We start from the raw sequence: 72,089 nt of genomic DNA on the forward strand, positions 1-72,089 counted from the left end.
TTGTTTTCTTCCTGGAGCGTGCCCTGCGAAGAGTGCTGGATCAGGCCGTAGCTGAGCGTGAAGAGGAAGAGTTGTGGTCACCATCACCACCAGAAACAGCTTTATCAGCATCGCTTGCTGGACCTGCGGCAACGCTGGAAGAGGAGTGTGAGGAAGAGGAGTCAGAGGAGGAATGTGGCTTTGAGGAGGAGGGGGAAGACCAACCACAGCAGGCATCCCAGGGTGCTCGTTGTCACCTATCTGGTACCCGTGGTGTTGTACGTGGCTGGGGGGAAGAACATACCTTCAGTGAGAACACTGAGGACAAGGAACGGGACATGAGTAGCTCGGCATCCAACCTTGTGCAAATGGGGTCTTTCATGCTGTCGTGCCTGTTGAGGGACCCTCATATAAAAAGGCTGAAGGAGAACGACCTGTACTAGTAGACCCCCGGTATAAGCAGAAAGTGCCTGAAATGTTACCGAATTACCGCAAGTCGGAAAGGATGCAGCAGTTCCAAAATAAATTAAAAAGTATGCTTTACACAGCGTATAAGGGTGATGTCACAGCACAACGGGAATCTAACAGGGGAAGAGGTGAAAGTAATCCTCCTCCTCCCACGACCACGCCGGCAAGGACAGGACACTTTACAGACGTGTTGTTGATGGAGGACATGCAGAGCTTTTTAAGTCCTACGCATCGCCACAGCCCTTCGGGGTCCACCCTCAGAGAACGACTCGACTGACAGGTAGCAGACTACCTCGCCTTAACTGCAGATATTGACACTCTGAGGAGCGATGAACCCCTTGACTACTGGGTGTGCAGGCTTGACCTGTGGTCTGAGCTATCCCAATTTGCGATAGAACTTCTGGCCTGCCCCGATTCGTGTCCTGTCAGAAAGGACCTTCAGTGCAGCAGGAGGTATTGTCACTGAGAAGAGAAGGCGCCTAGGTCAAAAAAGTCTAGATTGCCTCACCTTTATCAAGATGAATGAGGGATGGATCCCGAAGGGACTGACAGTGGGCGATACATTAGACTAAAAAAGGCCTGATGAGATGAGCTGCCTTGGGCTAAAAATGGTCCACACGCTGCTGTATTTTATCTCTGAATGCCGGATGACTTGCGTGACTTATCCGCCACCAACTAGGGTTCAAGCCGCAATGTTTTAGGGCACTTTCTGCATGGGAAACATCAATTTTTCTGGCCGCTGCTACAGCAGCGGCTGCAACAATACCTAATTTTTCAGGCATGTGTACATGCCTAATTTTTCTGGACTCTGGTGCTGCACTGTGGCTTCAAAAACCAAACAAAAAACAAGGCACATACATGTGTCAATTCCCCTTCGTGATCGTTACCTTGTTGTGGTGAAGGGGCTTGCGTATCACAATGAAGCGACCACCTCTATGAGTGTGTTGGCAATGGCAATGTTGGCACACCCCAGATGATAAGGTCGTTGCTTTATTGTGAACAGACCAAAAGCGATCGGCTGGATAATTTTGCATAGAAAAAACATTAATTTTCTTTGTGATCATCTAAGGTGATCATTAAAGCCTACTAGGCCAATAATGGGCCCACACTGAAGAATCATTGTTTTCTGGGTCACTTAACTGTCACTGAACTACCTCAGCACCACCATAGGCTTTGAAAAAACCCCATCGGCTGCAATCTCCCAAACGTGCGCATGAGCACAGTCATCACTACACCAAGATTGACGCATAGAGGTCGCAACAGGGATTAAACTGATACGAATAGTACTACTTAACACACCTTATAATAATAATAATAATAATAGTGGACGTAACAGGGATTAAACTGATAAGAATAACACTACTTAACACACCGCGACTATCTGGTGGCACAGTAGATTGCACGCACAGTGCCCCAAATTGGACGTAAGAGGACCGACCAAGCATCTTTTTCCATCTCTCGGTTCCTAAAATCGATTCCACATACACGTCCCCTGATAGGGGACGTAACAGGGATTAAACTGATAAGCATAGTACTACTTAACACACCACTCATATCTGGTGGCACATAAGATTGCACGCGCAGTGCCCCAAATTGGACGTAGGAGGACCGACCAAGCATCTTTTTCCATCTCCCGGTTCCTAAAATCGATTCCATATACACGTTCCCTGATAGGGGACGTAACAGGGATTAAACTGATATGAATAGTACTACTTAACACACCTTATAATAACGCAGAGAGAGGCAACGCAGAGAGAGGAGTCTGAAGAAGAGGAGTCAGAGGAGGAAGGTGGCTTTGAGGAGGTGGAAGACCAACCACAGCAGGCGTCCCAGGGGGCTTGTTGTCACCTTTCGGGGACCCTTGGTGTTGTACGTGGCTGGGTGGAGGAAGAGACCATCAATGACATCAGTGAGGACAAGGAACGGGACATGGCTAGCTTGGTATCCAACCTTGTGCAAATGGGGAGTTTGCGGTTGTGAAAATGGACTGTTTGCGGTTGTTTGCGGTGCGTTAAACGGGGAGTTTGGTCTGTCACTGTGAAGCGGGCGTAACCCTTACACTACCTGATCGATACAAAATCATACCTGATGTTTTAAAGCACGTTATTCCAAACAATTTAGGAATGTTAGGTGATTTATGCCCTTTTTGGATTAAAACCAGACTCTGCGTCAACTACGTAATTTTCCATGGGAGTTTTGCCATGGATCCCCCTCCGGCATGCCACAGTCCAGGTGTTAGTCCCCTTGAAACAACTTTTCCATCACTATTGTGGCCAGAAAGAGTCCCTGTGGGTTTTAAAATTTTCCTGCCTATTGAAGTCTATGGCGGTTCGCCCGGTTCGCCCGGTCGCGAACATTTGCGGAAATTCGCGTTCGCTGTTCGCGAACGGAAAATTTTATGTTCGCGACATCTCTAATTGCCACGTTCGTAATGATCTGCTCTATAAAACTGTCACATGACCTAACCCCTCAGACAAACGCTGTAAAAATAAATAAATAAAAACTGTTCCAAAACAGCCAATTTTTTGGTCACCTTGCCCCATAAAGTGTAATAATGAATGATCAAAAAATCCTATGTACCCAAAAATGGTACCAATAAAAACTTCAACTCTTTCTGCAAAAAACGAGCCCCTGCACAAGACGATCGGCAGAAAAATAAAAAACATATGGGGTTCAGAAAATGGACACACAAAAACATAATTTCTTTTTCAAAAATGCTTTATTATGTAAAACTGAAACAAACAAAGAAAGTAGACATATTTGATATCATTGCGTCCGTAACAACCTGCTCTATAAAAATAGCACATGATCTACCCTGTCAGATGAATCTTGTAAAAAAAAAAAAAAAACTGTGCCAAAACAGCCATTTTTTAGTTACCTTTCCTCATAAAAAACTTAATATAGAGCAATTAAAAATCATATGTACCCCAAAATAGTACCAATAAAACTGGCACCTTATCCCCTAGTTTCCAAAATAGGGTCACTTTTTGGGAGTTTCTACTGTATGGGTGCATCAGGGGGGCTTTAAATGGGACATGGCATCTAAAACCAGTCCAGCAAAATCTGCCTTCCAAACACCATACGGCGTTCCTTTCCTTCTGCGCCCTGCCGTGCGCCCTTACATCAGTTTACGACCACATGTGGGGTGTTTCTGTAAACCGCAGAATCAGGGTAATAAATATTGAGTTTTGTTTGGCTGTTAACCCTCAATGTGTTAAAGAAAAAAATGTAATAAAATGGAAAATCTGCCAAAAAAGTGAAATTTAGAAATTTCATCTCCATTTTCATCTCCGTTTCGAAACGCGCATCGGGGTGTGCGGTCTTCCTGTGGATTTGTTACTTTCAAGATACGGTATGTGACCCTTATTCTTTCCGCTCATTTGATGTGTTTTATTGCATTTTGAGCCTCTTGAACAAAAGTCGAATATATCCCTTTGCCAATTTTATGTGGTTTGCACATGCACTTTACTATGGTGCTGCATTTGATTGAATAGATATATATCTAATTAAAGACTCACACCTGAGAGTTGCCATGTTTTTTCTGCTTATACTGCAGCTTGCACATGCACTTTATATTTGATGACATTATCTGCACTCTCATGGATAGTGGATATCTTTTTAAATATATATCTTATATAGCAGCTTTCTCTTTTTTATAGGCTCTTGTGCTTAGGTCACTTGCTTCATTATACTGTTTTGTACTCTATAAACTCTCCCAGGATTGTACCTCACTTTTTGCATTTGTCTGTCATCTCTTTTGTATTTTTTAACTATGCAGTCAATAAAATAATATTTTTATAGCTTAGTAGTTCTCAGTGTCCGTTTATAGGTTCTCATATAATTGCAGTGGCTGCCAGCTTTATGACGCATAACTCAATAAAAAATTAACAGTATGAAAAAAGACATCCCTTCCACAGTGTCTTGATGAAACAATAGGGCGAGGGGAGACCCATGGGATGGGATTATCTCCTCAGTGTATCATAGGATGATCTACTTCTGTACACCAGAGTCGGCTACTTCTTAATCCCATCACTAACACAAAAGAACAAAGGGACAAATAAACTAACAGTCATTGGGAGTCTCAGAGCAGAGTTAACCCTTATTGCGTTTATGGATTCACACCATGCAACTTTAATGGGGAATAGGAAAGATGAGGCCTATAAACTCAACCAAAAAATCATGGGTTATAGTTCCCTCTAACCCAGATAGGTCAGAGTGGGGGTCTCCATAGCCCTGGGTCCATAGCCCGTAGGAAGGAGGCTAGCCCTCAGGCTTCTACTGCAGACATAGTGATGGTTCAGTCTGTCACTTGTCTGGCACAAAGCCAACACATCACATCACCCAAAGAACACCATCCCCACAACAAAACATGGTGGTGGCACCATCATGCTGTGGTGATGTTTTTCAGCCACCAGGACTGGGAAACTGGTCAGAGTTGAGGTAAACATGGACAGGGATATTCTTGAGCAAAACCTGTCCCACTCTGTGCGTGATCTGAGGCTAGGACGGAGGTTCTTCTTCCAGCAGGACAATGACCCCAAACACACGGCTAAAGCAACAATTGAGTGATTTAAGGGTAAACATATAAATGTGTTGGAATAGCCTAGTCAAAGCCCAGATCTCAATCCAATAGGAAATCTGTGGTCAGACTTAAAGATTGCTGTTCACAAGCGCACACCATCCAATTGGAAGGAGCTGAATCAGTATTGCAAGGAGGAATGGCCAAAAATCCCAGTGGTAAGATGTGGCAACTGCTCATAGAGACTTATCCAAAGCGACTTGAAGCTGTGATTGCCGCAAAAGATGGCTCTACAAAGTATTGACTTTAGGGGGTGAATAGTTATGCACATTGACCTTTTCTGTTATTTTGTCCTATTTGTTGTATGCTTTACAATTAACCAATTTAAAAGAAGGTATAAGTTGTGGGTCTAACATCCCGGAGTATGTTATCAAACTCTAGTTCCCTGCTACATCATGCTAGGTGTATAAGTATTGTCATCTTGTGTAATCTAACATTGCATTTTTCTGTATATGTATTTTCTAGGCCTGTTTTATATATTATGTGTACACCAGCAGGTGGCAGCAGTATGTAACAGGACCTTAGCCAGTTTAGTATAGCTGGACTGGAATAGTTCATTCCAGTCTAGCTCCCCCCTCTTTGAGGAGGTGTGGAATGCTCCCACATCCTACCTCAGGGGAGGGGAGGAAGTTCTAGTTAGTGTACCAGCCCCCCCTGCTAGGGGAAGGCTGTGTTGGTAGGAGCTCCCAGAAACAGGGATCCAAACCTAGGATCCAGCCTCGGCTGAGGCCAAGGATCCCTCTTCCCAGTCTGAGCCCTTCAGCCTCGACTGTGGACCAGCAAGCAGCGTCTCCAGAACTCCAGAACTCCAGGAAGGACTATTCCTGTGAGTAACTTATCCAGTGTCCAGGAGAAGCCAAATTCCTCCTCAGCTAGTCAGGCCCATGTCAAGCAGAAGACAGACCGAGCAGAAGATAGATACCTGCCAGATTCACTAGGCATATGAATAGAAGCAGAATATATATTGATTCCTGCCACATATTGTCAATACCTGCTGGGACCCAAGACCTATGCTGTAATTCGTATGGATTATGCTGCCATTCAGTAAAGACAAGTTGAACTTTATTTCAAGTTTGGATCTCATTCCTTACAACCAGAGTTCCTCAGTTACTCCTACTAGCAACACTCATTTTATTGCAAGTGAGCCAGGATCCAGGAGTCCAGCCGTACCAAGGTAGGAGACACCGTTGACATTATACAGAGACACTATCCCCACCCTGGCATTCCTCACCTGGTACGTGAGTTATAACATCTTAAAGGGCCCTGCAATAGTACCTGCGCAAGCTGCAATTGGCGTCACAAACTACTCATAGACTTTCATACACATATCCTGACCCACTGCAACATTGGCCATCGTACCACGGTACTGCTCATTGCTCTACAAATTACATGATGGAAATCCTCAAACAATCCATGTTAATTCCAGAGGGTGATGCAACAAAAAAAAGAACGAAGTCAAGGGGGTGAATACTTTTGCTTAGCACTGTATACATTACAAAGTGTTGGCAAAACATATAAAAGTTATTTACGTATGTACCTGGGCATTTTTCGTCCCGGATTCTTTTTATAAACCGCGGCTGTCTTCTCTTCATGTCTGACCATTTTTTTTAATGGCCAGACGGCGGTGTTTTACACCCGTTTGGCACCAGATTTCATAGGCCAGCTCCCGCACAATTGTCTGCTTCTCGGCATGGGACCGGGTGTGGTCATATCCCCGCCCCAACATCCGCTGCAAGAGAAAAATGCAAGCATATAATCCCAATTTTTAACAATAATAGTATTGAAAATAATCTACTCAAGTAAAGTATTTAATGCTTTGAGGTGGAAATATTAGATTTAGGCCGCCTGCACATGGGTGTGTTTTTTTAAAAACTACGGACCGTACAAACCCGTCCTGCAGAGTGGACAAGCGCACGGCGTCATTGGTTGATATGACGACGTGCGCTTCCGGCCACCACCGCTGTACTGTGGTACACTTGTATGATCTATACAAGTGTATTACTGTACAGTGGTGGCAGCAAGAAGCGCACGGCGTCATAGCGAGTTAGCAACCAATGACGCCATGCTCTCGTCCACTCTGCAGGACGGCAGGCCGGGTTTGTACAGTCCGTAGTTCTGAAAAAACACGCCTGTGTGCATGCGGCCTTACTGTTACTGTTAGAAGATGGGATTGTATTACGACTGTATGTGGGTGGGGTCTGAGCTATCAGATATTGTCCAGCTAAGCAGAGATATACCTGTCTAGTGAAGTGACGTTACGGTATGGGGTGTACAGCTGGTTCGCCTCCCCGTGATGCACCCTGGGTAACTCTAAATGAACCAGCAAATACAGGCGGTCTGACAAAGAAAGCTTCTCCTGAGTCCTGACCAACAGGACACAAATTATAATCTATAGACTGTGTTTGTGTATGTGTGTGTGGTATATAGTGTGTGTGTGTGTGTGCGGTATATAGTGTGTGTGCAGTATATTATGTGTGTGTACGGTATATAGTGTGTGTGTGTGCAGTATATAGTGTGTGTGTGCGGTATATAGTGTGTGTGTGCGGTATATACTGTGTGTGTGTGCGGTATATAGTGTGTGTGTGCGGAATATAGTGTGCGACATGACAATGGATGTGCAATGTGCATGTCAAATCTATTTCTCTGCTGTCCATACAAATATGCTACTAACATAGTGGGTGTGATGTCACAGGAATACTTAGTGCAAAAATCAATAATATCTAGTAAGACCTTATAAAATGTGAAGTTTTGCGCACTTAAGAAAAATTTTATTCGCTGAAGGTCACACTGGTGATTTTTTTATAACACTCTTTATGCATATAAAGCGATTGTTCAGACATGCAGGGGAAATGTAATCAAATACACTTCTTTAATGAAAGATTACTTACAGTCACCAGGAGTTCTTCCTCTTCATCGTTGAACTTTGCTCTAACCATCGCATCCATCTAATTGCTAGTCGGTGCAAACCAATTGTTGTAGGCCACGCCTTCCGAGCGCATGTGCTCTTGCAATTAATACTTTGCCGAAATTTCGCCGATAAAAAAAGAATGCTTGTCGATCGCAGATTCGCTTAATACTTCTGGTATGTCAGTGTCCATGTTGTGGGACTATGTGTGCGCATCTTGTAAGTATTTTGTGGCTGCAAATATGACCTGGAGGTTTTTCATGTTCGCCTGCCACTAAAATGAATGGAAACCTGTGGTTCGCAAAATTTTTAGCGAGTTTGAGCGATCGCGTTCGCGAACCATCCCATCAGATGTTCGTCCATCACTATGGAAGTGTCCCTTTAGCTAGCTGATAATTATTTGTAATAAAGTTTCTATTGTTGTTTTTCTAAAAAAAAAAAGAAACCTAATACTGTAGGTGACCCATGTATGCTATTTTGTCCGGTTAAATGCTGGACTTTGAGAACATAGTGATCTACTGTTTTTCACTTCCTACTTTCCCAAAGGCATGATGAGGGCTTGTTTTTAGCGGGACAAGTTGTACTTTCTTCAATGTCACAATTTAATATTGCATACAACATAATGTGAAGCTGGAAAAAAATTCCAAATGGGGTGGAATTTGAAAAGTTTTATGGGTTTCGTTTTTACAGCATTTCCTGTGCATTGCAATATGCTGACCCCCATAACTTTTTCTATTTCCAACTATGGAGCTGTTTGAGGCTCATTTTTTTCAGGCGATCTGTAGATTTTATTTTACCGTGTACATTTCTTTCATGATCAGTGGAATGTGGATGATTGCAAAGAAATGTAAGGATTTTTTTTTCTAATTCTCAGGAACCCTGACAGCTGTAGAAAGTATTATGGCTTTCAAGTCTGGACCAGAGGTTAGTTTCATTGATTTCTTTATAATCCTATAGATGGCGTAAACGTACACAGGCCGTCTAGACATGCGACAAACGTATTACAGCGGCTCTGGCTGGATGACAAATTGGGTGCAGGGATATACGCTGTTGTATAACTTTATACCAACTATTTATAGGTTTGTTTAGTTTCAGACAGAATTTAATACCAGAATTGCTCATGCCTATTTCCCCCAAATCCACACACCTTTTCCAGTACTCTGTTTTTCTAAACCTAAAGGTCCAAATTGTGCCACATTTACACCGGTCTCCAGGAGCCCTCACATTGGTAAATGTGGGCCCTTGTACAACAAACAGGAAAAAACAAAACCTATATGACGACCAAGTAGGGCCACACGGAATTACATAATACCTACATAGATATAGTGTATAGCCATGTTATAAACCACAAACAACCAACTTGTTAGCGAAAAGATCACTTTATTAAATACACGTATATAAAAACATATACAATGAAGTCCCCACCATTTTAGTGAGACATGAGAAAGTAAAAGAGATGAGATGAGACTAAATATAATAGGTATACAAGGTAAGCACAGCAAGGATGTCTTCCAACTAGTCACACATATATTGCGTGGTAAAATACTTGAAAAAGGGAAGAGAAAAATAAATGGATCTCCACTACAAGCAACAACAGAAGAAGCCGCGGCACTCAGAAGGATAAATTCCAATTTCTTTATTTCACCTCTTGTGGCAACGTTTCGACCAAAAGGTCTTTATCAAGGTGCTTGATAAAGACCTTTTGGTCGAAACGTTGCCACAAGAGGTGAAATAAAGAAATTGTAATTTATCCTTCTGAGTGCCGCGGCTTCTTCTGTTGTTACTTACCACGGGAACCCACAGACCGGGATCCAACGCTGCAGGCACCACCACGAATTGGAAAGCTGGGATACCAGTGAGTAGTGCTGACCTAACAATATTTTCTCCACTACAAGCTGCACAAAAAAACAACAACTCATCAATCATTGTAAAATCACACATAAAAATGTGTAGTATAGTATGTCAAATCTATAGCAGTAAGATCGCAAAACAGTAATATAGAGGAGAGCCAAAAACGCCTGAAGAGGGCTTACCAATTCACAGAGTATAATCACATCTCCCATACCAGTGTCCCTCACCTACCCAACACGTTTTTTCCGAATGGCTTCGTCAGCGGAAGTAAGGGACAGTGGGATGGTTGCTCTATACGGTATATACCCCCAATTTATTTTGAAATAAGATGACCTGTGTGGCGTCTGCATTGTTTTCCTGCATGGAGCGCATTTTCAACAAACAGGAAAAGTAAAACGGGAAAATTAGTAGGAATTGGCATTCCCAGTCAACCGAACATTTGACCCTGCTTCAGATCTGATCACAAGTTGGCACCAGCCATACATACAGGAAGGCTCTGTGTGCAGGGTGCCAGGGGGGTCCAGCAGTGTCTGTCACTTGGAGATGTCAGCGGCAGAGCTCCTGGAGACACAACGTATCCTCATCCACACACTCTTCTGTGCGATTCATCTGCTCTGTCACATGAAGCCACATATTCTTCTCCAAAGTAAAAGCCCTCCTCAGTCAATCTGATTCCCTGCCCTCTGTGGAGGCACCATGCCCAGCAGATCCTTTGTACAGCACAGTGACACCAGGTTACACACCAATATGTTCTCCACTCCCAGCCCCTGACAACCTGTGTGACAACCTTTCACAAAGTGCTACCTCCAGCCAGAGCGGCCCTGCTGTCAACTGCCCCAATCTCCTTGCTGTGATGCATAAAGAAGCATGTGAGGGCTACAGAGTGCCCATAGAGCCCAGATCCTAGAAGCTGATCTGCCCAGCTGATGCCACTCCTGGAGATTCCTGTAAACTGGAGACTGTATGTACACTAATATACACTACATAACCCTGACAGCCTGCACAGTCACATGTGGGCACAGCCCTGGCATCCAATACATGTCACAGAGAGCTATACTGTGAAGTATAGCTTATAATGCACAGTATAGCTCTCTGTGATATGTATTGGATGCCAGGGCTGTGCCCACATGTGACTGTGCAGGCTGTCAGGGTTATGTAGTGTATATTAGTGTACATACAGTCTTATAATTTATAAGACTGTATGTAAATAATATACACTACATAACCCTGACAGCCTGCACAGTCACATGTGGGCACAGCCTGGCCCCTTCTTACCCCCAGGGCTGTTTACATCGGTGACGGCGGCATACACAGGGGTCGGGCTCTGCTTCCAGTCTGCGGCCTGGGCCCGGCATATTCAATCTGGTGAGGCGGCGGGAGCCTGAGGCCACTTGCAGGAAGAGAGGGGCGGCCACACACAGGACAGCCAGCCAGGCCGGGCCAGGAGGATCACGGGCTGCCGCTCACAGCGATACCAGGTGGTCGGAGGGAGCAGTGCCGCTCCCACGGAGGCCGGCCGGCCTGCTCAGCTCCACCCATCGGCCACCACTACATCAGATACTAGCTTTCGGATTCGGCCCGCCGGCCGCCGAAAAAGTGCAGGCACATCTTAAAGCGGCCCCAGGGCCGGCGGCCTACCGGGAAATTTCCCGGTATCCCGGTAGGCCAGTCCGGCCATGAGTAAGAGGTGGTAAATGTATTAAGAGGTGTAGGCATCTTAATAAAATTGCACCAGAAACTGAAATCTACTTCAGCTAAGGGCTCACATAGATTAGGTTATAATTTGCATCAGATTTCTGCCATGTTTTAGTAAATGTGCCACCTTGTTAGGCACCACCTTTTTTGTTTTAAAGAGCAGAGAGCATCTAGAAACGTGATAAGTTGTAAAATGATTGTGCAAAAAATTTAGACTTTGTACAACAGAAAACTGGCATACAAGTTTTGTAAATAACCACCAACATACTTTGTAAGTGATGGTTTTATGATACCCTGTAAAAGTTGTAAAATTGGCAGCGAATGTGATTATCATAGCTAAACTCTTATCAAACTAATATGATTTGGCTTAAATTTGTTTTTATGAGGTCAGGAGATCAGAGATACAATACATTTGTAAGTGGCTTGTATTAACTTTCTCTATATGATAAATGCCACTTACTGAAGTGAAACAACCCCTTTAAAGGTGTTATCCCACAAATTAACAAAAAAATATGCATTCCATTGTTTTAACTGTGACAATGCAAGAAATTCTGCTCACTAGTGTAATTTTCACCCTTACCCACTTTTCTGCAGCTGTTTATTTCTTTACTTTCTGTGGTTGGGCAGCAGCTCATCACATGTGACAGTCAAGCACCTGCATCTCCCATGAGTGCAGTGCATTCAGCTCTTGTTAACCCCTGCTCCTGTTTCCCTCCCCTGCATAGAACATAGGGGGTCATTTACTATCAGATATATGCCTATAGGGGGCGGAGCCAGCAAACCATGGTGTAGGACGTGTGTGCCGGAGCTCCTCACCACTAACCCAGCTTCATTAGCTTTTAATCGAGTGGACACAGATCCAAGATGGGGAAAACCTTGCGAGACAAAGAGGGTCCATCAGGGAACACCCTGAAGACGAAAAAGACGCAGGGTGACCTGACAAAATACCTTAATAGGAGATCCTCCTCGCACCCTGATGGAGGCAAGATGGCGCGCGAGGCGCGAATCAACTCCGAGAGAGAAGGAGCTGACTCAGAGACCGATAGCTCAGATGCTGAAACATATACCGGAGGTGAAACGGACTCCCTCCCTCTCACCCGCGGCTTCTTGCAGCAATCTTTGGCCTAAGCCCTCTCACCGGTCATGAAAGAACTTTCAGACATCAAGTCCGAGTTTCAACAGCTCGGCCATCGGGTAGAACACCTAGAGGACAGCCATGACCTCCTTATCCAGCACAAGAAGGGAGTTTACGATCATCTAACGGCCATGTCTAAAATGATTAATACAGCCTTCTTTAACCTGGAGGACCAGGAAAACAGGGGTCGAAGGAAAAATGTTCGGCTGCGGGGTATACCCGAATCAGTGCAGGCTGAAGACCTGACGGACACGGTCCGACGCCTATTTGCCACCTTGGTGGGCGAGGACCAGGCTGCCGCCATTACTATCGAAAGAGCCCATAGAGCTCTCAGGCCCAAATCTGCCGCGGGAGAACCACCTAGAGACATTGTATGTGCCCTGATGAACTTTCTGGACACAGCTGCCGTCTTGAGAGCGGCTAGAGAGAAAGGAGACGCCACTCTAGATGGGCATAAGGTTCTTTTATTTAAGGACCTGGCGGCAAGCACATTGGCCAAGTGCAGGAACTTGCGCCCGTTTACCTCGCTATTGAGGGACAAGAAGCTGCCGGTCAGATGGCTCTTCCCTTTCGGTTTGTGTACTTCGATCGGGGGGAAGCAATATACTGTGAGAACCCCGGAGGACTTACCGCCTGTGTGGGAGGCCTTGGGAACTGAGGCCTGGACATTCCGTCTTGGCTCCCCTGCAATCTGACCCCGGACCTCCCTAGTCTGCCACAGTCGGAGGAATGGCGTCTGGCGCAGAAGAAAAAATCGCTGAAAAAAAGGGCCTATTGAAATGCTTCCATCCGAAGATAAGGAAGCGATCTTTGAAATTAAGAGAGACTCTGAGGTTCGTCGCCATTGAGACCGTGCGGCCGCACCTCCATCTGGCAGGACTCAAGTTCTATTTAGCCCAGTGCCTTTTTGTGGGGTCACTCTCTCTCCTATGTCTGTTATTTCTACTGGCCGCCTGGCTTCTATCTACTGCCGCTACAACCCTTACCCACCTTATCCTCTATCCTTATCTTCCTTCTGCCTCCACATCTCCCCCCTTCCCACATGCCTCTCCTATGCCCTCCTCATCTCCTACAATCTCCTCATCATTCTTGTGCTGTTTTTCATTCAATTACATGCCGGCGGCTGCCCATAAGATTTGTTCCATTCAGATGTGATTGGAGTCTAAAGCGACAAATGTATGTTGAAATTGCGGAGCGCCAACCCCACCTGGGGTTTCATGCTTAAGCTCCTTATTGCTTCATATATGTCCACTATATGTCTTCACTTTGTTGGCTTTAGTGTGTGGGGCCTGGTTTTTAGGTACTTCCACACTAATTCCACCTCCCCTACCGAGGTCTTCAACCTTCTAGGTAGTTACTGTAGGTTGATTTTACTACAGTGCACAATGTTTATATTTCATTTTATGTATTTTTGTTTTTATGTTGCCCTGTGTCACCCTCTGATCAGTCCTTCACAGCAGATTTACAAAATGTCACCATGTCTGATTTAAAGGTTGTGTCATTTAATGTAAATGGCATGAACACACCGCAAAAGAGGAGTCAAATTTACCATCTGCTCCGTAAAGAAGGGGCTGACTTGGTTCTTTTACAAGAGACCCACTTCAAGCACCTACACGTGCCTAACGTAATAAGTAAAACTTTCCTTGTGTGGCACCATGCCGTGTACTCCTCGGCAGCCAGAGGGGTTTCAATAGGCTTTGGGCAGAATTTCCCCTTCACTTTGGTGTCTAGACTGGTAGACCCTGATGGCCGTTACCTATTTTTGAAAGGCAAGGTAGCGAATTCCATGTGCACATTAGTTAATCTCTACGCTCCGAATAGTGGGCGGTTCACCTGGATACTCCGCACTCTTGAGGTTCTGAAGACCTTTAGGGAAGGACACCTTGTCCTAGGAGGAGACCTCAATCTCACACATGATTCTTCTAAAGACTCGACCTCTATAGGCCGTCCTCCCTCCAAAAAGCAAATGAGAAGGCTTCTTCTCACACTCACAGATCTCGGGGTTTCGGACGTCTGGCGCATTCTACACCCAGAGGAAAAGGACTACACCTTCCACTCGCAGACGCATAACACATATCAACGTCTTGATTATCTTTTTTTAACTAACCAATTGCTGCCCTCAGTTTCAGAGGCTAGCATTGGGAACATAGTTGTTTCCGATCATGCGCCAGTGAGTGTGAAGGTGAGATTGCATGCTGTCCCTCTGAAATCCTGGGTCTGGAGATTGAACGAGACGCTTCTGGAGGACGACTCGCACAGGCGGGTGGTAGATCAATGTCTCAAAAATTACTTTAGGGAAAATGCCAGAGGTCTAGCTAGCGGGACGACCTTATGGGAAGCACATAAGGTGGTGGTTAGAGGGGAGCTCATTAGTTTGGGCTCCAGAGTTAAGAGAAATAGGCAGAAACAACTAGACTCCCTCCTTCAACAGATCTCCACACTTGAAACCTTGCACAAACGGGCGAGATCAGACGAGGTCTTAGAATCACTTAAACGATAGAGGTACGAGGTTACTGACTTGCTAAATGTGAAAGCGGCTAGAGCGCTGAAGACGTTACGTTTCAAGCAATATTTACATGGAAACAGGGGCTCCAAATCAGTCTCTAACCTTCTGAAGGGCCAAAGGAACAGATCCTTTATTTCAGCGATCAAATCGACCTCAGGCTCCCGACTTATCAATACCCACGCGATAGCTCAAGAGTTCTGCTCCTTCTATTCGACTCTGTATAACCTCCCGACACCCCTCAATGGTCAGCAGCTTGATAGACATATTGCAGAGTTCTTAGGCTCTATTGACATCCCGAAGCTTACCGCAAATGACATACGAGGACTGCTTTTGCCTTTTACGGTGGAAGAAGTAGACCAAGTCCTATCCTCTATTCCTTCGGGTAAGAGTCCAGGGCCTGATGGGTTCCCAATCTCCTACTACAAAAGGTTTAGGGAGATTCTTATCCCCCACTTTGCAGATGTTTGCAATCTCCTCCTTAAGGGTGTTTCTCTGACCCCGCAAGCCTAGGAGGCACACATAACAATTATTCATAAAGAAGGGAAGGATAGAGAGGCTTGTGGTAATTATAGGCCAATTTCGCTGCTGAACACTGACCTGAAATGGTGGGCCAAGTTGCTTAACAACAGAATCTCGAAGTTGCTTCCTGGGCTTGTGGGTGAAGAGCAAGTGGGTTTTGTGGCGGGCAGAGAGGGTAGACACAACATCAGTAGAGTGGTGCACGTGATCTCACACGCTATCAAAACCAAGTCCCCCCTTGTGCTCCTAGGCACAGATGCTGAGAAGGCATTCGATAGGGTTAGTTGGAGCTATATGGAAAGGGCTTTGAGTGCTTTTGGCATTCCTGAAGATTTTATCAGAGCCATCTTTACTTTATATTCGGCACCTTCTGCGAGAGTGATGGTCAATGGGACCCTATTGAGCGCCTTCCAAATCAAAAATGGCACTCGCCAAGGATCCCCGCTGTCCCCTACCTTGTTTGTCCTTGTCCTAGAGACCTTACTTCTAAAATTCCGCCAGTCCCCTGTGATCAATGGTGTGAAGTTGGGGAAGTTTACCCATAAGATGGCGGCCTTCGCGGATGACCTTTTGCTTTTGATGTCAGATCCTGAGGAGGCTTTATTGGAAGTTATGCAGATATTTGAATCCTTTGGAAAACTCTCAAATTTCAAGATAAACTTTGATAAGTCGGAAGCCTTGGGTATTTCTCCATCGCCTGCTTTGCGTAATAGGGTCAAGGCCCTCACCCCATTTAAATGGCCTCCACAGGCAATCAAATATCTGGGTGACATGATCCCAATAGACCCCAAACTCTTATTTAATCTCAATTTCCCTCCTTTACTCTCAAAAAGCTCCTCGCCGTTTCTCACCTGGCTAGGCAGGAAAAATGTCTTGACCACCTATATTCTTCCATTGCTTATGTACACCCTTAGAGCCCTCCCCATATTAATTCCTGGTAACTTTATAAATAAAGTACAATCCATTATGAGTAAATATCTCTGGAATGGAGGTCACCCTAGAATGTCCCTCCCCTTGCTCTCTCGCAGGAAAAAACAAGAAGGCATTTCTCTCCCGGATATTCCAACCTTTATACAGGCCATTAATTTAGAAAGGTGGCTTACACTGACCAGACAGGAGTCTCATTGTATGCATGTTGATTTGGAATTAGCCCTCTTGGGCAAAGACTCATTCCATAGGTTGTGGCTGCCTGGGAAAGCCGGGGAAGGGACCAAAATTGATAGTGAATTTACCAGGGGAATGCTACATGCCTGCCACAAATCAAGGGAACTTAATTCGGGGCAAACTAGGATCTCTCCTTTGGCCCCTATCTCAGTTTTACCTGTTCTTATGTGCCCCCAAATTAGATATCCCTCTGATGTATGGCTCTCAATGTCAAATCACAGACTAGGAGACTTGGTGGGACTCGAGGCTCCTGCTGATTTTTTCAATACCCTCTCAGTTGATACAGAACCTGGGAAAATTTTTATCCAGAGGAATGATTTTGAGACCATCTGCAGACAGTTCAGGTCCTCCAAGTATGTCCCTTTAGCAGACCCGACGTGGCTGGAGAACTTTGTTCTACTCCCACGTCTGCCCTACAAATGCACCACCCTTATATACAGTGGGATGCGAAAGTTTGGGCAACCTTGTTAATCGTCATGATTTTCCTGTATAAATCGTTGGTTGTTACGATAAAAAATGTCAGTTAAATATATATCATATAGGAGACACACACAGTGATATTTGAGAAGTGAAATTAAGTTTATTGGATTTACAGAAAGTGTGCTATAATTGTTTAAACAAAATTAGGCAGGTGCGTAAATTTGGGCACCACAAAAAAGAAATGAAATAAATATTTAGTAGATCCTCCTTTTGCAGAAATTACAGCCTCTAAACGCTTCCTGTAGGTTCCAATGAGAGTCTGGATTCTGGTTGAAGGTATTTTGGACCATTCCTCTTTACAAAACATCTTTAGTTCATTCAGGTTTGATGGCTTCCAAGCATGGACAGCTCTCTTTAAGTCACACCACAGATTTTCAATTATATTCAGGTCTGGGGACTGAGATGGCCATTCCAGAACGTTGTACTTGTTCCTCTGCATAAATGCCTTAGTGGATTTTGAGCAGTGTTTAGGGTCGTTGTCTTGTTGAAAGATCCAGCCCCGGCGTAGCTTCAGCTTTGTCACTGATTCCTGGACATTGGTCTCCAGAATCTGCTGATACTGAGTGGAATCCATGCATCCCTCAACTTTGACAAGATTCCCAGTCCCTGCACTGGCCACACAGCCCCACAGCATGATGGAACCACCACCATATTTTACTGTAGGTAGCAGGTGTTTTTCTTGGAATGCTGTGTTCTTTTTCCTCCATGCATAACGCCCCTTGTTATGGCCAAATAACTAAATTTTAGTTTCATCAGTCCACAGCACCTTATTACAAAATGAAGCTGGCTTGTCCAAATGTGCTTTAGCCCACCTCAAGCGTAACGTTTTGTGCTGTGGGCGGAGAAAAGGCTTCCTCTGCATCACTCTCGCATACAGCATCTCCTTGTGTAAAGTGCGCCGAATGGTTGAATGATGCACAGTGACTCCATCTGCAGCAAGATGATGTTGTAGGTCTTTGGTGCTGGTCTGTGGGTTGACTCTGACTGTTCTCACCATTCGTCGCTTCTGTCTATCCGAGATTTTTCTTGGTCTGCCACTTCGAGCCTTAACTTGAACTGAGCCTGTGGTCTTCCATTTCCTCAATATGTTCCTAACTGTGGAAACAGACAGGTGAAATCTCTGAGACAGCTTTCTGTATCCTTCCCCTAAACCATGATGGTGAACAATCTTTGTCTTCAGGTCATTTGAGAGTTGTTTTGAGACCCCCATGTTGCTACTCTTCAGAGAAAATTAAAAGAGGAGGGAAACTTACAATTGACCCCCTTAAATACTCTTTCTCATAATTGGCTTCACCTGTGTATGTAGGTCAGGGGTCACTGAGCTTACCAAGCCAATTTGAGTTCCAATAATTAATTCTAAAGGTTTTGGAATCAATAAAATGACAACAGTGCCCAAATTTATGCACCTGCCTAATTTTGTTTAAACAATTATAGCACACTTTCTGTAAATCCAATAAACTTAATTTCACTTCTCAAATATCACTGTGTGTGTCTCCTATATGATATATTTAACTGAAATTTTTTATCGTAACAACCAATGATTTATACAGGAAAATCATGACGATTAACAAGGTTGCCCAAACTTTAGCATCCCACTGTATAGACAAATTCTCAATGCCAGGGACTCCAATTTGCCGCCATGGGTTGCCGACTGGGAGAGGGAACTACACCTCACATTAAATGAAGCCGACAGGAAATGGATCCAAAAGTGCTCACACGATTTTTCTAAATGTATAAAAATACAAGAAAACTCTGTAAAGGTAGCGTTTAGGTGGTATAGGACCCCTGAATTTCTTTACAAAATTCAGCTACTTCCCACAGATTTGTGTTGGCGATGCAATATTGCTACTGGCTCCATTTCTCATATTTGGTGGTCCTGTCCAGTCATTCGTCACTTTTGGGCAGAGGTGGAACGTACCATCAACACGATATGCAACACGTCCCTAAAGCTCACAGCCCAGTTAGTATTACTTTGGCTGCCCACCCCAGCCTTTCGTCCGGGGAAAAATAATCTGACCACACACTTGCTTATGGCCGCTAAACTTCTGATCCCTGTTAAATGGAGGTCAGTAGATCCACCGACCTTAGACATGTGGAGGGATAGGGTCCACCAGATGTGCCAAATGGAGGAACTGATCGGATGGACATGTAGCTTAAGGCTGACATGTCAGCCTGCATTTGTGGGAGGGGCGTAGGCGCTCTTAAAGGAGGCACACCCTCTCCTCATGTGCGGGCGTTTGCGGTGCCCCACCCTCCCTCCCCTTTTCTTTCCATACTCCTCAGGGTATGCCCCCTTTTAGGCTTACCCGCGGCATGGCTAAGGGCACCTCTCCAGCCATATTAGTTTAGGCAGGTTGGTTTCCTCTCTCAGGTCTCGGCACGTTCGGGGCACTAGCTCTCTGCCGTAGCCATGACCACAAATCATAGTAGAGACCGTTTTCTGCAGCTTTGGCAGCCCTGGCTACATTACAGAACTAGCTACCTGAACTCCCTGCAGCCCGGGACTACTTAGAATTACGAGATGCGAGGTGCTCTTTCGGGAAACCTTTGAGATTCCTTTGATGATTTATGCCATGCTTTCATTACGATGTGATTCACGCAACATTGTACTTTTATACTGAATTTTGATCTTTGTTTGTCTAATAAAAAGAGATTTTAAACAGATATATGCCTATATTAGGCTACTTTCACACTTGCGTTGTTCTTTTCCGGCATAGAGTTCCGTCACAGGGGCTCTATACCGGAAAAGAACTGATCAGGTATGTCCCCATGCATTCTGAATGGAGAGTAATCCGTTCAGTTTGCATCAGGATGTCTTCAGTTCAGTCGTTTTGACTGATCAGGCAAAAGAGAAAACCGTAGCATGCTACGGTTTTATCTCCGGCTAAAAAAACTGAAGACTTGCCTGAACGCCGGATCAGGCATTTTTTCCCGTAGGAATGTATTAGTGCCGGATCCGGCATTCAGAATACCGGAATGCCGGATCCGTCCTTCCGGTATGCGCATGCGCAGACTGAAAAAAAGGTGAAAAAATAAATGCCGGATCCGTTTTTGCCGGATGACACCGGAAAGACGGATCCGGCATTTCAATGCATTTTTTAGACTGATCAGGCATTTTTAAGACTGATCAGGATCCTGATCAGTCTTACTAATGCCATCAGTTAGCATACATTTTGCCTGATCCGGCAGGCAGTTCCGGCGACGGAACTGCTTGCCGGATGTCTCTGCCGCAAGTGTGAAAGTAGCCTTAGGCGTATTTCTGGCGCAGATTGTGGCACAAAGGTTATTTGCACTGTAATCTGCACTTTTCCCTGCTCACGCCAGGTCTAAAAAAAGGGGGCAGGGAAGGGGATAGGCCGGCAGGTCCGTCTTATTCATCATTTTCTACGCCTGTTTTAGGTGTAGAAAATTGTCTTAATTTAAGCCAGCAAGGAAGCTGTGTTACGTTTAGAATTGTCTATGGATACAATTGTCTATGTAGAGACTAGGGTTGTCACGATACCAAAATTTTAATTTGATTTTGACACCATAAAAAAATGTTGCGATATTCGATACCACGCGAAAAAAATAACACCCCAAAAATCCACTTGCATTCCGCATTTTATGGAATGTCCTACCCATAATCGAACAGTCCTATCCTATTTTTTGGGGGGGACAAGTTTTTATTTCTTTTTTTTTTCTGTTACTGCGTTCACCACATAGATTTTTTTAATATTTTAATAGTTTGGACTTTTCGGACGTGGAGATATGTAATATGTTTTTTTATTTATTATTTATATATTTTATATGTAAAATTAGTAAAGGGAGTGATTATACTTAAAGGGAATCTGTCACCAGGATTAACGATATGTAGATATTTATATGTTCCCATTAGTCTTCATGCAGTGTTTACAATAATCCCTCTGTTTATGCTCTGTGTGCCTTATATTCTTATAAAAAGCGATCTTATTCATATGTAAATCACCTCTGTCAGGAACCCAAGGGGTTGTCTGACGATCTCCTGGAGCCCAGCCGCGCCCATTGATCCGGAGCCCAGCACCGCCTACTACTTAATTTATTCACTGCACTATCCTGACGTCATGTAATCTCTGCTCCGTAGTCTTGTGCAGGCGCAGTGGACACTGTAGTCTGTGCCCGTGCGGACTACTGGCACCGGCTTCCAATTGTCCACTGCGCATGCGTCGGCTTCCTGCCTCCCTCTCTGAAAATTGTGAAAGGAACGCTTGCTGCCAGAAGATTCCTCTGCCTAGGACCGCCTTGAGCAGAGAGAGTCTTTTCCGGTCCGATCTGGGTGCGCAGGAAGCTGGCGCATGTGCAGTGGACAAGTGGAAGCCGGAGTAGTCCGCACGGGTGCAGACTACAGTGTCCACTGCGCCTGCGCGAGACTACGGAGCAGAGATTACATGACGTCAGGATAGTGCAGTGAATAAATTAAGTAGTAGGCGGTGCTGGGCTCCGGATCGATGGGCGCGGCTGGGCTCCTGATGGGTGCACCCCTTGGGCTCCTGACAGAGGTGATTTACATATGAATAAGATCACTTTTTATAAGAATATAAAGCACACAGAGCATAAACAGAGGGATTATTGTAAACACTGCATGAAGACTAATGGGCACATATAAATATCTACATATCGTTAATCCTGGTTTTATTCCTTAATGTTTTTTTTGTAAACTTTTTTTATTTTTTTACTTTTTATTTAATAACTATTATCCTCCTTAGGAGCTAGAACCTGGGATCTTTTAATCCCTTGTCCTAGTCACCCTAATAGAGATCTATTAGGGTGAATAGGTACTTTACACTCTCCCTGCTGCCCTGTGCTTTGTGCACACAACAGCAGGGAGCTTACCATGGCAGCCAGGGCTTCAGTAGCATCCTGGCTGCCATGGTAACTGATCGGAGCCCCAAAATTACACTGCTGGGGCTCCGATCAGAAGCTGCCACTGTACTACCAATGAAGAGGGGACACTATGGCCACTGCCACCAATGATTATAATACTGGGGGGGTTGGGGGGGCGGACTACATCACCAATGTTTTTAATGGTGGGGGGAGGGCGCACTGCGCCGCCAATTAAGATAATTAACGTCATAGAGGCCGGGTGCCGGCTATGTGATTCTGCCGCCGGCACCCGCCTCCTGTATCTGTATTAAGCGTTAATTATCTTCATTGGTGGCGCAGTGGCTACAGCCCCTCCTCCCCCCCTCTCTGCTCTCACTGGTGGCAGCGGCAGCAGCAGCCAAGGGGGAAGGGAGGGACTGCTTCCTTATCTCTTGTGCTGCTGAGGGAACATGGCGCACGCTGAGAGCAGCGTGCTCCATGTTCTGTGATACTAGGCTTGCGCAGTCTAGCATCAGTAAAAGGCAAATCTCGTTATCGAGTCGATACCGGTACAAAAGTATCGATTGGGTATTGATAATTCGATACCTGGTGCAACCCTAGTAGAGGCCAGCGTCTTAAACGCCGGTCTTAATAAATGACGGCCATAGTCCCTATACACAACTCCAGTGATTCCACTAATAAATAGCACTATGTTATGCAGTGTTCATATGAGAATCCTACAGCAGTACTGAGTAGGAAAGGAGCAGGGAAGCTACTGAGCATGTCTAGTCCACCAGTGAATGCAGGAGAAACAGCAGGGGGCACTAGCAGAGAGGAAAATGTAATGTACATGCTTATTATCTTTATTGCATGTATATTGCAATACTTTATATTAAATCACCTATTCCATGCATAGTGATCCATTTTGTGGGATAACCCATTTAACTAGCTGTGCTGTGGCAGCTAATGACCACTTAATTTTGCAATAAAATCACGTAGCTGTATCACATATCAGTTTTCTTGTGTGCCTATATATAGATAACTATTCTAAAGTGAAGTTCCATCAGTTGGGCCCATGATGTAGCAAATTAAGGCTAGGGCTCCATGATTCACCCCACCACGTATATGTTGTCATTCTTGGTGTGTTATATAGGGTGCTTATATTCATGAAGGCACCTGGCAGTCTGCTGTTCATGGAGCCGCAGATCAGGGAAATGTGGAGAATCTAAGGAAGCAATTAGCACTCAAGCCACTTCCTGTTATTGGTAAAAAGCTAAAAAGAAGGTAAGTCACTTATTTATGTAAAGCTTTATTTAGTGCATAATTGTAGAACCGGGTGCATTTATTTTCTTTGTTATGCAGCAAAGTCTCCTGTGTGAGTATGAAGCCCGTTTACTTAATTTCATGAAAGAAGGGCCAGATAAGGCATCATGCACTATTGGTCTGAAAAAACCCTGTGGGGTCAAAATGCTGTCTGCACTGCTTGAAAAATTCCTTAGGGAGTGTAGTTTCCAAAATGGGATTACTTATGAGGGGTTTCCACTGTAGGGGCACCTCAGGGTCTCTTCAAATGTGACAAAAACCATTTCAGCAAAATCTGCCTCCAAAAGCTATGCCCATTCAGCAGTTTATGACTAGTGTTGAGCGCGACTATTCGAATAACGAATATTAATGGCGAATATCGCAAATTCGCGAATATTACGAATATAGTGCTATATATTCGCTATATCGAATATTCAGAATTTTTTTACATCTAAAAACATGATTCCTCCCTGCTTCTTTCTTGTGGGTCAATGAGTCATTGGCCCACAAGCAACTTAAGCAGGAAAGAATCATGTTTTCATATGGAAAATAAAATGACGAATATTCTAAAAAACTAATATATAGCAATATAGGGAATATATTAGTTATTTAGAATATTCGTCTTTTTTTTTCCAATCTGTACGGTCGTTCACATACTCCTCCCCGACAAGCGTCCCTGTCACCATGGGAACACCTGTGGGTTAGAAAATACAATCGGATCAGAGTTTTGCCTGAGATCGTGAACTCAGATCCGATGGTATAGTCTAACCCACAGGCGTTCCCATGGTGATGGGGACGCTTGTCGGGGAGGAGTATGCGAACGACCGTACAGATTGGAAAAAAAAAAGATGAATATTCTAAATAACTAATATATTCGCTATATTGCTCTAACTTCGTTTTTTAAAATATTCGTCATATTCTAAAACACGAAGTTTTAGCAATATAGTGAATATTCGTGAAATACACAATTTAGCTAATATAGTGCTATAGTATTTTTTTTTGTTATAGTGTAAATTTTTTCCAAATCTGAACTTCAGAAGAGACAAAAAAAATTTGACTATAAAAAAAGATTATAGCACTATATTAGCTATATTGCAGTCTATATGTGTATTTTACGAATATTCACTATATTGCTATATATTCTTGTTTTAGAATATTACGAATATTCTAAAAAACGAAGTTATAGCAATATAGCGAATATTCGTAAAATACACATATAGACTGAGATTTAGCTAATATAGTGCTATAATCTTTTTTTTATAGTCAATTTTTTTTTGTCTCTTCTGAAGTTCAGATTTGGAAAAAATTTACACTATAACAAAAAGAAATACTATAGCACTATATTAGCTAAATTGTGTATTTCACGAATATTCACTATATTGCTATAACTTTGTGTTTTAGAATATGACGAATATGAAGAATATTCTAAAAAACGAAGTTATAGCAATATGACAATAGCAATATGGTGAATATATTTGTTATTTAGAATATCAGTCTTTGTTTTTTTTCAATCCGTACTGTTATTCCACTTTGGCATACTCCTCCCCGACAAGCGTCCCCGTCACCATGGGAACGCCTGTAGGTTAGAATATACCATCGGAACTGAGTTTTCACGATCTCAGGGAAAACTCAGATCCGATGGTATTTTACAGGCGTTCCCATGGTGACGGGGATGCTTGTCGGGGAGGAGTATGCGAAAAACTGTACAGATTGGAAAAAAAAATTGTCAATATTCTAAATAGACAACCAATAAGAAAGTTGCCTTATACAGTTAAAAGAAAATCGCAATATGCTAATAATTAAATCGCATATTATTCGCAATAAATAGAATAATGACGAATATTCGATTTCAACAAATATAATAGAATATTCAATCGAATATTCGCGAAATATCGCGAAATCGAATATGGCACCTCCCGCTCATCACTATTTACGACCACTTATGGCGTGTTTCCATATTCAGGAGAAAATGGGTAACAAATTGAAGCGGATTTTCTTCTTTTGCTTCTTGTGAAAATGAAAAATTTGGGTCTAAAGTGACAGCCAGGTGTTTATAAATTCTATGATATGCCTGTTGGGTCAAAGTGCTCACTACACAGCTTAAAATATTCTTTGTGGAGTGTAATTTCCAAAATGGGGTAACTTAAAAGAGGTTTTGACTGTAGGGATACCACAATGTCTCTTCAAATGCGACATGGCGCCAAAAACCATTTCAGCAAAATCTGCCATTCAAAAACCATATGGCGCTCATTCCCTTCTGAGCCCTGTAGTGTGCCTGCAGTTTATGACCACATATGGGGGGAGTTTCTGTAAACTGCAGAATCAGGGTAAGGCTACTTTCACACTCCAGCAGGGGAACAGCCTGCCAGATCCGTACTAACGCTAGCCCATGTGTGCCGCCGGAAGTCCTCTTCAGCCCCCTTCACTATAATGGGGACGGGCCAGAGGTCCGGCCGCAGCATGGCAAACATGCAGAGAGGAGGCCGGACAAAAACTGCAACAAGCTGTGAAAGTAGCCTAATACATTTTGAGGTTTGTTTTGCTGTTAACCTTTGCTATGTTACAGGAAAATGGATTAAAATGGAAAATCTGTGAAAGTGAAATTTTTTAATTTCACCCCCATTTTCCTCTAATTCCTGTGGAACACGTAAAGGGTTAACAAATGTTTGAATTTCAGTTTTGAATAAATTGAAAGGTATAGTTTCTAAAATGGGGTCATTATGGGTGGTTTCTACTATGTAAGCCCCACAAAGTGACTTCAGAACTGAATTGGTTCTAAAGTCTGTTTTTGAAATTTTCTTGAAAATTCAAAAAAATTGCTTCTAACGCCCTAAAAAATAAAATCAAGCAAAGCAATAGCTGATCTTAGGGAGACCAGCTACAAAAACCACCGTGGAGCCTCATTTAAAGGGGTTGTCCGGGATCCATTTATTTTTATTTTTTAAGTGTACTCACTGTTAACAGCTGATTCTAGGTCCCCCGATATGTTTTAAGGTATTTTCGCTCTGATGGTACTCCACACACTGTTTACAGCTCTGTTTATTTTTGTCTAACTTCCTGCCACTCTGCACTATGGGTCCCAGCGCAGCGCAGCATCACGTGCATTCAGATGACTCTCACCAGGATGTGACAGGTGAAGACCTAAGCCAGTTATCCATCCACAGACAGCTTTTTCGGGGTGTTGCCCCTCATCAGTGTGGAGTAGATGCAAGGATTATATATGGACTATATTCTGATATATACAATATATTTTAATCAAAACACATCTGTGCCCACCTACCCAGCGCCAAGGTGGTCTCAGTCAGGCAGGTCCTACTCTAAACCTACCTATGCCATTGGGCATTTATGTTCAGGAAAGCAGACTCTGCACATATAGTGTGCTGCTCCTAGTCACCTCTATGTGCAACCAGCAACCGATGAAAGGAGGAGCAAGCACAGCTACTGTATATGTACCACCTTAATCAAGGCGGTCTGTTTGATAGGAAGGGCAAAAGTGCAAAAGAATGCTACTCCCAGGATAAAATAGAAGCGCATTCACACTTGAAGGTGCCACTCCCTCAAGTATATTCTACAAACTAAACAAAAATCACCGGGAGCAATGCCTTGGAAACTACTCAAGCAAAGCAATAGCTGATCTTAGGGAGACCAGCTACAAAAAACATTGTGGAGCCTCAAATAAAATGACATTTACAAAATGATGCCAACAGGAAATGGACATGGGGAATGTTAAGTAATAACTATCTTTCTTAGGCTACTTTCACACTAGCGTTGTTTTAATCCGGCGTTCAATTCCGACACCGGAACTGCCCGCCGGATCCGGAAAAACGTGTGAAAACGGATTACATTTGAATCCTGATCAGGATTTTGATCACAATGAAAAAATGCATTGGAAAAAACGGATCCGCCATTTATGGACTTTAACTTTTTTTTCACATTTTTCGGGTTTAACATGCAAAAGCCGGATCCGTTTTGACTGAACACACAGTGCCAGATCCGGCGTTAATGCAAGTCAATGGGAAAAAGGCCTGATCCGGCGTTCAGTCAAAGTGTTCAGGCTTTTTGGCCGGAGGTAAAAATACTGCATGCTACGTTTTTCTGAAAAGCCTGATCAGTCAAAAAGACTGAACTGGAGACATCCTGATGCATCCTGAAGGACTGACTCTCCATTCAGAATGCATGGGGATAAAACTGATCAGTTCTTTTCCGGATTTGAGCCCCTAGGACGGAACTCAGCGCCGGAAAAGAAAAACGCTAGTGTGAAAGTACCCTTAAAGGTAGAGAAAATCTGATTTTGAACATTTTTCCAAATTTTCCTTAAATTGTTAATTTTTCTTATAAACAAAGTTAAAACATATCAACTCAAATTAACCACTAACATGAAGTACAATGTGTCACAAGAAAACATTCTCAGAATGGCCTGGATGAGTAAAAGCATTGCAAAATTTTTACCACATAAAGTGACACAGATTTGAAAAATGTGGCTTGGTCCTTAGGCCCCATTCACACGACCGTATTTTTGGTCCGCATCTGATCCACAATTTTTGCACACAACCCATTCATTTTTATGGGTTCGCAAAAAAATACAGCACACCGTGTGCTTTCTGCATTGTATTTCCGTTGGAGCATGGACAAGCCCCCCTTAGTAACTGCAGAAAAGACACTCCCTTTCTAGCTTTGTTAGAAAGATTGTCATGTACTATATGATGTTCAGACCCCCAGTTTTATCTTTAATGCTCCGGACGGCGCCTCCAATATGCACATCCAGCTGCACTTACAGGTTCCTGGTTTTCTCTCAGCCCATGCTGCACTGTGATCTGACATTGCACAGCGTCAAGTTATAGCGTGCACTACGTCCTGACGCTGTACACAGTCAGGACAGTGCTGAGTGGGCCCGGAGAAGACCAGGGACTTATTGGGCCCTAACAGCCACCAATATCAACATAGTTTGCTGAAGTAGCCTCAAGCCCTCTGAAGGATGTGATGCTACCACAACGATTGCTTTTATGGAGCCCTGCCACATACGGGGTCCCATAGAAACATAATGAAACTCACATAGGCTGCAGTGGTAATTCTTAAAGAGCTTTCTGGGAGTGTTATACTATCCAGAGGATAGGTCATCAGTATCCAGGGGTGGACTGGTAACTTAAAGTGGCCCTGGAAAAAAATCTTCTAAAAATGGCCCCAATGTTGTAGGTGGTTCTAAATTGACAGAAAGTGGGGCAACACAAGTAGATGAGACCAATACAAGTTGGCAGGGTCAGTAATACCATAATGCAGAACAGAATACCATCCCACAGAACCAAATACCACAGTGCAGCACAAAATACCTCCCCAGAAGCTGTCCCTTTGTGGAGGCCATCAATAGCTGCCACATTCTGCCCTTGGGCTACAGCACCAAGACAGCCCTACCTTCAGTATGCTGGCTGGACTTTATCTAATAATGACCCCTATAGTTCCCCGCTAGTACGTATCCGGCCAGCAACAGGGAAGAGGGCACGGGTGGCCCCTATGGGTATCTGCCCACTTGGAAAATTCCCTGTAGGGTCTATGACAAGTCCGCACCAGTTAGCATCTGATCGATGGGGGTTCATCACCGATCAGCTGTTTGAGAAGGCACTGATTCTTGCAGTAGTGCTGTGGACTTCTCTCAGCAAACCAAGCATAGCACTGTATATTGTATAGCGGCTGTGCTTGGTATTGGCGCTCAACCCCTATTCACTTCAATGGGGCTGAGCTGCACCTAGGCCAGTGATGGCGAACCTTTTAGAGACTGAGTGCCCAAACTGCAACCCAAAACTCATTTATTGTAAAGTGCACACAACAACAATTTAACCTGAATACCAATATAGTATATCTTCCATTTACTTTATCATTTAGTTATAACAGCCTGCATACATTCAGTGCACTGCTCGTGCTGTTCATAGTGCGCCCTGCGCTGGTAAATAGCAGGAAAAGTCTAAGACCCCTTTTACACGTGCAAGATTTCCACGCGAGTGCAATGCGTGAGGTGAACGCATTGCACCCGCACTAAATCCGGACTCATTCATTTCTATGGGACTGTGCAGATGAGCAGTGATTTTCACGTATCACTTGTGCGTTGCGTGAAAATCGCAGCATGCTCCTCTTTGTGCGTTTTCCACGCAACGCAGGCCCCATAGAAGTTAATGGGGCTGCGTGAAAATCGCAAGCATCCGCAAGCAAGGGAGAATAGTAGCATTCTTAAAACAGAATGCATAGTACAATAGGGCTGGAGGGGTTAAAAAAATATATAATTTAACTCACCTTAATCCACTTGTTCGCGTCACTACGCCCATCACATGGTCCGTCACATAATCCAAAGATCATGTGATGGACCATGTGATGAGCGCAGTGACGTCATCAAAGGTCCTATTCCTCAAAGAATAAGACACAAGAGAAGCCGGGCTGCGCGAACAAGTGGATTAAGGTGAGTTAAATTTTTTTTTTTTTTTTTTAACCCCTCCAGCCCTATTGTACTAAGCATTTTGTATTCAGAATGCTATTATTTTCCCTTATAACCATGTTATAAGGGAAAATAATACAATCTACACAACACCTAACCCAAACCCGAACTTATGTGAAGAAGTTCGGGTTTGGGTACCAAACATGCCGATTTTTGTCACGAGCGTCCAAAACACATTACAATGTTTTGCACTCGCGCGGAAAAATCACGCATTTTCCCACGACGCACCCGCATCTTATCCGGGCCAAAAACATGACGCCTATGTGAAAGAGGCCTAAGGCATATTGGTACACCATGGACTTTTTACAGGGTTCTGAGTGCCACCTCTGGCACCCGTACCAAAGGTTCGCCACCACTGATCTAAGCCATGTGACCGATGAATATGATGTCACATGGCCTAGAAAGAGCTGGAGAAGGGCATGGCGCTACTGTGAGCACCGCTGCCTTCTCAAACAGCTGATCGGTGTGGGTCCCAGGTCTCAGATCCACAGAGGACACATCATCGGTAAAAAACACCCAAAAAATCCCTTTAACCCCTTAAGGACCAATGACGTACATGTACGTCATCTCTAACTGTGACTTAGGGACAAGAGAAGTACATGTACAGTACAGACCAAAAGTTTGGACACACCTTCTCATTCAAAGAGTTTTCTTTATTTTCATGACTATGAAGGCATCAAAACTATGAATCAACACATGTGGAATTACAAACCGGATTCCAAAAAAGTTGGGACACTAAACAAATTGTGAATGAAAACTGAATGCAATGATGTGGAGATGGCAAATGTCAATATTTTATTTGTAATAGAACGTAGATGACAGATCAAACGTTTAATCCGAGTAAATGTATAATTTTAAAGGAAAAATATGTTGATTCCAATTTTCACGGTGTCAACAAATCCCAAAAAAGTTGGGACAAGTAGCAATAAGAGGCTGGAAAAAGTAAATTTGAGCATAACGAAGAGCTGGAAGACCAATTAACACTAATTAGGTCAATTGGCAACATGATTGGGTATAAAAAGAGCTTCTCAGAAGTATTGTCAAGCATTGTAAAGGGGATCAGACCCCCAAAAGTTGAAGTCCCAGAGTGGGACCTAAAGTAAAGTGAAAAAAAACTATGGCTCAGAATATGGAGACACTAAAACATCATTTTTTTGGTTTAAAAAATGCTGTTATTGTGTAAAACTTAAGTAAATAAAAAAAGTATACATATTAGGTATTGACGCGCCTGTAACAACCTGCTATATAAAAATATCACATGACGTAACCCCTCAGATGAATACCATAAAGAAAAAAATGAAAAACGGTGTCAAAAAAGCAATTTTTTGGTCACCTTACATCACAAAAAGTGTAATAGCAAGCGATTAAAAAGTCATACGCACCCCAAAATAGTGCCAATCAAACCGGCATCTCATCCCGCAAAAATGATACCCTACCTAAGACAATCGCCCAAAAACTGAAAAAACTATTGCTCTCAGACTATGGGGACACTAAAACATGATTTTTTTTGTCTCAAAAATGAAATCATTGTGTAAAAGTTACATAAATCAAAAAAAGACATATTAGGTATCGCCACATCCGTAATAACCTGCTCTGTAAAAATATCTCATGACATAACCCCTCAGGTGAATACCGTTAAAAAAAACTGTCAAAAAAGCCATTTTTTGTCACCTTACATCACAAAATGTGTAATAGCAAGCGATCAAAAAGTCATACGCACCCCAAAATTGTGCCAATCAAACTGACATCTAATTCCGCAAAAAAAATGATACCCTACTTAAGACAATCCGTAATAACCTGCTCTATAAAAATATCCCATGACCTAACCCCTCAGGTGAATACCGTAAAAAAAATTGAATAAAAACGGTAACAAAAAGCCATTTTTTTGTCACCTTACATCACAAAAAGTGTAATAGCAAGCGATCAAAAAGTCATATGCACCCTATAATAGTACCAATCAAACCGTTATTTCATCCCGAAAAAAATTAGTTCCTGCACAAGACAGTCGCCCAAAAATAAATAAAACTACGGATTTCAGAATGTGCAGACACTAAACAAATCTTTTTGTTTCAAAAATGCTTTGTTATGTAAAACTGAAACAAACAACCCAAAAAAGTAGTCATATTTGGTATTGTCGCGTCCGGAACAACCTGCACTATAAACATACCACATGATCTAACCTGTCAGGTGAATGTTGTAAATAAAAAATAAAAACGGTGCCAATACAACTATTTCTTGTTACCTTGCCTCACAAAAATATAGAGCAACCAAAAATCATATGTACCCTAAAATAGTACCAAAAAAACTGCCACCTTATCCCATAGTTTCCAAAATGGGGTCACTTTTTTGGAGTTTCTACTCTAGAGGTGCATCGGGGGGCTTCAAATGGGACATGGTGTCAAAAAAACAGTCCAGCAAAATTCCAAAATTTCCTTCTGCGCAATGCCGTGTGCCCATACAGAAGTTTATGACCACATATGGAGTGTTTCTGTAAACTAAAGAATCAGGGCTATAAATATTGAGTTTTGTTTAGCTGTTAACCCTTGCTTTGTTAGTAGCAAAAAAATTATTAAAATGGAAAATCTGCGAAAAAAGTGAAATTCTGAAATTTCGTCTCCATTTTCCATTAATTCTTGTGGAACACCTAAAAGGTTAACAAAGTTTGTAAAATCAGTTTGGAATACCTTGAGGGGTGTAGTTTCTAAAATGGGGTCATTTTTGGGTGGTTTCTATTATGTAAGCCTCACAAAGTGACTTCAGACCTGAACTGGTCCTTAAAAAGTGGGTTTTGTAAATTTTCTGAAAAATTTCAAGATTTGCTTCTAAACCTCTAAACCTTCTAACGTCCCCCCAAAAATAAAATGGCATTCACAAAATGATCCAAACATGTAGTAGACATATGGGAAATGTAAAGTAATAACTATTTTTTTAGGTATTACTATCTATTATAAAAGTAGAGAAATCGAATTTTGGAAATTTGCAAATTTTTGGTAATTTTGGTATTTTTTATTAAAAAAAAATACATTTTTTGACTCAATTTTACCACTGCCATGAATTACAATATGTGACGAGAAAACAATCTCAGAATGGCCTGGATAAGTAAAAGCGTTTTAAAGTTATAACCACATAAATTGACACATGTCAGATTTGCAAAAAATGGCCTGGTCCTTAAGGTGAAATATGGCAGGGTCCTTAAGGGGTAAACAATCGCATGTTCAAGTCCCCTAAAAAGACTTAAGTGTAAAAAAAATGTAAAAATTGAAAAATAAACTATAAAAAATAAAGATAATTTGCACCACTCTCTCAAAACACCAATAGTATTAAAATATAAACTTATTTATCAAGTACGGTGAATGCCGTCATGGGAAGAAAACAGTTTTTTCGCTGTTTAATCTCCCCGAAACATTTGAATAGAAACACTCCAAAACAGTATCATTTACAGATCGTCTGCAAAAAATGAGCCCTCACACAACTCTGTAGATGTAAACATAACAAATGTATGGGGGTCAGAAAATGGCGATACAAAGTTTTTTTTATATATACATTTTTTTCAAAAATGTTATATTAAAACTATAAAAACATGGTATCGCTGCAATTGTACTGACCAAGAGAATGAAGTTAACAGGTCAGTTTTACAGCATACAGAACGCTTTAAAAACAAAATCTATAAAACTATGGCGGAATTGCGTTGCCACCCGATCTGGAATTTTCCAGCTTCCCACTACATTGTATGCAATATTAAATGGTGCCATTAGAAAGTACAGTTTTCCCCACACAAAAAACAAGCCCTCATATGGGTATGCAAACAGAAAAGAAAAAAAAAGTTATGGCTCCAGAAAATCCCTCAGTCTTGAAGGGGTTAATGGCCTAATTTAATGCTTCAAATAACGTGTGGGGTAATGATTTGTGGGGTGGTAGTGAACAGAACCCTGTATTTTGGATTTTGTTTTTTGTGCTGGCACACATTATAAGGGGTATTTTTTGTACTGGAGCACATTATGAGTGGGGTATTTTTTTTGTCTGGCATCCACTGTATATTGTATAAGGGGGAATTTTTTATATTGGTGCACATTATAAGGTATCATTTTTTGAAATGGTGCACATTATAAGGGGGCATTTTTTGTACTTGTGCACATTATAAAGAGAAGTATTACTATTGGTGGACCATGGGGATCATCATTACTAGTATGGGCACAGTGGGGGCATTATTACTATTGGGGCACTACTAACACTAAGCACCATTATTTTTGGGGTACACTATTTTTATGGCATTATTAGTGTCAGGGACACGATTTGCTGGGCACAATTATTTTTTACGGTACTGCGCCAAAAATGATTGAAGTGGGCACTATCTGTGTGGTACAAGTATTTTCAGGGGGACTGTTTCTGCAGTATATTATTGGGGAGCACTGTGGGCACAGGATGGGGTGTTCAGAAGGTGGGGAGGAAGATGTGGAAAGTAGGAAACTAAGATGTCTGTTTGTCAAAATCTGCAGACAAGAGATGGCTGAAAGAATTTATCATGGCAGTCTGATTTGAATGGAGAAGATGAGGAAAGAACTTATACATCAGAGGAGATGTCACTAGATGTAAGAGATATGTATTGCTGTATTACCTAATATGTTTTATTTCACGACCGGCATGCCGATCACATACGTGACGCAAAGGGAGGGAAAAGATGAGGGAAGGGAGAGGGAAAGATGGTGACCCCTAACTCACCTTGAGGCTGGCACCTGACTGCCCTGACGTCCCTAGATGGGTTTTTCATCCGTACGCCGATCACGTGCCTAAACCCTGGCTTTCCTTAAGATGAGCCCTAAGTAGTGAATAGGGCGGTGGGAACGCTAGTCCGCACCACTAACACTAAAGGGAAACACCAGGGAGAGGACAGACAATACTGACGAAACATATAATTCCAGGTGGGCGACAACAGCGGACAACAAAAGACCAACAGGGATCTGGAGGGTAATGGTCTGGTACGACAACCAGGAATAACAGCTACACAGCTCCAGTGGGTCAGTATAGGAGTCCAGGCAGGAAGCTCTATATTTGGCAACCAGAGAAGTGGGAGAGGGGAATATAAAGAGGTTGGGAGTGTCGGACAAGAAACAGCTGAGGAGAAGAAGCTACGGATCCCTGAGTGAGACAAAAAGGATTGCAAGGCAAACACAGAGAGCTACCATTGAGTAACAGCGTGATCTTTAGATATAGAGCGCGCAGCCACCCGCTGCGACTTCCTGATCCCGGGTATAACGGAGTCAGACGTGGCTCTAGACACCCTCGTGACATGTACAGTTGCAAGAAAAAGTATGTAAACCCTTTGGAATGATATGGATTTCTGTACAAATTGGTCATAAAATGTGATCTGATCTTCATTTAAGTTACAACAATAGACAATCACAGTCTGCTTAAACTAATAACACACAAAGAATTTAATGTTACCATGTTTTTATTGAGCACACCATGTAAACATTCACAGTGCAGGTGGAAAAAGTATGTGAACCCTTGGATTTAATAACTGGTTGAACCTCCTTTGGCAGCAATAACTTCAACCAAACATTTCCTGTAGTTGCAGATCAGATGTGCACAACGGTCAGGAGTAATTCTTGACCATTCCTCTTTACAGAACTGTTTCAGTTCAGCAATATTCTAGGGATGTCTGGTGTGAATCGCTTTCTTGAGGTCATGCCACAGCATCTCAATCGGGTTGAGGTCAGGACTCTGACTGGGCCACTCCAGAAGGTGTATTTTCTTCTGTTTAGGCCATTCTGTTGTTGATTTACTTTTATGCTTTGGGTCGTTGTCCTGTTGCAACACCCATCTTCTGTTGAGCTTCAGCTGGTGGACAGATAGCCTTAAGTTCTACAAAATGTCTTGATAAACTTGGGAATTCATTTTTCCTTCGATGATAGTAATTCGTCCAGGCCCTGATGCAGCAAAGCAGCCCCAAACCATGATGCCCCCACCACCATACTTCACAGTTGGGATGAGGTTTTGATGTTGGTGTGCTGTGCCTCTTTTTCTCCACACATAGTGTTGTGTGTTTCTTCCAAACAACTCAACTTTGGTTTCATCTGTCCATAGAATATTTTGCCAGTACTACTGTGGAACATCCAGGTGCTCTTGCGCAAACTTTAAACGTGCAGCAATGGGTTTTTTTTTGACAGCAGTGGCTTCCTCTGTGGTATCCTCCCATGAAATCAATTCTTGTTTAGTGTTTTACATATCGTAGATTCACTAACAGGGATGTTAGCATATGCCAGAGACTTTTGTAAGTCTTTAGCTGACACTCTAGGATTCTTTTTCACCTCATTGAGTAGTCTGCGCTGTGCTTTTGCAGTCATCTTTACAGGACGGCCACTCCTAGGGAGAGTAGCAGCAGTGCTGAACTTTCTCCATTTATAGACAATTTGTCTTACCGTGGCCTGATGAACAGCAAGGCTTTTTGAGATACTTTTATAACTCTTTCCAGCTTTATGCAAGTCAACAATTCTTAATCGTAGGTCTTCTGAGAGCTCTTTTGTGAGAGGCATCATTCACATCAGGCAATGCTCCTTGTGAAAAGCAAACCCAGAACTGGTGTATGTTTTTATAGAGCAGGGCAGCTGTAACCAACACCTCCAATCTCATCTCATTGATTGGACTCCAGTTGACTGACACCTCACTCCAATTAGCTCTTTGAGCTGTCATTAGTCTAGGGGTTCACATACTTTTTCCACCTGCACTGTGAATGTTTACATGGTGTGTTCAATAAAAACATGGTAACATTTAATTCTTTGTGTGTTATTAGTTTAAGCAGACTGTGATTGTCTATTGTTGTGACTTAGATGAAGATCAGATCACATTTTATGACCAATTTGTGCAGAAATCCATATCATTCGAAAGGGTTCACATACTTTTTCTTGCAACTGTATGTAATGTTTTCCAAGTATGTCTTTAAGGCCAGTGTTTAGAGTTGATTGGACGGCACTCCTCTGGTTCTTCAGTACGGTGCTCAATGGTAGTTAAGATCAATATAGTGGGAATAAACCACGGCACTCGTTATATATGGTTGAATCAATTATGCTTTTTTATTTTTTGTCCATCCAGGAATTAATTGTATAAACTGGCCAACGTTTCAGTCTTATCACAAGACCTTGCTCATGGCCTTAGTTTCGGAGGCATATTGTGTGGTGAATGGCGCCATCCACCACACAATATGCCTCCGAATCTAAGGCCGTGAGCAAGGTCTTTGTGATAAGACCGAAACGTTGGCCAGTTTATACAAATATTCCTGTCTTTAAGGCCAGACACACACAAGCGAGTTCAATGTGATAAACTCGCAGCGTGTGTCAGTGACAGGTCCCGTTTTGGCCTCCACTCCTCTGACTCCTACTGATTTATAATGCTCTGTAACCCTTAGGCTGGGTTCACACGGGCGTTGTGGGAAAATGTGCGGGTGCGTTACGGGAACACCCGCAATTTTTCCGCGCGAGTGCAAAACATTGTAATGCGTTTTGCACTCGCGTGAGAAAAATCGCGCATGTTTGGTACCCACAGAAGTTCGGGTTTGGGATCAGTGTTCTGTAGATTGTATTATTTTCCCTTATAACATGGTTATAAGGGAAAATAATAGCATTCTGAATACAGAATGCATAGTAAAACAGCACTGGAGGGGTTAAAAAAAAATAAACTCACCTTAGTCCACTTGATCGCGCAAACCGGCATCTCCTTCTGTCTCCTTTGCTGAACAGGGCCTGTGGTGAGCATTCATTACATGAACAGGACCTTTGGTGACGTCACTCCGGTCATCACATGATCCATCACCATGGTAAAAGATCATGTGATGACCAGAGTGACGTCACCAAAGGTCCTGTTCGTGTAATGAATGCTCACCACAGGTCCTGTTCAGCAAAGGAGACAGAAGGAGATGCCGGTCTGCGTTATCAGGTGGACTAAGGTGAGTTAAATTATTTGTAAAAAAATTTTAACCCCTCCAGCGCTGTTTTACTATGCATTCTGTGTTCAGAATGCTATTATTTTCCCTTATAACCATGTTATAAGGGAAAATAATAATGATCGGGTCTCCATCCCGATCGTCTCCTAGCAACCGTGCGTGAAAATTGCACCGCATCCGCACTTGCTTGTGGATGCTTGCGATTTTCACGCAACCCCATTCACTTCTATGGGGCCTGCGTTGCGTGAAAAACGCAGAATATAGAGCATGCTGCGATTTTCATGCAACGCACAAGTGATGTGTAAAAATAACCGCTCATCTGAACAGCCCCATAGAAATGAATGGGTCGGGATTCAGTGCGGGTGCAATGCGTTCACCTACCGCATTGCACCCGCGCGGAAATCTCGCCCGTGTGAACGCAGCCTTAGGCCCCTTTTACACGGGCGAGTGAACGCATTGCACCCACACTGAATCCTGACCCATTCATTTCAATGGGGCTGTGTTCATGAGTGATGTTTTTCACGCATCACTTGTGCGTGAAAATCACAGCATGTTATATATTCTGCGTTTTTCACGCAATGCAGGCCCCATAAAAGGGAATGGGGCTGTGTGAAAATCGCATTGCATCCGCAAGCAAGTACGTATGCAATAGGGATGAGGTCCATTCACTTTATTATTTTCCATTATAACATGGTTATAATGGAAAATAAAAGCATTCTTTAATACAGAATGCTAAGTAAAATGTCCCTTGAGGGTTAAAAAATAATTAAAAAATTACTCACCTCATCCACTTGATCGCTCAGCCGTTATCGTCTTCTTTCTTCTTCTTGCAGGACCTGCAAAATGACCTGCGCTGACGTCATCGCGCTCACCACGTGGTGAGCGCAGTGACGTCAGAGCAGGTCCTGCTGAATGAAGATAGACAAAATCTGTGATACCTGTGTACAAGGGGCCTTAGAGTCCTAAAATCTTTTGAAGTACACTGACATAAGGCTGTCAGTGTAATACAATAGATTCTACTAGGGCCCATGAGCCTTTAGCTACACCCCTACCTTCATCCTTTGGTTCAGATTTCAGAACCTCCAGTAATTTATTAGTCAAAAGTGTGGGTTATGAGTGGACAGAATGTAAGGGGGGAAGTTGGGACAGACCTTTAATAGCATGAAAAGCCTTGAAAAGCATTAATGACCAGCAAAGGTTTTTTTTGTTCTTTCCTCTCTGCATTTAAGCAGCCATAACTTTTATTTTAATTTTTTTATTGACGTGGCTGTCTGTGGCCTTGTTTTATGCTGAAGAAATGTTATTGTTTTTTGGTGTTCGGGAACACATAAATTATGGTGTAATATTATGTACTTTTTTTTACTGCGGAAATATAGAATAAAGGGCAATTTGGCTTTTTTTAATTTATGTTTTGCGCAATTCATGTTTCACACTAAATAACCGATAATTAAATTCTTCAGGTTATTACCTGAATATATATTTTGTATTTTTTTTTTACTGTATATGCAACAAAATGTATTTTACACTAATTAATTGTATTACATTTATACATTTTTTTTAAAGAATACCATTATGGAATTACTATTTTATTACTTTATTTCAGACCTATGTATTAGCATTCTCCTGTATGCTTATACCTAATGCTCTGTGTCAGTATGACACAAGCTGCTGTTAGGGCAATACTAGTGTGCTGTAACAACGGGCTTACTGAGCAGACATTCCTGGAGTCCTTTATAGGTTCTCAGGGCTGCAGAACGCGCCCCCAGTCTCTGATTGGATTACTGGGAGACCCGATGGCACAATCGCTGGAGAAGTTTGCTCTGATCATGCTGCAGAATGGACTGTGGCGTGATTAAAGGGTTAACAGTCAGGATTGGAGCTTCCTCCCACCCTGTCTGTGAAGCAAAGCCTGCGTTAAGCACACAGGCTGTTACTAGAAGCCGGTTCTTGGCACAGGAGTGCTCCAGCAGCCTTTTATCTCCCTCAACTGCAGAGATGCCCAAAGTCGTTGCTGCAGACAGAGGACCTGCAAAACCACTGTCAACAGTGGGCAGTCATTAAAGGGATTATCCCATAACTAATGTAAAAAAATTAAAATCAGACATCATGTAGTACATGACAATCTCTTTCTAACAAAGCTAGATTTATATCAAGTTTACAGCTCAAAGGGGGTGTCTTTTCTGCTGCAGTTCAGGGGGCATTTCTCAGCTCTATCCATATCACAGGTCAGGAGGCTATTGAACAATGAAACTGAGCATGTGCGGCCATCTCAGTGAGCCAGACAAAGAAATGAGGGGAAAAAACAAAAACAAACAGATGGCGTATGTTACATTTTTCTGGCTCTATAGTTTTTATTGGATTTTCATATAGTGTAATAATAGTAGATGAGTAGCAGTATAGCATGTATCATGTAATAAAGAATACAAAACAAAAACAGAGCCGCTGGAACAACAACAACCTGTCTCCGATCTTAATATTACAGAAAAAGAGCGATCAAGGTAAGTATTTTGTTTGTTCGGCGTGTCCATGCCGCTCTCCTTTACCTCCTTCTCCTAAGGCTACTTTCACACTTGCGTTCGGAGCGGATCCGTCTGGTATCTGCACAGACGGATCCGCTCCTATAATGCAAACGATGGGATCCGTTCAGAACGGATCCGTCTGCCTTATATTTCAGAAAAAAATCTAAGTCTAAAAGTTAGTCTGACGGATCCGTCCTGACTTTGCATTGAAAGTCAATGGGGGACGGATCCGTTTGAAATTGCACCATATTGTGTCAACGTCAAACGGATCCGTCCCCATTGACTTACATTGTAAGTCTGGACGGATCCGTTTGGCTCCGCACGGCCAGGCGAACACCCGAACGATGCAAGCTGCGTTCGGGTGTCCGCCTGCTGAGGGGAACGGAGGCCAAACGGTGCCAGACTGAGGCATTCTGAGTGGATCCGCATCCACTCAGAATGCATTGGGGCTGTACGGATCCGTTTGGGGCCACTTGTGAGAGCCTTCAAACGGAGCTCACAAGCGGAACCCCGAACGCAAGTGTGAAAGTAGCCTTAGACTGTTGGCGGGTCATGGTGCCTCCAGACAGGTGACCAATGTCTGGGGAGGTTCCTGAACTGTATCGGTCTCCAATAGAGTCAGGTAGGTGACAGGTAAAAGATAGATTGAAAGAAAAAACAACCGCACTCAATCCAAGAACTATTGTTCCGGTTTGTTTATTTTTGTGGCAACTTCACCAATTTGTGACGTTTCGGTCATAAGACCTTTATCAAACACAAGTTGCCGTAAAGAAGAAATGTGGAAGGAGTAAAAGCTAATGGTGTATCCACACCCATATAGACGCTCTATATGGGTGTGGATACACTATTAGCTTTTACTCCTTCCACATTTCTTCTTTACGGCAACTTGTGTTTGATAAAGGTCTTATGACCGAAACGTCACAAATTGGTGAAGTTGCCACAAAAATAAACAAACCGGAACAATAGTTCTTGGATTGAGTGCGGTTGTTTTTTCTTTCAATGTATGATTCTGGCTGGGAAGCCAGCACAACCAGCACCATAGTCTAAATAGACACGAGTGTCGCGTCTTATCTACACAAGGCAAAAGATAGATCTCAGGAGTATGTCCAGGAGCTCCGCGCCACGCGTCTGTCTACATCGCCGGTCAGGCCACGCCCCCAAGGTAAGTATTAAGGGTGTTCTACCCACAGTTTCCAAATCCTATCTACCCTCGGCTTCCTAAATACACTGTAAGCTAAAAGTTTCTCACATTGACAAGTGGTGTTAAGTGTAGCAATTACCTCACCTATTTCTGGAGAAGTTTTCTCCTTCCAGTGTCTGACCACAGGACATTTTTTAATAAAATAACCAAGATATGTCCTAAAAGAGGCACTATATCCAAGGAGAAGGAGTTTTTATTCAAAAAGAATAGTGCCAACCCAGGAGATGGGTCTATCTATGTGTGACAGCTGACAGCAGTGCAAATACAGGTAAAACTCAAAAAATTATAATATTGTTCAAAAATTCATTTATTTCAGTAATGCTACTTAAAAGGTGAAACTAACATAAGAGATAGACTCATTACATGCAAAGCGAGATATTTCAAGCCTTTATTTGTTATAATTTGGATGATTATGGCTTACAGCTTATGAAACCCCAAAGTCACAATCTCAGAAAATTAGAATATTGTGAAAAGGTTCAATATTCTAGGCTTAAAGTGTCACACTCTAGTCAGCTAATTAATCCATAACACCTGAGCAAAGGGTACCTGAGCCTTTAAATTGTCTCTGAGTCTGGTTCAGTAGGAATCACAATCATGGGAAAGACTGCTGACCTGACAGTTGTGCTGAAAACCATCATAGACACCCTCCATAAGGGTCCGTTCACACGACCGTAGTGTATTGCGGATCCGCAATACACCCGTCCGGCACCCCCCATAGAACTGCCTATTCTTGTCCGCAATTGCGGACAAGAATAGGACATGTTCTATTTTTTGGGGGAGCCGCGGCCCGGAAGTTCAGGGCCGCGCTCTGGAAATGCGGAGAGCACATAGTGTACTCTCCGCATCTCTTCCGGCCTCATAGAGAATGAATGGGTCCACACCCATTCCTGATATTGCGGAACGGATGCAGAACCTTTTGCGGACATGTGAATGGACCCTTAGGAGGGAAAGATTTAAAAGGTAATTGCAAAAGAAGTTGGATGTTCCCAAAGTGCTGTATCAAAGCACATTAATAGAACGTTCTGTGGAAGAGACAAGTGTGGAAGAAAATGGTGCACAAGCAACAGGGATGACCGCAGCCTGGAGAGGATTTTCAGGAAAAGGCCATTCAAAAGTGTTGAGGACTTTCATAAGGAGTGGACTGAGGCTGGCGTTAGTGCATCAAGAGCCACCACACACAGACAGATACTGGACATGGGCTTCAAATGTTGTATTCCTCTTGTCAGGCCTCTCCTGAACAACAATAGAGAATGGAGAGGCACACAATGCAAGATGCTTGAAGTCCAGTGTGAAGTTTCCATAGTCTGTATTGATTTGGGGAGCCATGTCATCTGCCGGTGTTGGTCCAAGGTGCTTCATTAACCACTTCCCATCTGGGCCCTTTGCCCCCTTCCTGACCAGGCCAAATTTTGCAAAACGGACATATCTCACTTTATGTGGTAATAACTTTGGAACGCCTTTATTTATCCAAGTCATTCAGAGATTGTTTTCTCGTGACACATTGTACTTCATGATAGTCATAAATTTGAGTCAAAATATTTCACCTTTATTTATGAAAAAATCCCAAATTTACCCAAAAATTTCAAAAAAATCGCAATTTTCTAAATTTCAATTTCTCTGCATTTAAAACAGAAAGTGATACCTCATAAAATATTTATTATTTAACATTCCCCATATGTCTACTTTATGTTGGCATCATTTTGGAAATGTCATTTTATTTTTTTAGGACGTTAGAAGGCTTAGAAGTTTAGAAGCAATTCTTCAAATTTTTAAGAAAATTGCCAAAACCCACTTTATAAGGACCAGTTCAGGTCTGAAGTCACTTTGTGGGGCCTACATAGTGGATACCCCCATAAATGACCCCATTGTAGAAACTACACCCCTCAAGGTATTCAAAACCGATTTTACAAACTTTGTTAACCCTTTAGGCGTTCCACAAGAATTAAAGGAAAATGGAGATCAAATTTTTAAATTTCACTTTTTTGGCAGATTTTCCATTTTAATCAATTTTTTTCTCTAACACATCGATGGTTAACAGCCAAACAAAACTCAATATTTATTACCCAGATTCTGCGGTTTACAGAAACACCCCACATGTGGTCGTAAACTGCTGTATGGGCACACGGCAGGGCGCAGAAGGAAAGGAACTCCACATGGTTTTTAGATGCCATGTCCCATTTGAAGCCCCCTGATGCACCCTTACAGTAGAAACTCCCAAGAAGTGACCCCATTTTGGAAACTAGGGGATAAGGTGCCAGTTTTATTAGTACTATTTTTGGGTACATATGATTTTTTGATCATTCAATATAACACTTTATGGGGCAAGGTGACCAAAAAATTGGTTGTTTTAGCACAGTTTCTATTTATTTATTTTTACAGCGTTCACCTTAGGGGTTCAGTCAAGTGACATTTTTATAGAGCAGATTGTTACGGACGTGGCGATACCTAATATGTATACTTTTTCTCATTTATTAAAGTTTTACACAATAATAGCATTTTTGAAACCAAAAAATTATGTTTTAATGTGTCCATGTTCTGAGAGCTATAGTTTTTTTTATTTTTTGAGAGATTTTCTTATGTAGGGGCTCATTTTTTGCGGGATGAGGTGACGGTTTTATTGGTACCATTTTGTGGGACATACGCGTTTTTGATCACTTGGTGTTGCACCTTTTGTGATGCAAGGTGACAAAAATTGCTTGTTTTGACACAGTTTTTTTTTTTTTTTTTTTACGGTGTTCACCCGAGGGGTTAGGTCATGTGATATTTTTATAGAGCTGGTTTTTACGGACGCGGCAATACCTAATATGTATACTTTTTTTTATTTGTTTCACTTTAACACAATAATAGCATTTTTGAAACCAAAAAAATTATGTTTTAGTGTCTCCATGTTCTAAGAGCTATAGTTTTTTTTATTTTTTGAGAGATTTTCTTATGTAGGGGCTCATTTTTTGCGGGATGAGGTGACGGTTTTATTGGTACCATTTTGTGGGACATACGCGTTTTTGATCACTTGGTGTTGCACCTTTTGTGATGCAAGGTGACAAAAATTGCTTGTTTTGACACAGTTTTTTTTATTTATTTTTTATGGTGTTCATCTGAGGGGTTAGGTCATGTGATATTTTTATAGAGCTGGTTTTTACGGACGCGGCAATACTAAATATGTCTATTTTACTTTATTTTTTCTATTTTAATTTTTTTTTTTATTCCTAACTTGGGAACTTTTTTTTTTTTTACATGTGAAACTTTATTTTATTTTATTTTTTCAACCCTTTATTTTTTTTATTTTTTTTTACACTTTTCGTCCCCCATAAGGTCATACAAGACCTCTGGGGGACATTTGCTTCACTTTTTCTTTTTTTTTCACAGTTGATTTCTCCTGTAACTGGGGCTGAGATAGTAGCCCCAGTTACAGGACAAATGCACCCCTATAGAGGCTGTACAGCAGCAATCCTGCGCTGTACAGCCTCACAGCAGGGCTGATCGAGGTCTCTGAGAGACCTCACACAGCTCCTGCACACTCCGGTCACGGCGGTCACATGACCGCCGGGCCGGAACAGGAAGCGCACAGCGCTTCCTGCTCTGCAGACACAGCGCTCGGTGAGCGCTGTGTCTGCAGCGATCGTGAAGGCAGGGACACCTGGGCACTGTCCCTGCCTTGTCTTAGGGTTGCCCTGCTGTCACTGACAGCGGGCAACCCGATCAGCAGCTGCACGATTAGCGTGCAGCTGCTATTTCTGACAGGACGTTTTAAAACGTGCTGTCAGAAATAGACGTCCACCCATAGGACGTTTATATCCTATGGGCGGACGTGAGGCGGTTAAGTCCAGAGTCAACACAGCCGTCTACCAGGAGATTTTGGAGCAGTTCATGCTTCCTTCTGCAGACAAGCTTTATGGAGATGGTGACTTCATTTTCCAGCAGGACTTGGCACTAGAGATGGCCTTGCGGTTCGCCTGGCAGTCGTTTCGCGGCGAACTTTGCGTGTTCGCGATTCGCCGAACATGCGAACATATGGAGAAATTTGTGCCCGCCTTATTCTTTTACATTATGAAGAACTTTGACCCATGACACATCCATCAGGTGGTACAGGACAGCCAATTGAGACGTTTCAGCACATGGACATACCCCCTACCTTATAAATAAACCCGATCTGGCCGCCATTTTACATTCAGTGTTTTGCCAGTGTAGGGAGAGGTTGCTGTGTGGAGCAGGGACAGGCTGTTAGGGACACCAAACGCTAGCTAATAGGGCCACAAAAGTCCTTTTAAGCACTAGTATAGGTGTGCTATCAATATGTGTGATACACAGAGGGGTGCGATATACTTATAATATACTTTTATAATGAGTCAAAAATACATAGATCTATATAGTGATCACCTGGAAGTCAGGGGCCTAGGGGCTAGGGGCATACTAGGGCCATTTTTATATAGGGTAAGGTTCCGGACGGGGTCGCTCTTATCAGGGCGGGTGGTCTGTGGTTGGGCAATCAGGGCCAGAATAGCACCCCCCTGTAGGGCAATATCAGGGACAGTTCTTTGTCCACCCTGTCCTTCAATACCACATCATCATCTAGCCCAGGGATGGATGTTTTTTGCTTTCCCTCCGGGATTCATGGATGTGCACTGGAACCCCCCCCGGATTGTGGTAGGACATATGGTTTCTGATTTGGTGCCGCCAAGCACCTGATTTAGTGCCGCCGAGCACTTATTATTGCCTACCACATCTATGCTTTTTGGTTAACTTTAATAATTTCATTTATTTATTATTTTGAGGGATATTTTTTCCATTCACACGGCGGCAAAATGGGTCCGCATCCATTCCGCAATTTTGCGGAACGGGTGCAGACCCATTCATTTTCAATGGGGCCGGAATGTGCTGTCCGCATCCGCGGATCCGCACTTCCGAATCTGTACTTTCGTTTCGGCAAAAAAATAGAACATGTCCTATTCTTGTCCGCAATTGCAGACAAGATTAGGCATTTTCTTTTATAGTGCAGGCGATGTGCGGTCCACAAATTGCGGAATGCACATTGCCGGTGTCCGTATTTTGCGGATCCACAAAACACTTACGGACGTGTGAATGGACCCTCATAGTAAAATTATTAAAGGTTATGTTTTATCTTCATGTATATTCTAATGGATTGCCTTCCTTGTACAATGTTATAATATACTTTCTATGTTAGAAAGTATATTATGGTGCATTTGTATTGTGCGGCAGTTGTGTGCGGTTCTGCTGCGATACTGCAGGTATATAGAGGGACAAGCGTTATTGGAACAAATAATTTCTACTGGTGTGATATAACAGTCGTCCCCCAAAAAAACTGATTGAAGCGGGGTGTTATATACCAATATACTTTCTTTATAGTGCATTTGGGTATTGTATAGTGCATTTGCGCATGCGCGTACGCGAAAATTATATTGCCGATATTTCGCATTGAAAACAAAAATGAATGGAGATACCAAATTCGAATAATACATCTGGTATGTCACTGTCCATGTTGTGGGACTATTTGTGCACTTCAAATATGAGCTGAAGGTTTTTCAGGTTCGCCTGCCATTAAAATCAATGGGACCCGCCGCAAACTTGTGGTTCGCGAACATTTGATCACGTTCGCGCGATCACGTTTCGAGAACCGCCCCGGCAGATGTTCATCCATCACTAGTCAGAAGGACTGCAAAGTCCTTGCATCCAACCTGACTGGGTATCATTCAGAATCCAGTGGTCTAGATAATTATTGATCTTATTAGGACTATTCTCTGGTACCTAAATAAGTATTGATATAAATGTCACTAGATCGTTTACATCTAATTCACTCGACGGGTTTCTCCTGCCACTGCTGGATCATCAGGAGTACAAGACATGCTCAGCGACCAATTTCTGTTTGTATAGAATCAACTAACTGTGTCCAGTGATGTTCATTAGATATGTTGTAACCATCTCCTGGACACATTGAATCAAATTAAGAGTGTTACAAAAGCACATAACAAGAGACAAATGTGGCCCCCTCTGGTGGTGTGAGGTCACAATAGCTCTGCTAACATGAGCCTCAAATGTGGCCCCCTCTGGTGGTGTGAGGTCACAATCGCTCTGCTGACATGAGCCTATACGAGATAAGCGCAGTCCCCTCTGATGGTGAGAGGCCGTGTGTACTATTGCGTTCTTAACGCGTTCTGGTTGCGCGATTGGCACTGGTATGGTCATGACGCATGCGCTCACACGTGATGTTTAAGAAGCCAATACCCCGCCCATTCTAAAAAAGCAGCCCAATCCCATTAAAGACCTGGTCGGGAGACTCGTAACCAAGGTTTGGAACGCGTTCCCTGACGGTCTGCAGTCTGTTGGATGGATGCTGCATAGATATAAAATAACAAGTAGGGGGATTATCATTATTTCTGATAGGGACAAGGCATTTGGATTCATTTGAGATACTAGATAATTTTTTATGTTGTATAACTCAAATTTCATGGCCCAGATTAATACTTAAATAGTCATGTGGATATAGATGTAGATAATGTAAATACCACAGACATTATTGTCCAACTATTGGAATTTATGTCACTGAATACATCCCCAGAAGGGATCCACATATTTTATGCACATTATTGTTAAGATAGACAATCCAGGGTGGAGAGGATTGTAATTCTCCTATATAAACCATTATCCTATAAAACAGGCAAAACGAAATCTGGTCATTTAAACCTCCTGGTCTAACTGTGCCCAATCTAAATATCCAGCCCGCTTCTTTTTTCAGGACCAACTTGTTGAAGTCACCTCCTCGTGATGACCGTTTGATGACTTCAATGCCCTGAAATTTTAGGGCCTTGGGATTGGCGCTGTGAAATTGTCTCACGTGTTTAGCCACTGGGGTATCATTGTCATTCCTAACATCACCCAGATGTTCCCCAATTCGCCTCCTGAATTCTCTGGTGGTCTTACCCACATACTGGATTCCACACATACATGTGATAAGATAAACCAGTCCGGAGGTTTTACAATTAATAAATGATCGAATATCAAATATTTTGCCCATATTTGTACATGTAAGTTGTCTGCCTTGCATTATGAAATTACAGGCAATACATGTGCCACATCTGTACATCCCCACCAGGACATTACTAAGCCAGCTTGCTTTTCTTGATGTTTGAAAAAAGCTGTGTACCAGGCGATCCTTCAAATTGTAGCCACAATGGTATTTAATTGCAGGAGCCATGCCCACACACTGACCAATATAGGGGTCCGATTTAAGGATACTCCAATAGGTATTTAACATATGCCGAACTTCAGTATGCGCCGTATCAAAGGTCGCAATGATGCAAAATATGTTGTCCCCTTCTGGTTTTACTTTGGGATTCAAGAGAGTATCCCTATTTTCACATAAGGAATGGTGATGAGCCTCATGTAAGACTTTTGATGGATATCCTCGTTTTTTTAATCTATCCTGGAGATCTTTAGCAGCCGCATGATATTTATCCGGTGAGCTGCAGTTTCGTCTTATCCTGAGGTACTGACCTCTAGGTATACCTCTTTTTAAGGGATAAGGATGCCAGCTATCCCAATGCAACAATGTGTGTGCTTTTGTAACACTCTTAATTTGATTCAATGTGTCCAGGAGATGGTTACAACATATCTAATGAACATCACCAGACACAGTTAGTTGATTCTATACAAACAGAAATTGGTCGCTGAGCATGTCTTGTACTCCTGATGATCCAGCAGTGGCAGGAGAAACCCGTCGAGTGAATTAGATGTAAACGATCTAGTGACATTTATATCAATACTTATTTAGGTACCAGAGAATAGTCCTAATAAGATCAATAATTATCTAGACCATTGGATTCTGAATGATACGGTTGGATGCAAGGACTTTGCAGTCCTTCTGACATACAATATAAAGGGTTCCAGCATTCCAGTGACTAGAGCCTGGGATACAAAGGGTACCAATGGCCATGTGAAGATTTCAACATATATCACGAATAAAGATTTTTTAGTTTTTCGTTTTAGTATTCACACAGGCAGTGAATTTTTATTAGATTTGGATACGGTGATTTTTTTGTATAACAGTACCCATAATAAATGGCAAACAAAGTTTCTACTCATCGGATTCTTGTAAAAGTAAAAATGATTTAGCATTTGGTTTCTGGCATTTACAAAATAGAGTGCCATGAAATCTGTTATAGAAAAAATTTCTATAAATTTGCCTTCACATTGCTGGGAGTTACTGTAGTTGTGTGTGTGTGTTTTTAATATACAGGTACAATTTATTGTTGTACTCCTTTATTATTTAATAACATAACGTTTCTGGAGCCACTGCTCCCATAACCCATGTTGTTCCTGTTATATTCCCCCTAGAAATGTATGAATACATTAACAGGGCGCTGCCAATCCTCTTTTAAAGAGTTGTGTCCACACAAAGTCTCACTCCGTCAGCACTCATTGAAGAGTAGGTACACACAACTGCCACACCTAGTTTGTCCATTTGGAAGAAATAATGGAAGAAAGACACAATGTAAACTTGTGAGGCTGTAAAGAGAAGTGCTCCTGGATTGTTATTTTATGAAGAGTATTTACTAAAATAGTCATGTCAGGAGAGGTGACGTTATCCTTTTAAACACTAAAGAGATATCTGAATTACACTGATTTCTCTTTTGTAGGGGTGCAGTATTTTACAGTAATGAGATACAGCAGTATGCCGTTCCTTTTCCTGGGGCAGATCGGGCTGTCGTCGAGAGGACCCAACGTTATCTCCATGAGAATCTTCAGGAGACTCCTGTGAGTTTAAAGTGTGGCAGTGTTGTCTGTATTCATGCAAAAGGTTGGACCAATTTCTATACGGTTGATGCTCTAAGTATGTTTTTGCAGCCACACTGGGTCACATATCAGTCCCATAGTCTCCAACCTAGGACCAACTCTACTAGAATTCTAAATTAAGAATTTGTATAATTAAAATAGCTTAAAATGTGAGTCGGCAATGACCACGTACAAGGCTACTTTAACAACTCTGGTGTGAAACTCCGGCATGGCCGTTCTAGCAGACAAGTGGAGTGTCGACTGGATAGAAACCGCAGCATTCAGCACTTGTCTGCCAGAATGCATACGGATCTCCGCCGTACCCCATTATACTTAATGGGGGACGGCGGACATTCTCTGCTGGAACACAAACCAGAGATCTGAATGTAGCCTAAGAGAATAAGGAATAGGAGGTCTCGTTCTGGATCAACGTTTCTCGTGATGGGCAGCTGATTAGTTAAAAGTCTGCCATTTTTAGGTGACAAAATTTTATTCTGTCTGGAAGCTTACTGACAAATGCTCATCTAATATCTACAGCAGGGATAGAAAAACTGTACAAGAGAAGAATATTGAGAAAAGAGGAGTTTAGCAGCTCTCACCTGCCCTTCCTTTGATGTGAGCACGGATAACCCGTGTCAGGTACGGGCAGCAAGTCATGAAGAAGGGCTGGAATTGTCTCTGGTAGCCCGAAACGCGTAGACAAGACTGCTAATTTTTGTAATTCATGGATGAGTTTTTAACCGCAAGCTGAATAAACGCACATTCCTTTATCCAAGTGGAGCTGGATTTCTTTCAACCTCTTTGTGCAAGAGAAGAATATTGTTCCAGAAGCTTCAATAGATCCTATCCAAACAGATTTACTGACTGCAATGGTCTTATTCTACAGTACTTTCTTTCTCAGTCTGTATGTTATCAAAATTCTAGGCTACATGCACACAAACGTATTTTGTTTCCAAGTTCGTTCAATTTTTTTGTGAATAGGATGCGGACCCATTCATTTCAATAGGTCCGCAAAAAATGCGGACAGCACACCGTTATGTATCTCACAGTTACTTGTAAACAGGTGGTCTCTAGATATTGAAGGACTCACGGTTACTTGTCACCAGGTAGTCTGTAGGCCAGCAGCCGAGAAAATGGGGTAGGGAAGATGTCCTCTCCTTGAGTTATCCCTGCCGGCTATCCCTGCCTAAAAGCAGAGCACCCGCCCAATAGGGGCGACCCCACTTCTCAATGGCTAGACCCTCAAAGTCCCTAGGTGTCCCTACTAGCTTTAAAAACTCTTCCCGATGCGTTTCCCCAAAAAGAGATATCCAAGTGGTTCATCAGGGGACAGCACTTAGTTGATAAGTAAACGCTGCAAGTGATACAAAAGACACATATGATAAGGGCACCAAGATAGAAAGGAACGCACCGGCAATCATACTAGAGTTTCCTTTTGAGGCTCCATTGAAAGCCGCGCGTCTAACATCACTTCCGGTCATGTGGTCGGCCGAACATGATGCTAGTTTTCTATGCCTACAGAATTTTCCATTCTGTATCATGCACACCCAAAACTATACAGGTAGCAGCGGTACTAGGTATAAAAATTGCGGGTACTATCTTATGCATACTGGTTCAAGCGGATGGGACGTCAAATATGCGCTGTGGAACGCATCTAGGAAGCACCAGGATGGTGGAACGCAAAGTATGTTCCACTTACCGGAAGTCAGGCCCACATAACCGGATGAGCTTCATGAAAAGCAGCGCAAATACGTCACAGCGCTGCTATGGTTACCGAACGCAATACATACCAGCGCTGTCGATTATGCTAAATCGCAGTGGAGACAATTATGGTTCCCTAATGGGGAGATAGAGAAAGGGACAGATTAAGATTAAAAACCACTGGTATCTCTCCCATGATAAGGTGGTCCAGGGTGTTCCTAATGGATTCTGTTGTGTACATAAACATGCCCTTATTTTTTGGCTATGATGCATGGGCAGGATCACAGTCTGTACACTGACTTAGTACCCAGATAGTTTTTCTATAAACATAACACTGTTTTTGGACGGCATGGACTACAGGAAACAGAAGTAGATCTGTTCATTGAGACCCAGTGGATTCACAGTTTTTAACCGATAAATCCTTTTATCCCAATCCCCACCTCTAGGGGATCTTCGCACCACTTCAATGACCTGAAAACGTAGGGCACTAAAGTCGCCAGAATGATATTCCAAGACGTGCCTTACTACTGGTTTGTCTCTCCGATGTTTTACATCACCAATGTGGTCTCCCACCCGTCTTCTTAATTCCCTTTTTGTTTTGCCCACATAATTAAGTGGGCAAGGGCAAGTACACAAGTAGACAACTCCTTCAGTTCTGCAATTGGCAAAGTCCCTAATCACATAACTTATTCCAGTGGAGACGCTAGAGAAATTTTTGGATTTCAAGATAAGCGGACAGCAGATATAGTCACTTCCACATCTGAAAGTCCCACACACTTTCCGACTCAGCCAATTTGCTGTCTGAGGAGGTGCTTTATAGTGGCTATGAATTAACCTATCCCTGAGGGACCTGCCCCTTCTATATGTAATCAATGGTCTCGGGGGCAAAATATCCCTCAGGTCCGGTTCGGAAAGCAAAATACCCCAGAATCTCCTCAGAATCCCCATGATCTTCTGATTTTGAACATCATAGGTACCAATAGGTACCAATGATCCTCATTGTGTTCATCTCAGGGGCAGGCCGTTCTCGTGGAGATAATAGGGATTCTATCACTATGAAGAGAGAATTGAAAAGCTTCTCTCAGAACCTCAGGGGGGTACCCCCATTGGATAAACCCATTTTGCATATCTTTGGCCTGTACCCTGAAGGATTCTTTTGTGTCCTTAAATATTGTCCTCCCTCTTTTCAGACTATGTGATATACAGTTTACCATTGGCCTTAGTTATATGAATATCGAGAAAAGCGGGTAGCAGGTTCGCCCCCAGCTATGCCAATTTGTTTATGGCAGAGTGGGAAGACCACTACATTGCTCCCAAGCTGGGGGAGGACCTGGTACTCTGGCATCGTTATATAGACGATATATTCTTTATTTGGAACAAAACAGAAGATGAACTCAACAGATTTTTTTGAACAGATCAATAATAACTCAATTAATTTACAATTTTCCTCTAAATTTAGTAACAAACAAGTAGAATTTTTGGATTTAACAATTAGAACAGAAACAAACAAAATAATCTGTAGTACCTACCAAAAACCAGTATCTAGAAATAGTCATATCCTTTTCTCAAGCTGCCATTTACCAAGATGGCTCCTCAATGTGCCAGCTGGGCAATTCAGACGCCTGAAAAGGAATTGCACAGATGGAGAAGATTTTGAAAAAGAAGCCTTAATTATGAAAAAACTATTTTTAACGAAAAATTATCCGATAAAACAATTGGAAGACTCATTAGATAAGATTAGAGAAATGGACAGAAAAACCTTCTTCGAACCAAAAGGAAAAGACACTAATCAAAATCAAGAACAAGAAGGTGAAAAAATGTGAAACCATAACTACTACTCTGTAAACAATTATCTTATTTATCCATCCCACACTTTATGGTAAATCCAGAACATGGGCATATAAAAGCAGGAAGGATTTGAGTCCTATTCAAGGCCACTGAGGAAGAGGTAGTACACCTTGAAACGCGTCTGGCGGTATTGGATGGGACCCTCTTTTGGATAACACTACATGCCCAGTTTATTTATTTATCTTTAAAGTCGAAGACTGTGGAATCCGTATACAATTCGAATCATCACTCTGTTGCAACTAAAATCAACATTCCGCTATTATTATGAGCTCATCTTCATCTATCCTTAAAGTCGGGGACTCTGAAACAGAAAACAATTAGAATACTCCGTTGCAAATCGGAATCTCACAAATAAGCACAACAAAATCGTAATTTTACGAATAAAGAGCAACACGTGACAAGCTGGGTTATCACGTGAGCGACCCAAAATCACGCGAGACGCCGTCAGTGTAGCGAGGCCAGCTACACGAAACCTTCAGACGGAGAAACACAGAGCCGACGCAGATACATCAGGACGGGTGAGTGGCTGTGTAGCGGGTGGGACGCCCCCAACTCCAGCCGTAACCATAAAAGTGTCATGCCCCACTCTGACGATGTGCGGAGGTCAGTCAGGATTGCAGCACGAGTTTAGTTTTTGTTTTGATGCCGTGCTGCATCCGCCTCGCATCAGGTGCACTGGGTGGAGTCATTAGTTTAAATGGCCTCCAGCTAAGTGCTCTGAGTGGATTATACTGTTCATTTTGGTCTGGGAAGTTTGGAGGGAAGGTTGGCTATCAGTTCCTGCTCTCAGCAGATAAGTGTCATTTCTTGTTTGGTTGTTTATGTCATCTATCCCATCCAGGTTCTGTGCGAGCAGGCTGCTCCTTTCTCCCCACTTCACCATCTCAGGGAGTTTAGGGTTCTGTCAGTACAGGCTGGAGGACACAGCAAACCTACCTTTAAGGTCTGTCTGTGGGCTGAGCAGTGCAGGGAAAGAGGTCAGGGATAAACTAGGAGGTGACCCTTCCCCTGTCTCTCGTCCAGAGCCTGGTTGGTGTGTTATCTGTTATACTGTGCACGTCCGCCGTGACATTATAATCCGCCATACTGTGACTGCCATTGCTCAGCGTTTATGTGATGGCGTCAATTGATGCACTGGTTGACCGCATGCAGGGTTTGTCCCTGGAGGTTGCGGATCTGTGTAGTACGGTCACACAGTGTCAGAGGGTGTTGGCTTCAGGTGCAGGTCAAATTGTTGGGGAGCCTAAAGTCGCTCTTCCTGAGAAATTTGCAGGGGGTACTGATGATTTTTTCCGTTTCAAAGAGTCATGTAATTTGTACTTTCGATTGTGCCCATTTTCATCAGGTAATGAGGATCAGAGGGTGGGTATCATCATGTCTTTGCTGAAAGGGGACGCGCAATCCTGGGCTTTTTCCCTGCCGCCCGGTTCTCTGGCTCTCCGGTCGGTGGAGGAATTTTTTAAAGCCCTGGGATTGATTTACGATGACCCAGATCGAGTTTCGATGGCAGAGTCAAAATTACGTAACTTACTACAGGGTAAACATACTGCTGAGGTTTACTGCACAGAGTTTAGGAGGTGGGCTACTGAGTCGGGGTGGAACGACCCCGCGTTACGTAGCCAGTTTTGTCAGGGGTTATCTGAAAGGTTGAAGGATGCTCTGGCTTTTCATGAATACCCAGATACTTTGGAAAACGCAATGTCTTTGGCGATACGTTTGGATAGACGTATCAGAGAGAGGTGTAAGGGTCCCTCTGTGCAGGGGATTCCTCCCACGCGTGGTTTTGTTTCACCAGCTGCCCAGGGTGATATTGCTTGTTACTCTGGGGTAGGGGAGGAACCCATGCAGTTAGGTCAGATATCTTTCCATTCGGATAGTAGAGACTTTCGAAAAGTGCACAATTTACGTTTCTATTGTGGGAAGAGGGGTCATTTTGTTTTTTCTTGTCCGTATTTTGAACCACAGGGGGAAGTGATAAAGAAAAAAGAAAAAAAAACTCCCCTCACACTTGGTAGTATGAATGGTGTGGTGGAGCAGACTGGTATGCAAGTTCCCTGCAGTTCCCGTTTTCTACTTTCAGCTATGGTGGCGCTAGAGTCTAGAAATGTGTTTGTTGATGTTTTTCTTGATTGTGGTGCTGGGGTAAATTTAATTGACTTTCTGTTTCCTGAGGGTTTGGGACTAAGTATTTGCACATTAGAGAACGAGATTCGTGTTTTTGCTATTGATTCTTCCCCTCTTTCTCAAGGGAGCCTTACTCACGTTGTTCATGGTATTCATTTAAGGGTGGGTTATTCACATGCTGAGATTATTTCCTGTTTCGTCATGAAGAATTTGCCAGCTCCAATAGTTTTGGGGTTGCCATGGTTGTCTAGACATAACCCAATTATAGACTGGTAAGCGAGACAAATCATTGGTTGGAGCAAGTTTTGTTCGGATAATTGTCTTGTCACATCTATTTCTGAAGTGTCCATTACAGCCTTGCCTCAGTATCTCTCTGATTTTTTGGACGTTTTTTCGGAGGGTGGGGCTCAGGAATTGCCCACTCATCGTGACTATGATTGTCCTGTGAATCTCATTCCGGGGGCTAAGTTGCCTAAGTCTCGGCTCTACAACCTCTCTCAACCCGAGAGAGAGGTCATGCGAAAGTATGTCGCCGAGAGTTTGGCAAAGGGTCATATTAGACCATCTAAGTCTCCAGTGGCTGTAGGTTTGTTCTTCGTGAAGAAGAAAGATGGATCACTGAGACCGTGTTTGGATTTCCGGGAGCTGAACCGTATTACAGTCTGGGATCCATATCCCCTGCCTTTGATCTCTGATCTTTTTGATCAGATTGTTGGAGCCAAGGTGTTCTCCAAGTTGGATTTGAGAGGAGCATACAATCTGATCAGGATCAAGGAGGGGGAAAACGGCCTTCAATACGCACGAGGGTCATTTTGAGAACCTGGTAATGCCTTTTGGGTTGACGAATGCGCCAGCGGTATTTCAGCGATTCGTCAATGATATTTTTCATCATTTGGTGGGGAGGTTCGTAGTAGTCTACCTAGATGACATTTTAATTTATTCTCCTGATCTGAAGACCCATCAGGATCATGTGAGACAGGTTTTGACGATCCTTCAGGAGAATAAGTTATACGCCAAATTGGAGAAATGTTTGTTTGCGGTGCAAGAGCTTCCATTCTTAGGATACATGCTTTCTGATTCTGGTTTTCGTATGGACCCCGAAAAGGTCCGGGCGGTTCTGGAGTGGGACCGACCGGAGAATCAGAAAGCTTTGATGCGATTTCTGGGGTTTACGAATTATTATAGAAAATTTATTTCAAATTATTCCACGCTAGTCAAACCTCTTACTGATATGACCAAGAGGGGCGCTGATGTCTCTGTCTGGTCGGATGAGACATTGCAGGCCTTTTCGGCTATTAAGGAGCGTTTTGCGTCTGCTCCCATTCTGGTGCAGCTGGATGTATCTCAGCCATTCGTGGTCGAGGTTGATACATCAGAGGTGGGGGTTGGGGCGGTGCTTTCGCAGGGTCCTTCTACTGGCAAGTGGGTCCCGTGAGCCTTCTTCTCCAGGAAGCTCTCGGTCGCCGAGAGGAATTATGATGTTGGAGATAGGGAGTTGTTGGCGATCAAGTTGGCCTTTGAAGAATGGCGTCACTGGTTAGAGGGGGCTTCTCACCCCGTTACTGTGTATACAGACCATAAGAATTTGGCTTACCTGCAATCTGCCAAGCGTCTGAACCCTAGACAGGCCAGATGGTCATTGTTTTTTACCAGGTACAATTTCGTGGTTACCTTTCGCCCAGGGGTCAAGAACGTCAAGGCAGATGCCTTGTCTCGCAGCTTCCCTGGGGGAGGTGATTCAGAAGATCCAGCGCCGATTTTGGCGGATGGAGTGTTGGTCTCCTCTCTGTACCCTGAATTGGAGATGGAGGTGTTGGGAGCTCAGGAGGGGGCTCCTGGTTCGTGTCCCCCAGGGAGGTTGTTTGTTCCTGAGGGCCTACGATACAAGGTGTTCAAGGAACATCACGATACTGTTCTCGCTGGACATCCTGGTGGTAAGTCCACCTGTGATCTGGTGTCTCGGAGGTTCTGGTGGCCAGGGTTGCGTAAGAGTATTGAGAATTACGTGACAGCTTGTGAAACCTGCGCTCGGTCTAAGGTTGCTCATACTCGACCGCTTGGTTCACTTCTTCCATTGTCTATTCCATCTCGTCCTTGGACGCATTTGTCCATGGACTTTATTACGGACATACCGAGTTCCTCCGGGAGAACAGTGATTTTGGTGGTAGTCGATCGTTTCAGTAAAATGGCTCACTTTATACGACTAACAAGTCTGCCTAACGCTAAGACTCTTGCGAGGATTTTTGTGGAGAATATTGTGAAATTGCACGGTATTCCTTCGGATGTGGTCTCTGATAGGGGCACGCAGTTTGTCTCCAGGTTTTGGAGGGCGTTCTGCTCTCGACTTGGCATTCAACTTTCTTTCTCGTCAGTGCATATATTATTTTCAACTGGCGCTTCACCACATAAGAAATCGCAGCAGTGTTCTAGCAGTCCCGTAACCTGCTATGTGAGATGATGTGCAGACTAGCTGTACAAAACACAGATATATATAAAACAAAATGCAACACTGCGCGCTACCAAATAAATAGACAGCCAGAAACTGCACAAACGCCTACCACCTTATCACGCAATGCCACAGAAGCGCTACAAACATAAAACACTGTGTCCAGGTCCTACCTTAACTCACGTATGTCTGTTGCGATACAGTGTTCTGCGGCGGTCCTCGTGTCTTTTCTGTATATAGTACAAAGCAGGGAAAGCGGATCCAAGAGGGGATGTCTAGCATAGGCTGTCTAGTATTATTATTAAAAGTATTGGGAATTCGCCCCGGCCGGTGGCAGAATATTCCCGTTACCTGTTAGACTGGCGCTCACGTCTGAGCAGGTGACGTCACCGCAGGTGAGCTACGGATAGCAGTGGGAGTCAAACCTCCTACGCGTTTCGAGTACAGGCGGTACTCTTCGTTAGGGAATGTTACACCCACTGCGTTTGTTCTCGTCATTTATAGTCCATGCTGTCCATCTCTCCCTCCCCCCCGTCTCAGTTGTTACTATTCAAAACCAAATAATTCAATTTCTGAGTTCAAGCCCTTTGGCAACATAGTATCTAGGTTAAATATCCATTCCGTCTCTTTTTTTGATTGTTTCTTTATATAATCTCCACCCCAAGCATCCATTTCTATCTTTTCTATACCCATAAAAGACATACCTTCTAATTGTCCTCCATGTACCTCCGAAAAATGCCTAGATAAGGGATGTCCTATTGATATAAGGAAAAAATCAATAGGACATCCCTTATCTAGGCATTTTTCGGAGGTACATGGAGGACAATTAGAAGGTATGTCTTTTATGGGTATAGAAAAGATAGAAATGGATGCTCGGGGTGGAGATTATATAAAGAAACAATCAAAAAAAGAGACGGAATGGATATTTAACCTAGATACTATGTTGCCAAAGAGCTTGAACTCAGAAATTGAATTATTTGGTTTTGAATAGTAACAACTGAGACAGGGGGGAGGGAGAGATGGACAGCATGGACTATAAATGACGAGAACAAACGCAGTGGGTGTAACATTCCCTGACGAAGAGTACCGCCTGTACTCGAAACGCGTAGGAGGTTTGACTCCCACTGCTATCCGTAGCTCACCTGCGGTGACGTCACCTGCTCAGACGTGAGCGCCAGTCTAACAGGTAACGGGAATATTCTGCCACCGGCCGGGGTGAATTCCCAATACTTTAAATAATAATACTAGACAGCCTATGCTAGCCATCCCCCCTTGGATCCGCTTTCCCTGCTCTGTACTATATACAGAAAAGACACGAGGACCGCCGCAGAACACTGTATCGCAACAGACATACGTGAGTTAAGGTAGGACCTGGACACAGTGTTTTATGTTTGTAGCGCTTCTGTGGCATTGCGTGATAAGGTGGTAGGCGTTTGTGCAGTTTCTGGCTGTCTATTTATTTGGTAGCGCCCAGTGTTGCATTTTGTTTTATATATATATAACTTTCTTTCTCGTCGGCTTTTCATCCACAGTCGAATGGTCAAACGGAGCGTACCAATCAAAACCTGGAGACCTACTTGAGGTGCTTTGTGGCTGAGAATCAGGAGGACTGGTCCTCATTCTTGTCCTTAGCAGAATTTGCATTGAATAACCGTAGGCAGGAGTCCACGGGTAAGTCGCCATTTTTTGGCGCATACGGTTTCCATCCTCAGTTTGGTACCTTTTCTGGGTCTGGTTCCTCCGGGATGCCAGAGGAGGAGAGATTCTCTTCTGCCCTATCCTCTATCTGGCGGAGGATTCAAGGGAATTTGGAGAGGATGGGTGAGAGGTATAAACTAATGGCTGACAGGAGACGTGTGACTGGTCCGGACCTGTGTGTGGGTGATATGGTGTGGTTGTCCACTAGGAATATCAAGTTGAGAGTGCCATTTTGGAAACTGGGTCCAAGATTTGTTGGTCCGTATAAAATTTCTGCGGTGATCAATCCTGTGGCGTTTCCACTGGATCTGCCGCAGACTTGGAGGATCCATGATGTCTTCCACAAGTCTTTACTAAAAAAATATGTTAAACCGGTGGTACCATCGCCATTGCCTCCTCCTCCTGTTCTAGTCGAGGGAAGCTTGGAGTTCGAGATCTCCAGGATTCTCGACTCGAGAGTTCTGCGGGGTTCCCTCCAGTACCTGGTGCACTGGAGGGGATACGGTCCTGAGGAGAGGATGTGGGTTCCGGCGTCAGATGTCAACGTCAGCCGACTGGTGAGGGCCTTTCATAGGTCCCATCCGGATTAGGTTGGTCCAGGGTGTCCGGAGGTCACCCGTAGAAGGGGGGGGTACTGTCATGCCCCACTCTGACGATGTGCGGAGGTCAGCCAGGATTGCAGCACGAGTTTAGTTTTTGTTTTGATGCCGTGCTGGATCCGCCTCGCATCAGGTGCACTGGGTGGAGTCATTAGTTTAAATGGCCTCCAGCTAAGTGCTCTGAGCGGATTATACTGTTCATTTTGGTCTGGGAAGTTTGGAGGGAAGGTTGGCTGTCAGTTCCTGCTCTCAGCAGATAAGTGTAATTTCTTGTTTGGTTGTTTATGTCATCTATCCCATCCAGGTTCTGTGCGAGCAGGCTGCTCCTTTCTCCCTACTTCACCATCTCAGGGAGTTCAGGGTTCTGTCAGTACAGGCTGGAGGACACAGCAAACCTACCTTTAAGGTCTGTCTGTGGGCTGAGCAGTGCAGGGAAAGAGATCAGGGATAAACTAGGAGGTGACCCTTCCCCTGTCTCTCGTCCAGAGCCTGGTTGGTGTGTTATCTGTTATACTGTGCACGTCCGCCATGACAAAAAGTCTCCTGTGAGTAGAGACATTTGATATATACTATCCTTATTACAGGGAGTGCAGAATTATTAGGCAAGTTGTATTTTTGAGGATTAATTTTATTATTGAACAACAACCATGTTCTCAATGAACCCAAAAAACTCATTAATATCAAAGCTGAATATTTTTGGAAGTAGTTTTTAGTTTGTTTTTAGTTTTAGCTATTTTAGGGGGATATCTGTGTGTGCAGGTGACTATTACTGTGCATAATTATTAGGCAACTTAACAAAAAACAAATATATACCCATTTCAATTATTTATTTTTACCAGTGAAACCAATATAACATCTCAACATTCACAAATATACATTTCTGACATTCAAAAACAAAACAAAAACAAATCAGTGACCAATATAGCCACCTTTCTTTGCAAGGACGCTCAAAAGCCTGCCATCCATGGATTCTGTCAGTGTTTTGATCTGTTCACCATCAACATTGCGTGCAGCAGCAACCACAGCCTCCCAGACACTGTTCAGAGAGGTGTACTGTTTTCCCTCCTTGTAAATCTCACATTTGATGATGGACCACAGGTTCTCAATGGGGTTCAGATCAGGTGAACAAGAAGGCCATGTCATTAGATTTTCTTCTTTTATACCCTTTCTTGCCAGCCACGCTGTGGAGTACTTGGACGCGTGTGATGGAGCATTGTCCTGCATGAAAATCATGTTTTTCTTGAAGGATGCAGACTTCTTCCTGGACCACTGCTTGAAGAAGGTGTGTTCCAGAAACTGGCAGTAGGACTGGGAGTTGAGCTTGACTCCATCCTCAACCCGAAAAGGCCCCACAAGCTCATCTTTGATGATACCAGCCCAAACCAGTACTCCACCTCCACCTTGCTGGCGTCTGAGTCGGACTGGAGCTCTCTGCCCTTTACCAATCCAGCCACGGCCCATCCATCTGGCCCATCAAGACTCACTCTCATTTCATCAGTCCATAAAACCTTAGAAAAATCAGTCTTGAGATATTTCTTGGCCCAGTCTTGACGTTTCAGCTTGTGTGTCTTGTTCAGTGGTGGTCGTCTTTCAGCCTTTCTTACCTTGGCCATGTCTCTGAGTATTGCACACCTTGTGCTTTTGGGCACTCCAGTGATGTTGCAGCTCTGAAATATGGCCAAACTGGTGGCAAGTGGCATCTTGGCAGCTGCACGCTTGACTTTTCTCAGTTCATGGGCAGTTATTTTGCGCCTTGGTTTGTCCACACGCTTCTTGCGACCCTGTTGACTATTTTGAATGAAACGCTTGATTGTTCGATGATCACGCTTCAGAAGCTTTGCAATTTTAAGAGTGCTGCATCCCTCTGCAAGATATCTCACTATTTTTGACTTTTCTGAGCCTGTCAAGTCCTTCTTTTGACCCATTTTGCCTAATAATTATGCACACCTGATATAGGGTGTTGATGTCATTAGACCACACCCCTTCTCATTACAGAGATGCACATTACCTAATATGGTTAATTGGTAGTAGGCTTTCGAGCCTATACAGCTTGGAGTAAGACAACATGCATAAAGAGGATGATGTGGTCAAAATACTCATTTGCCTAATAATTCTGCACGCAGTGTATTTTACCCTCCAAGTGTGATTTCCACAGAAGTCTCCTGTGAGTAGAGACGGTCGATACTATTATTTTACCCTCCAAGTGTGATTTTCACAAAAGTCTCCTATAAGTAGAGACGGTCTATACTTACTATCCTTACTACTATTTTTCCCTCCAAGTGTGACTTCCACAAAAAGTCTCCTGTGAGTACAGACATTTGATACTTACTATCCTTACTATTGTTACCATTTTACCCTCCAAGTGTGATTTCCATCAGGTGGATACCTTTTCATTTTTTTACCAACCTTGAGTGACTACACAGAGCTACACAACCTGCACTGGAAGCCTATAGTTGTGATATTGGTTCCTAATAAAGCTATTCAATGCACAATTATCAATGAAATTGAGAGACATTTCTTTTTACACCAATTAAACTTTTCAACTTTCTATCTCTTTTACACTTTCTATTTTTTACTATTTTTTACCATCTCAAAATTGTAATTACTTTGAATGTTATATATTTATTCACTATTTATTCACATCAAGTATAAGTATGCACTAATTGTGAGAGTTTCGCTTCTAACACCACCTGAATGTTTATAGGTATTCATTAATGATTGATTATAGACATTTTATCAGTATATCAGTTTTTATTACTCTAATTCAATAAAATAGTCATCCTTTATATATTTATTGGTCTCAGGTGGTGAGTGCCTGTTTTGTTCCTTTTTATTTATCTACAACAATTTTTGTGACGGTGTGAGTCACACATTACAGAGCACCCTTACCAAGTTTGAAAAGGAGGGAGAGCCACTACAAACAATATTACACAACCCCCTCTGCATACAATATTACACGGGCACCCCTTCCCCACAAACAAGATTAAAAGGGCCCCTGTCTGCATACAATATTACTTAACAACACCCCACTGCATTAAATACTACCTGACACCCCCACTTCTACATACAATATTACACGGCAACCTCCCCACCCCTGCATATTATATTTCACGACTTCCCCTGCATACAATATTAAACGGGGCCCACTCTGCATACATTATTACACGCCCCCCCCCCCCATAAAATATTAAACAGGACCCCCCGCTGCATACAATATTAAATGGGGCCCCCTCTGCATACAATATTACACGGCACCCCCCTCTGCATCCAATATTACACGACCCCCCCCTTCATAATATATTACACAACACCCCCCTGCATACAAAATTAAATAGGGTCCCCTCTTCATACAATATTACACGGGCCCCTCTGCATACAATATTACATGCCCCCCCCCCCCTGCATACAATATTAAATGGCCCCCCCCCCCTCTGCATACAATATTACACGGCACCCCCCCTGCATACAATATTACTCGCCCCCCTCCCCTCTGCACAATATTACAATGCCTCCCGCACACAATATTACTCGGGATCCCCCCACTGCACAATATTACAATGCCCCTCCCGCACACAATATTACACGGCCCCCCTGTCACGACCATGGTCATGGTCGTGACTCCTGATCCGCATGCAGTTGCCTGCGGTTTGGTTTTATTGTCAACCACATGGTGAGGGCTGCTTGTATGCTGTTGCCTCACGTGTGGTTGCCGCTGGCAACATGTTTGTACTTGGCAGTATAGCAGCCTGAGCTGTTGCTAGGCAGCTTGCTGTCAGGTGCATGCGGGTACACCTGGCAACCTCTTTTTGTATGTGTGCACTTTCCCGGTGTGTTGTGCACAAGGTTGTATGTGTGCATTGTGACACTTTAGGTCACTTGCGGTTGCCCCTGGCAATGTGTGGTGTAGTGTACATGTGGTGACAGTGTCTCGGCCTTCTGGCTGTTTCCCTGGACATGGTTGCCACGCATGTCGTTGCCGGCGGTAACAGCTGCACTTTGATTGTTGTTTGTACACTTCCCCTTTAAGTGGCAGTCTTCCCTTGCCTGGTGTAGGAAGGGTTAACTCCCTTCCTTGTGTGTGAACACTGGGTGTGTCTGTGTGTGGGTGTGGCCACTTGGGGCTATTTAGCTCCTGCTGGATGCCAGACTCTGAGGGGTACTTCAGCCATGGTTAGCTGGAGTCATCCTCCTGGCTAATACCATCTGTCAGTGAGGGCCACCCTTGTGGTCATAAGTTTATGTATGATGTTTTGAAGATGTTTCTGTGGTCTCTTTGTTTATTGCAGCTATGGTTTCCTGGGTTCCTGTGTGATGTGTGGTGTGTGCTGTGTCTGTTTGTGTTGTAGTGGACAGCAGCACTTGTACATGGGTTCCAGGCTGTGTGTCTGTGGCAGGTAGGTGTTGAACTGCCATTGCCATATGCTGTTTATGTTCCCCTTCCTTTGCAGTCTGGGCAGTGAGACTCCTGTTCGTCCGTGTCTTGGAGGAACAGGTCGTCTTACCCTGCTCCTAATCCAGGGCCAACCTGAGGGCTAGTAGGGATTATAGGTTCCAGAGTATGAGCCCTCCCACCATCAGGGTCGGCTCATACGGCTAGGAGACAGGGTCAGAATTAGGGACGTATTAGGAGGTGACCTGCTCCCTGATTCCTGTCCTGGCCTAGCAGCGACCAACATCTTCAGTCATCGCACGGCTGAGGGTTTTCCCCATCCTCAGCCGTGACACCCCCCTGCATACGATATTTTTCGCCCCCCTCTGCATAATATTACAATGCCCCTGCACACAATATTACTCGGTCACCCCTGCATACAATATTACAATGCCCCCCCTCTGCATACAATATTACACAACCTCCCCCCTGCATACAATAATACATGCCACCCCTGCATACAATATTACAATGCCCCCCCCACACTATATTACACGGACACCCTGCATACAATATTACTCGCCCCCCCCCCCCGCATACAATATTACAATGCTCCCCCCTGCACACGATATTACAGGGCCCCCCCACCTGCACGTGATATTTCATGGCCCCCACCTCTGCATACAGTGTAACACAGAATCCCCCTGCATACAGTTCTCGGCCCCCCTCCCCTCAGCACACACATCTACCTCCAGCACTGACAGATACTCTCTCCCCCTCTATGAGTTAGGAACAAACAGTGTGAGCGCTCTGGCTTCCAACCCTTCCATTCACACTGCCACTGCGCTACCGATTCAGAGTCACGTGACAGGAGAATGTCACGTGACCCGGTGACGTCATGAGGTCCGTTTCCTGCATGGAGTTAAGGCTACTTTCACACTAGCATTAATATTTTCCAGTATTGAGATCCGTCATAGAGTCTCAATATCGAAAAAAAAAACGCTTCCATTTTGTCCCCATTCATTGTCAATGGGGACAAAACATAACTGAACAGAACGGAATGCTCCAAAATGCATTCCGTTCCATCCTCATACCAGAGAGCAAACCACAGCATGCTGCGGTTTGCCTTCCATCCTGGGATGCGGAGCAAAACGGATCCGTCATGACCCACAATGCAAGTCAATGGGGACGAATCCATTTACTCTAACACAAGCTGACACAATAGAAAACTATGTATGGGTGACGAATAAAGAAGTTTTCTACTCTGCAAAGAAATTACGGAGTGCCGGTCTCGTTATTATATGTCTGTGGGGATCCGACCTATTGACCGTGCACCCGGACTTTAAAGTAAGCACAGTGCCGTCCATTTCTTTTGATACAATAGAAAACTGATCCGTCCTCTATTGACTTTTAATGGAGTTCATGACGGATCCATTTTGGCTATGTTAAAGATAATACAACCGGATCCGTTCATAACTGATGCAGATGGTTGTATTATCAGTAACTTGACGGATCCAGCAAAAACACTAGTGTGAAAGTAGCCTTAGCCGCTACCCTTACAGACTGTGCCAGATGCAGGAAAGGGGCTGTAAAGAGAAGCAGAGCAGCACTGCTGCATCCAGCAGGGAGAGTGCAGGCACATTTGCCGTGGTCAGCAATTTCTGGTGAGGTGTCTGGGGGCTGTATTTTTATGTACTTTATAGTGGAGTATATAAGGGGTGTGAGAGCTGCTAGAAGCTTTTATAAAAAGTCACCCACAGTTACATTGCTCACCATACAGTACATCCCCTTAGAAGTTATTTTAACTCCATGCGGTGGTTTTTCCTTCTCTGTACCCCCTCATCATGGTGGTTTTGCCTCCTCTGTGCCCCCTCCACATGGTGGCTTTGCCTCCTCTGTGCCCCCTCCACACTTTGGGTTTTCTCTCCCCTGTGCCCCCTCCACACAGTGGTTTTGCCTCCTCTGTGTCCCCTGCACACTGTGAGTTTTGACTGCTCTGTGCTCCCTCCACACTGTGGATTTGCCTCCTCCATGCCCCCTCAACACGGTGGTTTTGCCTCCTCTGTTCCCCCTCCACACGGTGGGTTTTTCCTCCTTAGTAGCCCCTCCACACTGTGGGTTTTGTCTCCTCTGTGCCCCCTCCACACTGTGGGTTTTGACTGCTCTATGCCTCCTCTGTGCCCCCTCCACACTGTGGGTTTTGACTGCTCTGTGCTCCCTCCACACTGTGGATTTACCTCCTCTGTGCCCCCTCCACACTGTGGGTTTTGACTGCTTTGTGCCCCTCCACACAGTGGTTTTGCCTCCTGTGTGCCCCCTCCACATTGTGGGTTTTGACTGCTCTGTGTCCCTTCACAATGTGAGTTTTTCCTCCTTAGTACCCCTCTACATGGGGGGTTTTGCCTCCTCTGTGCCCCCTCCACACGGTGGTTTTTCCTCCTTAGTAGCCCCTCCACACTGTGGGTTTTGTCTCCTCTGTGCCCCCTCCACACTGTGGGTTTTGACTGCTCTATGCCTCCTCTGTGCCCCCTCCACACTGTGGGTTTTGACTGCTCTGTGCTCCCTCCACACTGTGGATTTACCTCCTCTGTGCCCCCTCCACACTGTGGGTTTTGACTCCTCTGTGCCCCCTCCACACGGTTGTTTTGCCTCCTCTGTGCCCCCTCCACATTGTGGGTTTTGACTGCTCTGTGTCCCTTCACAATGTGAGTTTTTCCTCCTTAGTACCCCTCTACATGGTGGGTTTTGCCTCCTCTGTGCCCCCTCCACACGGTGGTTTTTCCGCCTCTGTGCCCCCTCCACACAATGGATTTGCTTCCTCTGTGCCCCATCCAAACAGTGGTTTTGCCTCCTCCATGCCCCCTTCACACTGTGGGTTTTGACTGCTCTGTGCCCCCTCCACACAGTAGATTTGCCTCCTCTGTGCCCCCTCCACATGGTGGCTTTGCCTCCTTAGTACCCCCTCCACATGTTGGATTTTTCCTCCTTAGTACCCCCTCCACTTGGTGCGTTTTGCCTCCTCTTGCCCCCTCCACACGGTTGGTTTGCCTCCTCTGTGCCCCCTTCATGCAGTGGTTTTGCCTCCTTAGTACCCTCTCCACAAATTGGTTTTTGCCTCCTCTGTGCCTCCTCCACATGGTGGTTTTGCCTCCTCTGTTCCCCCTCCACACGGTGGTTTTGCCCAACACAGAACAATATGTAGTGTCCCACTAGGTAAATGTGGGCACTACACAAGGGTCAATTGGGCCACGTCGTACTCCACCTCCTGTGGGACAGTGGCAGTGTATTTCACAGTTCATTTTAATGCATTTTTAATATGTATTTATGCATATTTTCCTGTGATATGTGTAGCAGGCCTATTAGGGTGTAGTTTAGCATCCTAGGCACTAGAGGGAGCTAGGGAACCCCTTATATAAATAGTCAGGTCCTGTTCAGGGAGAGGAGTTCAGAGAGTGTAGAGTCAGAGGCCAGAAGACACTTTAGTCAGAGTGGGCTGAGGTGCAGGCTCTGACATGCAACTAGACAGCCCAAGTTTCTAGTTGACACCAGGAGGCTAGTTAGTGTGGATCAGCCTGCCTGAGGATATTGAGCCAGAGTTAGCTCAGAAGATTTGTCACCAGAGGATGAGTTGCCTCCTGAGAAACCAAGTTCCCACAAGCAGAGCAGAGCCAGTATTCCAGCTAGACAAGTAAGCTGAAGGTCAGAAGGATTTATACTTAAAGCAAGGATATATACGAGAGGAAGTTTGCTACCAAGGATAAAGCCGGCATTAGGGCATACGGGCCTTGGGATAAAGACAGCCAGGAGTTCTGAAGAATAGTGCAGCCTGGTCTGTAAGTGTTGTTTTACCCTCTGAGTATCTTGCAAAGAACATTGTACCTGCCATTGATGTGAAAGCCTGCTTATTACTGCTGCATTACCTTCTGAGCTAACTCTGGCTCAACATACTCAGGCTGGCTAGTCTGCACTCACTAGCCTCCTGGATTTCACTACCCTTTCCTGTCTGGGCCTAACTATTTATACTAGGGGTTCCCTAGCTCCCTCTAATGTCTAGGAGGAGGAACTACACCCTAACAGGCCTGATACACAGATAAACAGGAAAATATGCATAAAACATCATATCAACACAAATGTCACATTAACCCTTGTGCAGTGCCCACATTTACCTAGTGGGACACTACAAATATACGTGGCCAAAGGAGAGCTAGAAATGATAATGTAAGGCTACTTTCACATTAGTGTTTTCAATTCCTCTATTGAGATCATAGGATCTCAATAGCGGAAGAAAACGCTTCAGTATTGGGGGAAGAAACACCCACAGAGAAAAGCTGATGTCTCCTCCCTGGTGTTCCGATGCTGTTACTTAGCATACAGTGCGTGAGAATGTAACAGGGGCCACAGCGGCGCAACGGAGCTGCGCCCAGAAATAATAGTAAGTGCAGGGACATCCCTCATGTATACCCAACATGTTCTGCTACTTAGTTAATAAAGAATGGACCCATGAATGTGGCAGCGGCACTTGTGTTCTGCCTCTTGCTCAGGGTCCAATCAGTATTAAAAATGGCCCTGATTAGCCACCATATTTGATGTAGGCTACTTTCACATTAGCGTTTTTTTGCCGATCCGTCATGGATCTGCAAAAACACTTCCGTTACAATAATACAACCGCACGCATCCGTCATTAATGGATCTGGTTGCATTATGTCTTCTTTAGCCATGACGGATCCGTCTTGAACACCATTGAGAGTCAATGGGGGACAGATCTCTTTTCTATTGTGTCAGAGAAAACTGATCCGTCCCCATTGATTTACATTGTGTGTCAGAACGGATGCGTCTTGCTCCGCACCACATCGCGGACAGAAAAACGCTGCTTGCAGCATTTTTCTGTCCGCAAAGGGACGCAACCAAATGGAACGGAATGCATTTTGGTGCATTCCATTTCGTTCAGTTTTGTCCCCATTGACAATGAATGGGGACAATACTGAAGCGTTTTCTTCCGCTATTGAGATCCTATGATCTCAATAGAGGAATTGAAAACACTAATGTGAAAGTAGCCTTACATTATCATTTTCTAGCTCTCCTTTGGCACGTATATTTCCCATATGTTTCCATTTTAAGCTTGTTTCCTGTCAAAATCCATTTTATCACGGTGGAATTTAGATTTTTTTTGCCACCATGACAATGTATTCTGTATTATGACTATGATGTCATAATTTTTCAGTGTTTCCTTTAATTTTAGATGGAATGCTGAAACCTTATCACTGCTGTATTGTGCAGGTTTAGACTCCAAATCTCCCAACCTTTGTTTGGTGTGTCTTAATAATTCCTTATCATGATCAATAAGCATACCCATCATATATTTGGAACATAAACCCAGTTCCCAAGTGATCTTAAACTCTGATGTCACCTCCCATGCTGGGAATTTCTGAACTCTCAATTCCCGAGGAGAAATAGAGCACCTCAAATATTCCCCCAAACTCCTTACATTCCACCAGACCCGTGTGAAAAAATGTATGTGCTTCCATAATCTCCATATTCAAATGCCTAAAATCACCACCATCATCTCCATCATCAGTCTCATGAAACACAGAATGTATCTGAGAATTTCAAGAGGCCTCCTTTGCCTCCAAATTAAGTGTCATGTCAAAAGGATGGGGGCTGTGCCATTTTTAGTTTACAGCCCAGCGCTATGGATTCTTCACCGGGGACTTTACCTCCACCTTTGTCCTCCCCCACTCATTATTCAACGTGATTGTTATTACTGTTTATTATTAGTATATATATATGGGATTATAAATCATATGAATGTACCATAAGATTACTTACACATCTCCAACTCTTATAAATAATAATAAAACACGTGGACACAGATGTTTTTGGTTGAATAAATTAGGCCACGGCCGGCTTTATTAAAGATTAACTTAATCCAAAATTCAACTGTATCAATATAAACCAATAACTTCATAAACAAATAATTAGACCAGCCATAAGCTCGGCCTAAACTTCAGACTTAACTCGTCCGCTCACCAATTCAGTGAGCGACTTTACACCCTCCTTCTAATAAAGCAGCCGTGACAAACAAAACAAACTTTCAACAGGGAAGGGCGGGCGTGGGCAGCACCTCCTCCAGACGCTGATGAGATGACAGCCTAACACTGCCTGCTACCGCTACTATATAGCCCTAACCAAGGGGGGGCCCTGAAACTGTCCCACCAATGAACTAACTGTTGCTGGGCATCCCAGGCTACCCTGCCCAGCAACACTACCCCATAGGTCACCTAATGACCCAATAATTTACCTCTGCCCCAAACCCCCAGCAACTAACTATATTTAGCTCACCTAGGCACACTTTTAGGCGGGAAAATTTCCCGCCACAACTATACACAAGCTAATGGGATGATTATAATCCCATGCGGATCCCTCTATATAATTCTGGGATCCATACATGGGATTATAAATCATTCTAATGTACCATAAGATTACTTACACATCTCCAACTCTTATAAATAATAATAAAACACGTGGACACAGATGTTTTTGGTGGAATAAATTAGGCCACGGCCGGCTTTATTAAAGATTAACTTAATCCAAAATTCAACTGTATCAATATAAACCAATAACTTCATAAACAAATAATTAGACCAGCCATAAGCTCGGCCTAAACTTCAGACTTAACTCGTCCGCTCACCAATTCAGTGAGCGACTTTACACCCACCGGACCATGCCGGCTAACCAGGCGGCATGGGCCCCACCCCACCCATAATTATCTCAATTATAGCTTGCATGTCCAAATTGAAAATGTCCAAACCGATCTCTGAAAAATGAATCTTGTCCGAAAAATAAAGGCCGGGCAAACCACCTTCAAGGTCCACGTGTCGAAAAGAAAACCCCCAGATTAATGGCATAAAACGAGCCATAATTCTATTCAAACGTATCCTAATCTTATCCAAATATTTAAAATTGGAACAGGATAACCAAA

At 43.5% G+C, this 72,089-nt stretch overlaps 1 protein-coding gene across 1 annotated transcript; it reads left to right on the plus strand.

Moving 5' to 3' along the window:
• Window positions 1-8,808: 8,808 nt before the first annotated feature.
• LOC120990737 (saccharopine dehydrogenase-like oxidoreductase) lies at window positions 8,809-53,225 on the plus strand. Its single transcript, XM_040419645.1, has 4 exons — window positions 8,809-8,855; window positions 23,253-23,383; window positions 50,190-50,307; window positions 53,217-53,225. Exons 1-4 carry the CDS (start codon window positions 8,832-8,834, stop codon window positions 53,223-53,225), a joined length of 282 nt encoding a protein of 93 aa, XP_040275579.1. The 5' UTR covers window positions 8,809-8,831.
• The last annotated feature ends 18,864 nt before the right edge of the window (window positions 53,226-72,089 follow it).

This window comes from Bufo bufo, chromosome 2 (genome assembly GCF_905171765.1).
Source record: "Bufo bufo chromosome 2, aBufBuf1.1, whole genome shotgun sequence".
Lineage (NCBI taxonomy): Eukaryota > Metazoa > Chordata > Amphibia > Anura > Bufonidae > Bufo > Bufo bufo.

Excerpts from the sequence above, each read along its gene's own strand:
- LOC120990737 (XM_040419645.1), top strand. The coding sequence starts at position 8,832 with ATGGCTTTCAAGTCTGGACCAGAG. Across the intron at positions 8,856-23,252 it reads CTTTCAAGTCTGGACCAGAG|GGTGCTTATATTCATGAAGG; the intron begins GTTAGTTTCATT and ends TGTGTTATATAG. Across the intron at positions 23,384-50,189 it reads GGTAAAAAGCTAAAAAGAAG|GGGTGCAGTATTTTACAGTA; the intron begins GTAAGTCACTTA and ends TCTCTTTTGTAG.